Source organism: Sceloporus occidentalis, unplaced genomic scaffold (assembly GCF_023333645.1).
Source record: "Sceloporus occidentalis isolate IW3139 unplaced genomic scaffold, rSceOcc1.0.p SCAF_16, whole genome shotgun sequence".
Taxonomy (NCBI): Eukaryota; Metazoa; Chordata; class Lepidosauria; order Squamata; family Phrynosomatidae; genus Sceloporus; species Sceloporus occidentalis.
In genome coordinates this window covers 3,393,646-3,465,734 of record NW_028316996.1, presented here as the reverse complement: position 1 = coordinate 3,465,734, position 72,089 = coordinate 3,393,646, and the positions used below count along the sequence as shown (strand labels likewise).

General features: G+C 40.3%; 1 protein-coding gene across 12 annotated transcripts; it reads left to right on the top strand.

Moving 5' to 3' along the window:
• Window positions 1–12,801: 12,801 nt before the first annotated feature.
• Window positions 12,802–49,596, top strand: LOC149302947 (casein kinase I). 12 transcript variants are annotated; one of them, XM_089481897.1, is made up of 14 exons: window positions 12,802–12,979; window positions 18,660–18,687; window positions 18,962–18,968; window positions 19,429–19,503; window positions 22,481–22,550; window positions 30,559–30,707; window positions 32,754–32,988; window positions 35,118–35,203; window positions 35,885–35,969; window positions 37,794–37,939; window positions 38,270–38,365; window positions 45,153–45,259; window positions 45,752–45,775; window positions 49,542–49,596. In XM_089481897.1, exons 5-14 carry the CDS (start codon window positions 22,487–22,489, stop codon window positions 49,594–49,596), a joined length of 1,047 nt encoding a protein of 348 aa, XP_089338023.1. In that variant the 5' UTR covers window positions 12,802–12,979; window positions 18,660–18,687; window positions 18,962–18,968; window positions 19,429–19,503; window positions 22,481–22,486. The 12 variants fall into 12 exon arrangements, with proteins under 12 accessions (XP_089338023.1, XP_089338021.1, XP_089338019.1 ...); XM_089481895.1 differs by lacking the exons at window positions 18,660–18,687; window positions 18,962–18,968 and adding an exon at window positions 42,066–42,155 and having other exon boundaries at window positions 19,463–19,503; XM_089481893.1 differs by lacking the exons at window positions 18,660–18,687; window positions 18,962–18,968 and adding an exon at window positions 42,066–42,161 and having other exon boundaries at window positions 19,463–19,503.
• The last annotated feature ends 22,493 nt before the right edge of the window (window positions 49,597–72,089 follow it).

Here is a 72,089-nt window from a genome sequence, read left to right as displayed (position 1 = left end):
TATGGTAATGTGGAAGCAACATTTCCTGTTAAAGTCCTTGTTTTGTTCATTGATTGATTTTTTCCATTTCAGAAGATTTGAGTCAGGTGATCGATAGACAGCTACGGTCTGTGTCCTTCATTGGGCATCCCTTTACTTCCCCAGAATAATTGGATTTGTAAGCCATATAAATTGTTAATGATCCAGCACTTCCTTTAAATTAGCAAATTTCCAAGAAACGTGAAACAGACTAGACGATATTAGTGGCTTTTAAGTAGTATATTTGAGTTTAATTAATAAAGTACTGGTGAATATTTCTTGTATTTGTTATATACCGTATTTGCTCGATTATAAGACAAGGTTTTTTCAGAGCAGAAAAATACCCCTTATCTTATATTTGAGGTCATCTTATAATCAGAGCTCAAGTAGAGGTCTGACTACAAGACTAAGATCCAGATCCCCCGCAGCGCTGCAGGGAACCTGGATCCTCTTCTCTGGTAGCCGGTGGTAGTCTGTGCGATATGTGCAGACATCCTCCACTCTTGCTGGGCCTTCTATGACGGATCACTGGCGTGATGTGACCTTCCGGTCCTCGGTGAAGCCCTGGCGGAAGTACCGGGTTGTAGCGGAGGTTGTCGGCACGCATTGCACAGGCGTCTACTGGCTGCCCCCAGTCAAAACCAGGGAGTCTGAAGTCTACTGACTGGGATAAAGCATATCAGGGAGGCAGAATGGCAAATAGGGGGTGTAAGGCATATCTGGGGGTCAGATGTGCATTACTTGGGGGTATTCAGGGTTGCAAATAAAAGGAAATAAAAACCAAAAATGCATTTTTCTTAATCATAGATTTTTATTTTTTTTAAATATAAAGAAATAGTTAACATGTGAATTCATATTTACTAAACTTTTTTCTTAAAGAGTAGTCTTACATTCAGGCTTTTTCTTTCTACATTAATATTCCAATTTTGGGGGGTCATCTTATAATCGAGCAAATACGGTAAATATTAGCTAAACGTATGAATACACCTAAGTTAGAGGACTTTCTAAACTCGGCCTCATGTAGGGATAATCCAGAACTGTCTCCAAGAAGATTTCAAACCTGCTGCTTCTTTTAATGTTCAGTCTTCTTAAGTGATAGCCGTGTTTCATCTTCCTCCTTTGAAATGTTGCATTCACACAAGCAATGAAAGGCTTTGAGCCACTTATGTGCTGTAGAGAAAGGGCCGGTGAAATTGAGCCGTACTTTAGACACAGTCATTGAACTCCTTTTGGAGACCTTTCACCCGTTGTATTCTACACTGCGCTGCCTGTTCTCTAAATGTCACACCTAATACCAAGATTGTGCGGCCTCATCTCAAAAAGTACGGCACGCTGTCCCGTGACAGGCGTTATTTCATACACCGGTGACGAAGTACCTGCTGGTGGCTGGTAGACCATTGTGTGACTTCCAAAGCTTCTGTTTAGACTCCTTATATCATGCAAACTGCGCTTTGGGGGCTGAAAGGATCATTGGCACGACCCGTTCCTGCAGCGAATGTGTCCAGTTATGCATTTGATTGAAAGAGACCGACCCGTTCTTGTCTGCTTCCATTCCTAGGTGAGGCTTGAGTATGACTAAAAACACAAACTGCTTTATACCCAATTTTTCTTTCTCTACCCTCAGAAGCGTCGTACTCTAGAAAGGGTTCGTGATGAAAAAAATCTGCATTTGGTGTAATTGTGAAAAGTCCTTTCTGCTGAGCCAGTTTAAGTTTTGTATTGGACGTGTTGTTATAATACATGATTCACCGTAACATGCGTGTCGTTAACATGCTGCATGTAGCAGGTTCGGTAATGTCGCTCCCACTACTAGATTTCACATAATTTATTTGACGCTGTTTAGGATGTTTTTTTTTTTTAAACAAGCTCTTGATGAGATTTTAATAGTTGCCCGTGAACGTTGCCGAAACCAAATGCAGGGTAGTCAGAGGGTTAAATATCTAGGTCCCCGCTGCAAGTTATAACTGTGAGAACCGGCAGCCATGAATAGTGATTGTAGGCCTGACTGTAGAACAGTAATGGGTAGCCAATAGTAACGTCTTGTGAGCCGTGGCTTCTGGGATCTGTACAGCGTTGATGATGCAAATAGCCATGCCGTATGCATATGATGAAACAGGCGTGATGCATAACCGGTATCGGGTGGATGATAACGTGTACCTGAATCCCCCCCAGGGTAGTGTATGTTTACACCTTATGTGCCATCAGGGCCCGCACTGAGATGAAGAGCTGCAGAGGAACCTCTTGCCTCTCGTAGATCAATGAGCTTGACTTTCCTCGCTTGACTTGTGTTGCAAGCACCGTTCTAGTACTATAGGTATAAAGTCGTATCGTGTTAGCCATGGAAAGAGAGAAACTCATTTTGTGAAGATGATACTTTTTTATTCGCTAACTGATGTATAATGGATTGCAAGCTCTTGAGGCTATCTAGGCATATTATCTTATTGTTCAGGTAATAGGCTTTAAGAAGAGATCTAAATAGTCTTAAAAGCTGGCAATCCATTATACTTCAGTTGGCCAGTAAAGGTATCAAGTTTCGGCAAGCACCTTTAGGATATGTCACGGCTTCACGGAGTACGGATGCGTGGCTTCTGTGACATGAGCTGCGGCCTCAGTGGCACAGAAGGTTTCGTCATTATTTTTCTTTCTGGTTTTATCCTGATCCCTGTAGGTAAGGGAGTGTGTTCTGTGAGCATGTTAATGTGTGCTATGGGCACCTGTACATGCGCAGAGGAATCCATGCAACTGATTGACGGGTATCAGCTGGCGGCTTCAGTGTAGTAAATAAACAGTTTTTCATCGAAGCAAAGTCTTTCAGGTTGATTGATCAACGGAGAACACACGGGTGCGATGTATTTTTTGCTATTGCACCGTGAGACACGAACCCTAAGTGGAAGTGATTTGTAGAACCCGGCACATCGGCAGGTGTGTTTCTTTCTCTATCGATTAATGGCTTCATTGATGGGATCCGGTTTGACGGACGGCTCACATGTGCACCTGTTAGAAGATTTCCAGTTCTCCGGATGTCTTGGCCATGCGGGTGGCCTTTTATGAGAATAGGCAGAGTCTTCGAGCTCCTTATGTGTTTAGGGCACCACGTGTAGCGCGAGGAAGAAGTATAGGTCCTCTGTCTCCAGTCAGCTGCTGGTTGTCTATGTTGAGGCAGATGGCCGAGGCACACTCGGTGGCTGCAGGCTAGCAGTCTTCTCGTTTTGGGAAGAACGTGGGTTATATGCCTCCCAAAATATTTTCTTTGCCTTTTTTGTCAGGATTCTATATCAATAAATCTATTAAGAATATGAAGTCTGGCAGAATATTTTTATTTCTTGCATCTTCTGATAGCACTTGGTGTGTTGGATGCTTATAGAATGTTTTGGTTTTAAGAAGTTGCTTGTCTCTCTTTCCAGGGCCTTTCCCCAAGATTTCCAGTGATCGAGTACCGGCTTCTCGGAGGCTTATTCACTAAAGGAAGGGTTTTTGAGAGAGTGTCACCTCCCTGACTTCAGCATGCTTTATGAGGGGCCAACCTTGGCGAGCTTCTGTACATTTATAGCTTGGGTGGCCCTGCATTATATATTTTGAAATGAATAGGGTTTATTCACTAAAGGGGAAATTGTTGTTTCTATTCATTATGAAAGGCGAACAGGTGTGTCCAGCACGGGCTAGCCATGTATAATGAATAACTATGAATGACTTCAATTGATGAGGATACTTTAAAGACATTTAGCTTGTTTACCTGTACATTATACAGGGCCTGCAAAGCTCTTCCTGCAGCACAAGCGTAATGTAGAGTGAAGTCAAAGACCTGAAACTCAACTCTCCGGGTAACTCTCCCTTTAATGAATAAACCCCAATGTGAGTTTGAGTATGCTAACTGATTGATCTATGCATTATACAGGGCCAGGAGTGGCCTTTGTAATGCATAGTGAATACATTAACCATCCTGCCAACTCCTGCTTAAATGAAGAAACTCTGAGCACTCTGGATTTTGCATTGATGAAGAATTAGGGGTCTGTACCCTGACAGCAGCTTTGCATTATTACATATTTGATTTTGTGGCCCCAGCAGATCCTGAAGCGCTACTATAATAAAAATGAACAGCACACAGAGTTGACTATAGCGTTAACAAACCTTCGGCCATATTGGAACAAAAGGAGAGGAGAGCCCTGACCTAGTGAGCTTTCAGTCTATTCGCAGATAGAGTAACGTGTGTAACGATACTGCACGCGATCTGGTAAAGTGGACACACTACTGCTGTATGTCTGCTTGGTGAATAACTCACTTTCATACTGCTGATATGACTGATATATTATATGTATGAATTCCACCCTGGGGTAACTTGGCCTTACAATTGGCTACTTCCGGCTATGGTGTGAAACTATCGCTTGTATTTATTGACCCCTTTAACTCCCTTCCTCACCACCGACCTCTAGCTCACCTTTCCCAGTCCCTCTCCTGCCTTCAGACTGTACGCTATAGCTTGGGGGCCATCGCAGCACTTCTACCTCGTGTGATATACCCCAACACCTAGATTGTAAGCTCCTTTGAGCAGAGTGTTTCTGTAAATTGTTAGATTATGCACTATTCCATTGTACAGCGCTGCGGAATATGACGGTGCTATGCAAGTCAATTAATAATGGTAATAGTAATTAATCAAATCCCCAGGTTATTCTGCTTTATCCCTGCGTCTCATGCGGTCCTATTCACTTTCCTCGTGTTTCTGACCGGTAGCCGGCTCTTTTCCTCTATCTTTTGCCAATGGTGTGGATGCTTTGCTCGTACTGCGTGATGCCATAGCATGTTTTTCTGCCTTGTTTATGTCCCTGTTTACGAAGTCTTATGTACACAACATAATAACGATCGCTGTTCACTGTGTTCTGTTGCTTTTGTGTTTCATAATGGAGCATTGAGGATCTCACGTTGACTGTTGATGGTTCATCGCAATTTGTTTCTGTTACCCGTCCTTGATTTTCTCCTCTTTTATGTGTCTATGCAGTCGTTCGTATTCTCTTTTTCATATTAGAGAGCTGTTTGCTTAGTTTCCATGGTAACTACTGGCGTCTGCTACAGCCGTATGTATGGTCCCCGTGTCTTATTGTCTTTTGTTAAAGGGCAAGTTTAACAAAAAAATCCAACTGGATATATTGGCGATTATCATTGTAACTTGGCGGCTGTGCTGCACTAATTCATTCGTGTGGTGAATAATATCATAAAACCACGCTTTATTTTTTTTATTGTCTCCAAGTGACCAGTTCAACTCACTATTTTATCCATACATTACAATAGATCAGGTCATCAATGAGTGAGATAAAGTGTTCTATTTAGGCATTAGAACGGATATTCTGGTATCATTACAAAGAAGTGTCCAGTACGTCAATAATTCATTTTCTCTCCCAATCTCTCCAATGTGCATGAGAATGGCCGGCCTGCGCAGGGCCGCAGAAAGCATTACTAGGACCTGGCGGAGCGCGTTGCGGTGGTCCGACTTGCGTAGGCTTTTAAAGAAGCTTCTGAATGGCAGTTCCTTAAGGAGGGGACGGTGACTCGGGAAGTAGTGATTGGATCCGGCTTAATGTTTAAACCTCCGAGCGCTATTTAGGTTAATCATAATACTTGTGTTTCCAGTCACCGATGTACTGCTTTACCTCTCTCTGTTGGCCTTGGTTTCATGCAAATCTCCAGCTTGCCCCTTGGGATTGTGTGACTCCAATCCGTGCATCAGGTTGCATGCTGTGAAACATGATTTTGGGGCCTGTACTGTTCCTATAGTGTGCTATATAGCAGCAGCTGTGTACGTTATGTCTGGGAAAACCAGTGGGGTGTTCATGTCCGGCGTTCCACATTTCAAAGGCTAAATCTGTGGCAAAACCAGTCACTTCATGACAATCCCTCGTAACAAGGACAGGTGATTTTTTTTTAGTTCATGATGTCTGAGTTTCGTCAGAATGTTTCAGTTTTCTGAAAGGACTTTCGTCAAAGTTTTGTGGAAAATTCCGTTATTATTGTCGATATTGTATTATATCATTATTTTGTATTATATTTGATAATTTGGCTAAAACACTGGAAAACGAGCATAGCGTGGTTCTCTTTATCTATCCCTCCCGTTTTGTGTCATCGCTCTTCTTTCGGGGTTTTCAAGCTTCTCGTCTCTGAAACATCTGAGCATTCAACACGACTCACGTGAATGATTTAAAAGTCATTGTTTTTTTTGAACATTTTGGTGATGTCAGCCGGTGACCACACCAGGCGCCTACATGTATTTCTCATAAAAACTTTTATGTGGTTGAAGTGCAAAGTTTCTTGCCGTCTATTGCGAACTGTTCTACCTCTTCCTCTTTAAGCTGGTTTAGCTTATCTTTTGACCTTCATTAAGAAGATGTGACTTTCCTTGTCTGTTTGGGATTTGTGCAGAGCAGCCGTTGGTATTGAAGAAAATGCTCAAATTACTTCTCTTTATCTGTAAATTAGTGTTTTGTGGCTGCAAAAGGACTTCATTTAAAATGTAAGCGCCTGTCTCTGATCTGGAAAGGAAATTTACTTGTTGAGAAGTAAGTTAATGTAAACTCTAATATTTTTTTTTTTATATATATGGACTTCATCAGGTACGATAGACCAATTCCTAAAGCTCCATGGATTTTAACGTCTGTGTTATATGAACCTTGCTTCCTATAGAGGGGACAGCTGCTGGTGGCGTTTGGTGGACTGTCCATGTCATCGGGCATTTAGGCCTAGGCTGGCACACTGGGTAGGGTGGCTGGTTGCCTGCAGGTGCCGAGAAGCAGGTGTCAGGCACGTCCTCCCTCGCCCCACAACTGAATTATAAAAGGATGTCGCAGAGGGTAAACCTGTCACACCAGTGCCTCTGGGCCACCACTGAAGAACCTTCCTCATCTACAAGTTACACAGGGGTGGCCTAAAGCAGGGCTCAGGAATTTTGGGGCTTCGTGATTTGTTTGAACAATCGGAAATGTGCTTTGTTTCATCACCAAGGACCGCCTAACATTATGGGTGTTACTCATTATTTTACCAAAAATCAGTCTGTGCTTCTGTAGGTGGTGGCTGATGATTTTATTGGAAATGATTACTTGGTCGTTCAGCGTCCGTGTTGACCTGGGCTTGGGGGTTCGTCGCGCCCTGGCATGAAAGCTGTGCCGTTACAGGTAGCATTAGTATGGTGCATTACTGCTCCGATCGCCATTTCGCTGTAGCCCTCCGACAGATTACATGGGGTGACCTTCATTGTATAAGGAATATGAAGGCTGTAGATATCCCAAGAGGACACGTGACCAACTGTATCTATTTATAACAATCTAGAACCATTTGGGATCCACTCCAGGCAGATTAGTTTCAACGGTGAATCTCTCTGAACCGAGCAGAAAGCAATAACCGTTCTTTCAGAACGCCGCTGAAGCCGTTGTATTTCGGGGAAAGAGGGTATGAACCCCGGGGTTGATAGAATGTATTTTCAGGGCTCGTAAACATTCTAGTTTTTATTGTGTGAATTATTGGTTAATTTTTACACTGGCTGCTGTTCTTTTTTCTGTCTGATAGGGATTTAAATACCCAGCTGCTGCATAATATATGTGCCGTTGGGTAGCAGTTTAAAAAACTTGGCTCTTCCGATCTTAAACTATCGTTTTCCGAAAGGAGTTTTGCCAAACAAGTATACTCCATTTTAAATGAACTTTTGACTCATTTCAGAGGCTTATACGTGATGCGAGGAAGGGGGTGGTAGATAAATGGAGCAGCCTCCCATCAGAAGTGGTAGAGGCTAATACAGTAAGGACATTTAAACATTCATGCTATAGGCATGAGAAGACGTAGAACTGACGAAAGTTTGTGAAAGGGGGCAGACTAGACAGGCCGGATGGTTGTTATCTGCTATCAAATTCTATATTGCATACTGTAAATTCCAACATGCAGAACTTGTTCTCCACCTGACACCTGGAAATATTGAGAAATCTAACTTTTATATTGAATCGACTCCTGCGGGGGAGGGGCAGTTATATTGCAGGTTGATCTAGTCTTTGGATGTCATTTAACATTATGCATTCTGTACGTTTATTTATTTATTTTTTAACCGTTCTTGCTGCGGATGCACAATGCTTAGCGAAGTCCGGGAGCTGCAACTCTTCTCAGACGCCTGCTTTAGTGAACGAAGCCCTAAGATGACCATACAGCTGCCTAGTTAAATATACAAGTCACGTGTGGACTCCTGCTTTACGGAATGAACCTGTTTGGGGTAGTTGAAAGTTTTTTTGTCTTTAGTGCCTTGTATAAATATAGCCCTGGCACCGTACGCCCGTGTGTTCCTTTGGGACGTGAACAGAAGTCACTAAAGGGTCTTCGAAGCTCTGCACGGATTTGCTGGCGTAAAGCGTTTGGCTTCTGTGAGCTCGGCGGAGCCATGAATAATGCATTCTCGTTTCTCATGCAAACTTTGACATAACCGTTCTGAGTGGCCGGGCCCCGAATTTCTCAGCGCTATCATCTCTTATTGATTGTGAAGGTGCGCAGCGTATTCTACTTATCATGAAAAATAAATGTGCTTGCGTAATGCTTTATTTTCTATTTTTAAAAAGCCTTACTGTCTTTAAATGTTGGATTTGCCGTAACGAAGGGGTTTTAATGCAGATGTAGCAGTTAGTGACTGTAATAAAAGAAATAGAATAAGAAGGGTGGCTGATGAGGTCTGCTGCCCGTTCTCGCAAATGTGCATATTTATAATCGTGTACCCACCGGTACTGACGTTTCATCTTTTACATTTATCATTTTATTTATATGTAAACTTCGAGTTACTGCTTCTTTGCTTGTTCTGGACTGATACCCAAAGCTTATAATGTATAATATTCACTACCGTTCACTGAGAAAAGGCTAACTGATCTTTCGAAAACCCCTTCTGCTGCTAGAAAGGTTATTGTTTTCCATGAAAATAGTTCAGTGACCCCAAACTTTTAGTGTACATGCGTGCGTAAACACATGCGGCCCTTAATAGACGAGCCTGCATGCACTCGTGCAAATACTTGAACGTATGCTCACGCTATACATAGGCGCACAGAGTATCTCTGCTCCTGGAATTGGAGGCCGGAGAAGCCTGAAACTGTAACTCTGAGCCGAGCCTCCTCTTTACAAGCCGAGAGCCGTGCAGCTTTCACTCTTACCGACTATATCGTGTGACTACAAAATGAACTTTTTTTTCTGGCTTGTCCTGTCGCATAACATGAAGGGAGAAGCTCTCGTTTTCTTAATCGATCTTATTCCAGAAACCTGTATGTGTCCCCCGGACACGGTCACTGTGTGTCTCCTGCGCAGGCACGTTAATGACACAAATACCATGCTGGAACGCCTTTCCCCAAGGGATCCAGAGCCCTATACGTGAAGGACATACATACATTGGCTTTGAGCGGTTATGTTAAAGTAAGCTTCACTGTGATAGATTTCTATGTTTTGTATTTTGTGATCTTCAGAAACATTTGGCTTTTGTGTGGCTGGACATTGTTCTGTTGCGTAGAATCATTTGGGGAGAACCAGATAAAAGCACATGGGCTTCATTGTACAAACATTACCCGGCAGAACGTGCACCCCTTTGGGCATTCAGTGCTCATCAGACTTTATCGCCGGGAGGCCAGGATTAAAACTGATGTCACTAAATCCATATCTGAGATTTTGTTGTATGCTGAGTAATCCACACGCACAACAGTTATGGCTGTGTGTGCCTTCTTTCAAATCGGCCCTAAAAGTAGTCATGGCAAATGCCTAAACTTTTTACCAGCCCAGATTACACAGAGCGATTGATTAAGTTTATTAAAAACGTGAATGCACCTTTGCAGACCTATGTATAGACTTACTATTAACAAGCGCTGGCTGCTTCGTTACGTTAAACTGGACAGATTAATTGTAGGTGGGTTACATTTTATAGGATTCTTTTACAATAAACGAATCCTAAATGGAAAAAGTATTTAATGGGAACAGTAGAAATTCAAATGCACGATTCTGGTGGTCATTTCTTGGTGTTGTGTTGGTAGCTCATCGATTACATGTTCTCCCATGGTTTTCAAAAAGATCTTGTCTACAGCAGTCAATAAAACTCTTAACAGTGTAAAGCTACACTTCAAAAAGGATTCACTTTATCAAGGCAAGCTTATGTATGAAGCGCCGATTCAGATTCTCATGAGCGAGGAAAGCCTGGCTTTGAGTAGAGGGCGTGAGTTTATGAACGAGGAACGCAAATAACTATAAGGTTAGCCATCAATATAAAATAGCATAAACACGCATGATTTTAATGGCTGCCTAGCTTCTTGGAATTGTCCTGCCCCGTAAGATATATTACATCGAGGACTGTCTTATCTGCATTTCTGTAAACAACTTAGTGAATACTTAACGGGTTTAGCTACCAGTTAGATGTTAAGCAATGCTCTGCGTAAACAAATCTATTCAATTAAGTAATTAATATTGCCCATCACATTAATCACTGTTCTTGCTATGCTGAAATGGTAAAAAAACAAAACAAAAAAAAACTAGGCATGAATTCCTGTATGTTGCGTGCGTGCCTGAATACACCATGGCATTTTTGAGATGTTTGTGATAAAAGATCACCAGTTATGATACACATTTGTTCTTTGGGCATTGTGAGCATTCATCTGAGCTCCATTCCCAAAGGTGAAGGGGACATCCCAAGAGAGGTTTGACCCCGCAAATGCTCTCCCGAATGAACAGGCAAACATTCCCACAGAAACGCTACAAAATCTTGTGGAAAGCCTTCTCAGAAGAGTGAAAGCTGTTATTAATGTCTGTATTGACAATGCTGTGTCAGAATAGTCCCTGTTGGTGTAATGTTCAGGTGCCCCAATACTTTTGTCGGTATATTGTACTTCCCGTTGTCTTAAAGAGTTAACACAGGACATCTGACCGTAAGATTTTACGGGATAGGTACAATTTTTAAAATCGCGTTTCGTTGGTTGTGTACCAGCAAACTTTCTTGCTCTGTAGTAATGTTCACTCGTGGCCTTGTAGTATAAATGTCCTATATTCTTGGGACACGGTTTTTATGCAAGTCAACGATGACGTAGTTTATTTCCCTTCTTGTTCAGCTTGAATCTTTGGGCGTTATTTACTGAAGTGAGACTTTGAAGGTGAGCAGGATCAGAGAGTTGCTGATTCAATTCACTGACTTCATTATCTTTAATCAGGGATCATACCCAGAGATGATCTTCTCCTGAAGAAGACCATTTGTTGGACCTGGGTGATCTATTGTTCTGAACTGTAGAACAATGAATTACATGCAGCCAGCCAAGAGCAAGAAGAAAGAGCTTGATTGGTTAATGAAGTCTCTGAGTTGGAACCTCAACTTTGTTGCAAACTCAACCCCTTTGTGTTAACGGGTTTGCTGAAACCTTCAAGGTTTTCCCCCTTGTAAGTTAATGGAAAGCTTCTTTATTGGTATGCTCTCTTGGGAACACCAACTTTAGGATTTGGTATTTAAAACAGTTGAGTTAAATGTGGAAAATGTCTTGAGTTACTATTTGCATGGAATGTTTTTCTTGAATATATTGGTTTCTGCTTCATAAATTGTTAACATTGTTTGTGGCAAAAGAGACTAAATGGATTGTCTATATTGAATTTAAAACTGCCCCAGTGACTTGAATTGAAAGTGGACCAGTAGACACGGAAAAGACAAGCGGAGGCTCCAGTTATTCTTCTGCTAACTTTTGGTCAGCTTCTTGACATTGTGTTTCTAGCCTCTTGTCAGTAGGCGATGTGTAGCCACGTATATCCCGCACCGTGTTCGCATGTATTGAACTTTCCAAATGGGTGTTTAAAATAGCATTTTTGTACTAGATGTGTGTTAATCACTAGACTAGAAGTAATAGTTTCAGACAGTGTTGGTTTAAGTAGTTCAGTCTAAGCATTGGCACTGCAGCTTACCATGATAACGGATGAAATGGTTTTCATAATGTGATAGGTATTTGGAAATGTTTATGCATAATGTAATGGATTTTGTTACAGCTGCTTTTAAATTGTACTTTTTGTGTTTTAGTATACCGGCTATTTACGAAAGAGGGAGTTTGCAGTGAAGTTAAACATGAACTCCCTGCTATTACTATGCGTACCCCAATACACCTCTCCTGCAAGATGGGCTCCGTATGCATATCTTAATAAGTGAAGAGCATCTTAGGATAGTTATAAATGTGTCAAACAGTTCATAGAAGCACACAGAAGGATCCAGCCCGGCATGCCTACATAATTTAAAAGCAATTTAACAAACATTTGGATTACAGTTTAAAGACAAGTCTCTAGCTGTTAGACTTTGTTATTCAACACTTTTGAATGCTAGGATACAACTAGCTTGCGGTTTAGTCTAATAAAAACAGATTTGGGGTTGAGCGTCTTGATTTTTGCACTGTAGATTCATCAATAGTGTTTGATATACATAGGCAACAGCATTGTATGTTTATGTATTTGTACAGTGTGGGGGTTTTTGAAGATTTTGTACAAATGATGCCTCCTGCTTTTCTGATTTATGTTAATGTTTTCCAGATTCTCAAACCCCAGAACCATCTCGGTTGGATTATCGTCCGGGATTTGTCTTGCTACAGTGAAGACCCAACTGGAAGTAATTTGCGAATGGGATGAATCCGCCATTGCTGAGCTTCTTCCCCTTTCAGCTCAGTGAATGACATTATCTAACGGGTGACCTTACCTAGTTATGTTTCCATTTTCACAACACCCCATTTGAGTTTGCTTGTCTTTCAAAAAGCATTCAAAGTGGAGTACCGCAAACTTGATATGGATGGCAAAAAGAAAGACAAGGACAAACCTGATGAAAGAATGGCCCGGCCTAGTGGCCGATCAGGTCACAACACACGTGGTACTGGGTCTTCGAACTCTGGAGTGTTAATGGTCGGGCCTAATTTTCGAGTAGGAAAAAAGATTGGATGTGGCAATTTTGGAGAACTGAGATTAGGTAAGCAGCCTAAATGAGTAGAGCCATGTTGATTCTCTCAAGTGGTATGTAAAAGTAACTGTGGTCCTCTCAAAATTAGTTCTGAAATGTCATGATCTGTTGAATCTTGAAAACTGTCAGTGAAAGAAAGTCATTGGGCACACGTAAGTTTTTGCTGTTGGAATATTTTTAGCTTTGGGTGAAATTTAGGACATCTATCTAAACGTTCATAGGATATAAGGAGTGGAAGAAAAACTTATTGGTAGAGTTCTGGGAAATAAGTAGTTTTAATTTAGAACAAACTTTCTCGTTGTCTTGGCATGATATGTTTTCAGGCAGCTGCATACTATGTGTTCTAGCTCTGTTATCTTAGCCCCATCTACTAGACCAGCGATGGCAAACCTGCCGCAATCAGCATGCCAAGTCCTGTGCTCTGATCAGTGCCAAGAACCCATATGGAGCCATGACTGCCACTTTTTTAATGTCCGAGAAAAGAAGGATTAAACATAATGCTGTTTATTCCTCAAATTGCTGTATTTATCCATCAAAATAATTTATATATATCTTACCAAAATAAACTATGCGTGTGTGTTTGTGTGCAAGTGAGTGTGAGTATATGCTTGTCTGTGGCATTTATTTTGCTCTTCACCAAGGATAGGCGCAAACATGCAACTTGGTTTCATGCAGAAAATTGGGCACTCATCCTGCAAGACAAATACCCTGACTATGGTAAACAATAGAATCAGTGTTAATCACCCTGCCGAACATCCTGGTATTTGTTCACTAAAGGGAGAGTTCTATTTTTGTCTCCCTTGTTTCATTATTCGTAATGGTGGGCCGACACTTGAGATGTTCTTACACGGTGCAATTTGTGAAGAGACTTTGAATAAATTTCACCATTTTACCCAGTGAGAAGCCTTCTGGGTTGGGCCTTTATAATGGAGTCAAAGAGTTAAAACTACAACCAAAGCAATGCTCCAACCAATCATCCTAATGAACAGACTTGAAGAATCAGCTCTGTGTGGTGTATGAGCAGGGAACGTCACCCAAAATATCACAACTGACAGCAGCGGCTGCCTCCAGGTCTGCAGATGTAGGAAGTGTATCGGATCACGGTACCCCGAATGGGTATATCCGAATGGGGGAAGAAGTAGTCCAAATGGATGCTCTGTACCCACCTCCCTAAAAACAGGAACCCCTTTCAATGCCAGGGCCCATAGTCTGTAGAGAGGAGGCTGGAGCCCAGGGCACAGGAAGTTTATTAGAACCAAATGAAATACAACTAGGGTCTTGTCAGTGCTAGCCCATGATACTGTAGCGTATTCAGCACTATTCATGCTGAAGGAGGGAAATATTTTTTTCGTGGGACTTCCCCTTTAATACAATATGAGACTATGCTTTTAGAAGACTGTCCTTTCAGTGACCTTCAAGAAGATCCATGTTAACAGATCCAAGAGAGATAACCAGCATGATTAAGAAACTTGGGTAGGTATCTAACACGGAACACTTTGAAACATGTATCTTGCTTTAACATTATGTCTGTCAGCTTGGCAAATGCGTTGAAACTAGAACTGAGCAATAAGTCATAGTCCCCCCCCAAATTGTCTTTGTAGAAGTTAGTCTTTCTTTTGTGGAGCTCCGTAGATTTAGGTGTTACGTTGTATCATTTTGTCACAAGCCTATAACTACTCTCCTCTTAGTAGACTTGGTCGGTCAATGAAAATGTTGAAAGTTGCACCACATCCACTGAACAAACAGAAACAAATAAATGTGAAATTATTTTTAAGCGGTGTGTCCCCAGTTAAACCTACTTCATTTATTTTTAAACCTAGTTTCAAACCCAGGAGTTGCTAAGTGATTATCGGGCAGGCGAAGAGATGCAGCGTCCTACCATCAAAGGTGGGGGCGATATCTGCCTGGACATCACCCTCTCAGCAAAAAGCTTTGTGGTATTAGGGGGTATCATGCAATAAAATATGCTTAAAATACAGCTTTTCTTTGAATAGTTAAAAAAAATAAAAAAAAAATTCATCTCCCTCCGCATTTATTTTTCTGTTAGAGAATCCATGGGTTTGAACAGCGTGTAGGAGCTGCCCGATTCTCACACTGTATGTAACGTATAATAAATATAATACAAAGTCTTCTGTGTTTTGTTGTGTACAATCCAACAGCAGGTTCCCAGTCTAGCTTCCCATTTATTCATCCAGACTGCCGTCAAACTAATTCCTAATGACATTAATGGCACATAGGAACCATCATGCCCATCTAGCATGTCCACTTTTGAAGACTTCAACCTTAATCAGTCTTTGGTCTCATTTTTGATTCAAGAATTTGATGGCAGATAAGAAACCGTTGGGCTCATCTATCCTGCCCCCCCCCCCCCCCCCCCCCGATCAGTCCTTGGTCTTGTCTTAGATACCGGATATCCATCTACCTACCCCATGTATATCTGGGTTTGCTGTAACATCTCTTGTTCTTTGGAAAAAAGTAGAGAATGGATGTTTCCGCTTTTTAAACATTTTTATCGCATCCACACCCTCTCTTGTCTCATTCAAGCTATACACATTGAGGACCCCATTAAACATTAAAAGCTACAGTATTTGATAACTGAAAAGTACTATGCGCCTGTGATGCCTCTTAGAAAAAAGTGGCCAGAGGGTATGTGTAATCCTCCATTACTCATGATTATTGGCTCCAGAACTAGCCCTTCTGGTTTGGCTGAGCTATTAATACTCAGCACAGCGCGTATATCTAACGCCGTCTGAAGCTAAATGTGTTGGGTAATTCCGTAAGCCTTTCTATTAGTTGCATTTATATTTTTTTTTTATATTTCACTTTGATGGGACAGCCTACTTTCCTCACACCAATGAAGATTATATTTATCAAGGTACTTAAAAGGGACACTTAAGCCATCATATACACTTTAATGCAGGTGAGTGGTCTCTTTAAATTTGTGGTGCCCACCTTGCAAATGCATGGGGAGTTCTGCAAAACTTCTTGTATGCATTTGTGCCTTTCTCACGCACATTGCCCGGCACTTGATATAGTTGCTGCCGCATGGCTTCAGCGCTGTCTGGGTCAGAGACCCCTTTGATTTCCGTTACGTTTTCTTGTCGCTGAGTAGCTTCTTCATGAGCTGCAGCACACACTTCCCCTGGTGGTCCCATTTTCACACCTGTTTCGGCTGCTTGAAATAAATGCAGGGGTCTGTCACAAAAGTGCAGGGCTACTACCTGCCCACTAACGTGGTGTTGAAAGGCGTTAAGTGGCCTGTCCACCCCACAGGCTTACTCGTCACTCTCCCACAGAGCCAACTACACCTTAACCCTGACCTGTTCACTTTACTCAACCTAATTCTATTTAGGGAGGCTGCGGTAACCCCGCAAACTATTCCGGTTACAGAAAACTCCAGTTAAGGTAAAAATAGATAATGTCCACATTAGAAAAAACAGTAACATGATAACGCAGGCTATCCCTGAAATCTACGAGTCCCAAAATTAGGGCAAGGTGGTAGAATGATTATTTTATTTTTAAAATGGTAAAAATAGTCACTGCGTTTATCCATGACAAAGTAGTTTGAGAATAAATGCAAAAAATATACAAAATGCTATTAAACACGGTTTAAACACAGAAAACGTCCGCAACAATAAGGTAAATGAATCTGTGGAAATCTCCATCTGTTACAGTCTGTCAAAATGTTATTCCCAGAATATTCAGTTTTTCCCTCAGGTTCCCATTCTTATAGGACAGCCCCTTTCTTTGTCTCTGGGACACGCCCATTTGCTGTCAGGTGGGAGAGTAGCGGAAGCCCAGGCACTTTACAGCACTCCTCATGAGATGTGCCGTAAAAACCTGGCAGCAAATGCCTGCCCCATGTTTTAAAATCATATTGTGTACATGAATAACTCTGGCTTAGTGTTATTACAACAGTCAGCCAAATCACTCACTGATATTTCTTGGACCCTGTTTAACCCCTTCCTGGCGGGAGGGAGCACAGTCGGCACACAAACCTCTTCATGTTATGAGTCTAGCAAAAAGATACTAGGTGCCGTGTCCTCTCTCTGACCCCAGTGCCTGGTCCCCGTGTAGGATTTATGGCATCCTTTGAAAACACTGCTTGGATGCTCATCATGTTCGTCTGACTTAATGATGGGCCCCACCAGCTCCAAGATTACATTTATAGCCGGATTTGGGCTAAGAAAGTGTCACATTTTCTTGTACCCATGCAAGATGTCTTGTTAACCCTCACTAATCCCTTAATATCGACATTTTGCATCGGGTGGAAGCAAACCTAGGAGCTATGGAGCATTGAAGGTGGCAAATGCATGGGGGTGGGGAGGGGATTCCTCCATGCAGTTGCAGGGAGAGATGTATAATTGTAAGGGCATACTCTTACATGCATTAATGTGCTTATGATACCTGGAGTGCCCTTTAATGAAACTTAAAACACATTGATGGACGTAAAACCCCGAATTTAGCAAAACACAGAAAACTGTCCGAGGATCTGATATTGTATTTAGTAATTAAATATGGCAGTCATTACGATTTATTTTCAGCGTAAGCTAATAAGTACTGCTAAAGCTACAAGCTGCTTTCTGGCTGCAGACAATGGCCACAGTCATTCACTGCAGCGAGTAACAGTTGTGACGTAGATCGATGTCTGCTCATTTTTTGACACACAAATGGGTAGTGGGAATCTATTTAAAGATTGTCTCTGTCATTGTGATGCCTGTCTCAGCTGTGTGAATCGGCACATGTCTGCAGCTGCAGAAAATCCCCTTTTCAAGCTTGGGGAATATAACAAAAAAAAAAGCCAAGCAATGACAACCAACAACACCTTAAAATGACCTAGAGTTAATTAATATGTACAGTCTTCTAGCTCCCCAGGCACCTTGATAACATGTGCTTTTTGATCCAATGTTCTGAAACACTTCATTCATGGAGCGAGTGTGTGTGTGTGTGTGTGTGTGTATGAATGTACCAAGATTGAGCGTCTGTGAATGTTTTCAGAAAGTTGAGTCTGCTGAATTGCTGAGTGCCAGGACCTTCATCATTTAAAGTGTGTTTGACATTAAAACACAGTTGGATGTGTTTATAAATTAACTTAATTTTCGGCTGGTAAATCATTTGGGAAATATATTTTTAAGTATTGACCTGGTGACATGGCGTTATATACTGAGGGGACCAAATGGCTTAAAACTACATGAATTGGGGTATTAGAGAGTGCAGGGCAGGCCCAAGACTTAATGCCGCCTGGGGCGAAGTTTAAAATGATGCGATTTCGGTCTCGGTGCCGGCTTGTAATGCTGAGCGCCGGAAATTGACGTCACTTCCGGCGCTCAGCATTACAAGCCGACACCGAGACCCAGCTAGAGGGCTTGCAGAGGAGAGAGAGGGGCGCCGAGCGGGTAAGTGAAAACCACTCGGCACCCCTCTCTCTATCCTCCGCTTCAAAAAAAAAACAAAAAAAAACGATTGGGGCGGCAAAGTGCTGCCCCTTCAAAAGTGCCGCCTGGGGCAATTGCCCCACTCGGCTCCATTGTAGGGCCGGCCCTGAGAGAGTGGCTACTTTTAACTTATCACCATCACATTAACTTGAAGCAATTGAACACTTCTTATTTATTGTGCTTTTTAGTAAAATGAAGTCCCTTGGAGAACCTTTTTTTTTTTTTTCCCTTGAGCTTAAAATACGGTAATGTAGATCAGCGTTGACAAAAGCCTGGTTTTTGGTCATTTTGAGTCATGCAATATTCTGCTTAACTTTTGCTGCCCAAACACCACACCAAGCTGATGGCTGAGTTTACGGCAATGCTAATGAAGTTTGTTCCTCCGTAGGCTACTATTTGTCAGTGTGTCCAACCGGGTGACTAAGACCAAGCCGTTCTATTAATTACCACAGGCAGTATGATAAACGTGGGCTTTGATGACAGATAAGAACCACTTGGCCTATTTTTCCTGATGTAAAGACCTAATCGGCCCCTGGGTCTTGTGTAAGATAAGTAGTCGGGGTGTTTGGTAGATCGGATTCCGATAATAGAGCTGGCACACGTACAATGATTAATACGGTATGCAGCTGGCTGAATATTTACATTATGCCAAAACCAGAAAAATGTTTTCACAATCATTGTACTTTTTTTATCTAATACTAGCAAAAGAAATACAGAAATTGTATTAAATTGTACTTAATTTAAGGTTTTATCTTATCCATGCTATAAGTCATCCATACTGAGGGGAATGTTGGACAAGTCACTCTCTATAAATTGCTTTGTACGCAGAAGTGAACCCAGAATGGCCATTGATTCATTTTTCGAACGGTTAATTAAATGGAATTAAATGTTTCTTTTAAGGTAAAAGTTTCCTTCCAGTGAAAGACATTAGTTGGGCCTCATTAATGTTGTATGTGGACTTTGCATTCTGGCACACTGCGCACCTCTTTCTCAATGCTTTGCTTTGAACCAGCTCTGGCAAAGGTCTTACATTCTTGTTTTTGTTCTTCTTTTCAAGGGAAAAATCTGTACACAAATGAATATGTGGCAATTAAACTGGTAAGTTTACTTTTTTTCTTTTTTTCTTTTTCTCATTCGATTTGTCCAAAAGTGTCTCTTTACAAGTCCTTGCTTGTGTTTTATGCTGGAAAGTGCACTGAGTATGTTAAGTTCTCAACACACAAGGCAACTGGGTATGGTATGGGATAGATATGTTCTGTACATTACTGGGGCCGATTGACAAATTGTAAACTAGCAAAGCAACAATTTTTAAAAACTAATGATGGATGGTGAGGGTGCCAGGCCAGGGCCAACGTGGCTATTACTGCTGGAAAGCATTCACATGTTTAATATTCCTAAAATGATGCCCCTTTTATGTGGAAGCTCATTTTTTTATCTATTAATATGTTTGCACCACAGTTTTCATCTGAACTGATCCGATCAAAATGTCACGTGGATAACGGTTAATACGTTTAATACCAATGCGCCCCTTAGTGCTACTTGGGGTGTTTTTATAAATTCTATTACACCCCCCCCCCCCCCATTTTTCTTAAAATACATAAATTGTGTGCCATGCTTGTGTACATGTTAAATAAATGTAATCCTGTTTGAAAACAAAGAACCCTTTTCTGTAGTTACTTGTTGGAAACATTTCAGCGGGGCTGCTTAATTTGTTCCCTCTGCACTGCTCTGGCTGCCTGCCAAACTCTGACATCACAGACGGGTGCTTGCGTTACAGTCTGCCGGTGTAAGGGGGGGCTGGGAGTGGTTGTAGGAGGTCAGGCTGCTGCCATGTAATACGCGGAGGGCTTTGAGGCACTCTAGGAGGAACAGCGCCTTTAACATATTGTGTGAATTGGCCCCTTCTAATACTCGGAGTGTATTCCTCCCCATGACTGGCTTGTGGCATCTCTCCAAATGTCACCTGAGTGGGTAGATTGCGCAATCTGATTTGCATGACTTTCTATGCCTCTGTGTCTTTTGCGTAGAAGTTCTGTTTGATGTTGTGCAGCCCACACAGGATTGGGGAAACATGCCTCCTTCATGCCTCCTTCATGCCTCCTTCATGCCTCCTACATGCCTCCTTCATGCCTCCTACATGCCTCCTTCATGCCTCCTACATGCCTCCTACATGCCTCCTTCATGCCTGATGCTAAAAGCATGAGGTCCCGTAATGTTTATCGTTTAATTCCCTCTTGGCAAAGCGTGATGAGGGGCTAGGAGCTGTCGCTTTGGAAACACCTTCATTTGGCTTCAATCAACATCAGGGAGGAAGTAAATCTTTAGAACTTTAATAGCCAGAAACAAGTAGTCCTTCTGTGTTCTCGTGTTGAGGCAGTAACCCTTTACTTTCGCCGGCTCCCCAATTATATATATTTACAAAAGTGTGGCTAACTTACAAATGTTCTTGTTTTTGGGGGGGGGGGGGGGGGGGGAGTGTCCATTAAAATAACACCAGAAACACAGTGTAGAGATTGTTAGTGTTGTAAATGACTATTGTAGCTGGAAACGGCTGCTTTTTAATGGAATTTCTTCCTAGGCGTACAGCGGCCCCTAATCACTCCCATCACTCCTGTGTTCCAATGGCACGGTGTTTCCACAAGAGCCGGATTGCGCAGAACACAGTGTTTTATTGTCCAGTAATTTATAATCTACTGTATGTTCTGCGCTTGGACAAAAAGTTTTGGTGTATTTTTGTTATTTTCCCTGTAACAATATTTTAAATGACCAAAAGGGACACTTTGTTTCAGGGAATGTGGCTCGAGAGGTTTTATTGTGTCTTATTAATAGTTATTTGTAACAGAATATGTTTAAAAGAAGCTGAACACATTATAAGTAGACAATTTCATTTATAAACTCATTTTCTGTACACGTGGAAGTGGCTTTTAGGGCTGTAGGATGCTGCGGTGCTTTCGTACCCTGGCAGATAAGAAACTCAAGGGAGGAAAAAGGGACAGCGGGATCTTAAAAAGGTAGGGAGGTATGATGTAAGAGCGGGAGTGATGTCACGTTTCCTGTAGCATTCCCTGTAAAACCCCCTAGTGCTGTTAGTTTAATAGGGATAAAATGTGTGTTTCCATTTATTCCAGGGTTCACCTGCTAGAAATAATGTCACTTTCTGTCACCAGTTGTGGAATATGACAGCGCCACATAAAACAAATAATAATATGCGGACAGTTCACTGTCCATGACGGCTGCGCTAAAGAAGAATACACGTTAAAGTACTCTGAGTCATTGGGGGATGGTGGCCGGGGCAAATGCATATGGAGGGATTCTGCACGTTCCCCTAATCCATTTGCAAGGGAGGCACTGCAAAAAATAAGGGGTCCTCTCCGCCATCGTATGCATTAAAGTGCCCATGATAGCTGGAATGTGTCTAACGGTTCTTGTTCCCTCAGTGAAGATGCCGATCAGCTCATGCTCTCTGTAATTGTTCATTTTTATAATTGTAAGATTGCTCTCTCTGGCTGTGTTTTTTTCTACTTTTGACATATATGGTTTCTACAAAATTGTTGTTGTAAGCGAGTACGGTTTCAAACATAATATTTCCATCACATTAATGAAAGGGTCCTCCGTACGATCCCCGCAATTAGTGCTAAGTCTGCGCTGTGTATTGAAGACACATGGGTTAGAAACCCAGTCATCATGGTTCTTATTATATCATGGAGCCACGTCTCCGCTTCCTCACAAAACAAAAAGACAGCAATTGAGCGCAGGATCGTACATTGTTTTTACCGTACCTCATGCGTGTTAATCATGTGTCGGTTTCTACTGTAATAGCTAGTGAATGCATGACGGGTTACATCGGTATGGTGGTAAATTACAACATGGCGCCCATTAAAATCTATGCTATTACGTCATCCTATAATACGTTACTACCCCAGGATCGAAGTCTGTAATGGATAAGACACACACACACACACACCATTTAACTATAGTTAATATAAGGAAACTCCTGGTATGTAACCTTGCTGTGGTTTCAACGTCACTCAGCACACCGATTCCACGTTATAATGTTTTACTTATTCCATTTCAGGAACCCATGAAATCCAGAGCACCACAACTACATTTGGAATACAGGTTCTACAAGCAGTTGGGATCTGGAGGTACTTTTTTGATTAAATCTTATTTGTCCCTGCAGGTTTCCTTTCTGGTAAAATCGTTTGTCCGCCCCTGACGTTTATTGTACATCTCTTAGTATGAGCATCACTTTGTCGCTGTGCATCCAGAGGTGTGATTTATTTTTTTACAATGGACTATGGATTCCAGATAAAGAGTTAAGTTTTCTAAATTTGAGTCTAGGCTTTGCTCGGTTTATGATGGTAGATCCTAGTACTGGACGTAAGACCTGGCAGTAATTCAATGCAAATTGATGCTTTACTTATGTGGCACATTGCAAAGCGTTACAAATGTCTGTGTTAAGTGTTACGGCAAATTCTATGGGTTACTTAGTATTCTAAAACAAGGTATAAAAAGAATAACCGTATGAAACAATTCAGCTGCTTATAACTCCAGGTAATCGTTAAACACAAGTTTTATAATGTACTGTCTATACTTAAGGAAATGTAAGGTACGCTTCTCCGGGGTGGGAGTTGGGGCTATGCAAAGTTAGGTCTCATCACTTAAGGATATATAGCAAGTTATATGGGGCCTCCTTAATTGGTGAGAAGAGATTTCTTAACTTAATACTTAGCGGGTATACGTTTTACAGTCTAGTTTTTTGGAAGCTAATTATTATTATTATTATTATTATCTTTTATTTATATAGCGCCAACAGTTTACGCAGCGCTTAATACAATACATAAATTCAAGGGATATGACAAGACAAGAATTGACAGACTAAGACAAACCGATACATTTGGTGGAGAGAGCCCTGCTCGCAAGCTTACAATCTAGAGGGAAAATGGGGTGATAAACATAAGGCATAGAGAAAGGGTGAGAGGTATTGTGGGGGTTGTATCGATGACATGGAAGTTCTAGCAGCGCGGCTTCTCTGAAGAAGTGGGTTTTTAGATGTTTCTTGAATGTCGGGAGGGAGGGTGAATTCTGAAGGTTCCTTGGGAGCAGATTCCAGAGATATGGGATGAGAATGGGATTTACATTTTTCATTAGTACTTCAAATAGTTTGTTTGAAAGTAATATTTCTGACTGCTGTAAGAGATTTCAGATCATCCCATCGCCTCCATTCTGTCTGGATTTTTTTACGCATGCACAGCTTGTGATGCATAGAATTGACATACAATTGTCGGCACGTATGGTAGGGTCATGAAGCTGCCTCCTAAATCCATGCATGGACAGTCATTCATAACGTATATTTCGCCACTAGTGCTCAACTGAAGACTAGCTCATGGAGGGGAGAGGGGCCAAGCTTCTTGGCAAACTATGTTCAAGTAGAATCATGCTGCAGATGCTTCCGTATTTCATTAAAGGCATTGCATGGCTGTTAATTAAAGTTGTCCTGTGTAGGGAAGGGGACGTTTTAAATGTTTACTTAAGGAAACTTCAACTTTAGAGCTTGTAGCGCATGACTATGAAAATGTGTTGGGTTGGTGAATGTGGGGCACTGTGAGCCAGCAAGCCTATCTTACGCATGTGGCTTTTTATTTTTTCCCTTTACCACTGACTAGACACAAGCTTAAATAATTATAGTTAACCTAATGATTTCAAATTAGACGATCTGACGTTTCACATAACGTGGAGAACATGTTGCAACTTACCATCACGTGAGCTGTATATAGCGTGTAGTTTTTATTTAGTAAAGGTAGTGTATCATTTTTGTTTTATACACAAAAATATGTGGTGAATATTCTCAAATAGACCACCTCCTGCACGTTCTTTAGCTAGGGGACAGGGAAGGGCACAATTCCCCTATGCGTTTCCAAATGGCCCACATAGCCATCATACTCATTAATGTTTATATAATGGCTTTAAAGAGACACAGACTGCTGCCTGTCTTCTTTTCTTTTCTTAGGATTGGTTAGTTTTCTTATAAGATGGCTGCCTCTATGTGTCGATCACTCAGTGAGTGGGTCTGGTCAGTCAGGAGTGCCAGGGGTCAGGATTGAAAGCTTGCTTACATGAACTACCAGGGCTTTTTCCCCCTTGTAGCTGGGGTTGGCAATGGACCTAGTGGTGTCTTATCCATGGTATGAAGAGGGAAGTCTGTTGGGAAGGCTATGGTGCTGATGACAAACTAAAGGGGCTTTTTGAAGCCCTTCTTGTTTCCCAGGGTGCATGAACGTTGGCAGGGCTCAGTCAATAAATTATTTTTCTTAAGAGCAAACATTCTGCAGTCCTGTACAATATAAATATGGGGTGGTTAAATACCCCGTCCGTGATTTTACCAGGTAAATCACTGTCCATCTCAAAGCTGCCGCAATGATTTTGTAACTAAATGCATCGTGAGAAACATTATTCTTAGTACGGTTCAAAGGTGTTAAATGCAGCAGAGTAGGTGAAACGGCATCTTTAAGCAATTAGTGCATTCACTATAGCCAACACTTAATTGTCTAAATTCAGTCACTGATTAATCCTTAAATTTTATTGGTTTTGCCCAAAGTTCTGTTCTATAACTTAATTTAGTGTATGTGAACTTCAAAGTTACTAGGTCATACCCGAATGCTTTATGAAACCTAATATCCTCAAGTGAGACGGTGCTTAGAAAAGTTGTCCCTGGATGAAGCACTTGTCATGTCGAGCTGAAGTATTTCAGATCAGTTCTCTTGAGTTTTATGTGGTTACACTTAGTTGGCACTGTTTGTAAAATATGTTTATCAGCAAATGTTCTTGAACAGACTTCAAGATTTGTGCAAAATACAAGCCGTGCCAACTAACCGCAACTACATAAAACTTAAGAGCTGATCTGACATACTAATCCTCAACATGACAAGTGCTTCTTCTAGGGATGACTTGTGGATAAAAAGGGGGGGCTATTAACAGGCAGTTCCTTTTTAATGATTGTGTTCGCAAACATTATTCAAGTGCTTTTAGTACGTAGTGAACCTTTTCACTACGGGAGAAAGTGTGCGCCAGGGGTAAATCAACAGCTATGGGCTGAATGCTAACTACATGGTAAACAGGCGGGAGGCGGTGGCAGCTCTTCCTCATTCCTAAGGCAACAAGTCATGCGAAAGCATCATGGGGCCAGATGATTCCTACTTACCTAAGACCCTACCCAACCCTACTTTGTATCTAGACATGTGAAAAGCTTTGTGAAACCAACTTTGGCATTTCAAAACTCCTAGTGGGTTTCCAAAGAAAAGAATTATGAAACACTGTCTCTGATGAGTTGTCTGTAGCCACAGTCAACCTACAGACATTCGTCCCTGGGTATAGTCGATAAACTCTAGGACATTATAGACCAGAAACTTCAGTGGTTGCCGCTCATCATATGTCTAACATGTTAAATGTCCCATGTGCATGTTTCCCAGCATTGCTGACTTCTGCAATATAAGCTACTGCATAGGAGAGAGTTGATTAGCATTTCATTATGAGGGTAACATCTGTTGGTGGACATGGTAGTAGGCTGGCTGCTTAGTTCTTTGGGTTATAAATAGAGCAGAATGACTGGCATGCATATTTTCATCTGGGCGGTGTAACACATTTCTCTTCTTGGAAATATCAAGCATTTGGTTTTGCAAAGCTCTGGCAGTTCTTTGACACTTTACATGGTGCCGGAAAGAAATGGTATTAATGTAATCTATCTTATGCCAAGATGGTTTTTGTTTTGTTTTTTATTTTTGTTCTCTTTTCAACTTGAGGTTTTAAACATTTTATCCTTTAGTATTTGTATTGAGGAACACATTTCACATAAGCCGGGCCTTCTAATTGCACGTAAAATTGAAAGACGTCCTTGACACAATGAGGAGTTTACATGTTCCCAGTATGCAGTAGGCCCAGGGGTGCAGCCGGACGGCAAACACAGCAGTAAAAAAACAGGCACTTTTGTATCCATGATTATAAAAATATGTTGACTTGGAGGAAAGTGATTACTAGAGGTTCACTGCCGATAAATGGCCATCTGTGTGTTACCCAAGGCTGGTTAGGGGTTTAGTCTGGCAACCACAATTGATTGGTGTGGTAGTGAGGAACAATAAGGTTTTGGGTAGAGAGGCTGCACTTTCCTTTGTTCGTTATAGTAATGGGTATTAAAGTGAATTTTTATCTATTACCAAAACTGCTGGTCGAGGCAGAATGTCGCAGTCTACGGTCATTCTATAACTGTAAATTCCTATCAAGAAGATTTTTCGGTGAGATTTTTTTTTTTTGCTCGATGAGACTTTTAACATTGATCTCCATAGGGCTTGAGCCAGCCAAGTATCTCGATTAATTCCAGCAGTAACTTGGTAACTGTCCGATCTTCATTTACTAGTTAGCAATGTGAGCGAGGCCCTCAAAAATAACACCTTTTTTATGTTTGAAAGTAATGCAAAGTTCACTTCTTAGTTGTGTGATCGGGATAAAAAACTTAATTGACTGATGCAATAATCTCAAAAACAGAGAGACCGATTGAATGTTTGTAAATGTGATTGTTTGGGCGGTTATTTAAGAACACATGCTGCATTCCTAGTGGTTTAGTGCAGTTAGCGCTTGAATGATCAAAAGTGTTTTTAAGTTGTTAAACTTATTCTTCTTCGTAAAGCTTAGAACTGTGACGTTATGAGTGTAGTTTGAGTTTTATGACCCTTCTTATTAATTGTTACAGTCTCGGCAATTATAAAGTAAATGTGACTCCTGAGGGGGAGTTTGTAGAGCAAGTTGTGACTTTTTAAGGGCCAACTTTTTATTTATTTATTTTTAATTTTTGCACCCATTTTTTATTTATGAATTGTTGGTGAACATGCAGTGTTTAGACGTGTAGTACTGCCAAGGGCATGAGTGAGCTTAAAGGAATGGCTTTTTTAATAGGTCAAATGTAGCAGATTGAGACACAAAATTGGACAAGCTTAAGTGTGTTTAGATAGCTGGCTCTTGTACCAGCTCTGCTGTTTTGATTGTTTTGATTCTGAAGCTACCGTTTGTCCGAGTTTTAGACCTAAAACTGGATATGTATATTTAGTATGCCTTATAGTCCCATAAGTCTAGTGCACCGACCACACAAAAGGTTAGACGATGTTGTGAGATTTAAGCCTTAATATATTGCTACCAGATCAGGTAAAGTCTGGTCCTCAGCTGGAATATTAAGATCAAATATTAGGTTTGAAAAAGTTAAGAAATGGAGCAGGTATAAAATCATGGCGTACTTGCCAGCCCCTAAGGGCTGGAGTTTGGTCTCAGGATATGGTGGAACGTAGTAACTTAATATGTATATATGTTTGTGGGTTATGTCTAAAAAGTCATAGTGATGCAAGGTTAAGAAGTGATCTTATCTCTAAAGCAACCAGTGAAATGTTCCTCCTCATTGGACCATGCCATAAATTAATATAATCAGACTGCATTTCAAATTTTACAGCAGATCACCAGTAATGGGTAATAATCAGAGTATTAGTAGAGGTGGGCAAGGCGGCTGGTTGCTCAGCACAGATCTGGCCAAGCTCATCACGGAAAGTTACCGGAAATACTCGCAAATCCACACACGGATAATATCTTTTACAAAGTGCTCTCAATTGGCAAGCCATTTACTCCAATATTTCACATGCATTATGTTTAGTATATCAGCTGAAAAAATGTATTTTACACTTGGAATAACAAACGAGGATTAACAAATCTAAGCAGATTTGACAGCTGCCGGAACCAGCTGTACCATAGGCTCAGTGCTTTATTGCACCGAGCTGCTGCTTCACGGCCTCCTACGGGGAGAATCGCAGCATACGTCTGTGTTTAGCAGCAACGGGAAGTCACACAACGGCACTCGAAACGGCAGCGCTTATCAGCGAGTGTTCTATCTCCTTTATGGAGTGTTGTTATAGTCCCTGGGCATTTCTTGTTAGGCTTTTGTAAGTAAAATCTGGGCTATTGTGGCTACACAGAGGAAAAATAAACTTTTAGGATATTTGTAGCGCAAACATAGTAGCAGTACACAGAAGTCGATTGGTTCTCTAATTGTTAGTGCCGTCAGGTACCAGGTTGGCTTGAGATTTGTGGGTACCTGTAGCAACAAGCAATCTCTGGTGCTTGGACCTTCAGAAGAAGAATGAGGAATATCACTTCGATACAGGATTGTATTTATATAGATTGTCTCAGTAAGTTATGGGTTACATAGTAGTCCCTCTTACACTAGGCTATAAAGGAAATAACTAAATTCCTAAAGAGAATCACCAGCTATACTAGGTAAGGAAAGTAGTTGGACTAGGAGAGCTGGGACGGGCTCAATTGTGATACCAGGCTGGGTTTATCTGGAGGGAAAAGACCAAGATGCCAGCAAACACGGCAGTGGCTCCACCACACACGGTGACTTTAGACTGTGGAGAGCCGATGCAGCCTGGTTTGTATTTCTTTTGGTTGCTCCTCAACTGACTCATTTTTTGTTCAGCTGTAATTTGCTAAGAAGCTATAATTCGGTGCGTTCACCACATAATCAGTCTCCCCTTCGAAGCATGTGAATTCACACAGGATAATGCCCCTAATATCTTTAGAATGCAAATGCATTTGTGTGTGTGTGTGTGTATATATGTGTGTGTGTGTGTATATATAGATATAGATATCTAGATATAGATATAAATAGCAGGCACACGATTAACAATGATCACCTTTTATTGTCTTTATATATAACATACAGATGGTAAGCCACATTTAATGAAGTCACTGAGGCCGATTACTGCACAGTAATAGATATTAGATCTCTAGTATTCTTCTATACTCTGAGATATGTATCTAGGTTGCAGTGGGATCGGCTGTTACATTAGTAGCTTATGGGATATAATTCAGTGCGTTTCACTTGGCGTGTGGTGTCACCATTGGGTCACCAGCAATAACTGCTAAATATTTGTTTGTGACACAAATGGAGTTTGGCTACATTTAGATCGATTTATCTTAAAGTGTTATCTCCCCAACACTTGCACTTTGAGTACTTCCATATGCGTTCTTCCAAAATGACAATAAGTTCTGCCCTCTTCCTCCGTGGTCGATTGTTCCTTTAAGCAGTCAATTAGTGACGGGAAAGTGTCCATTTAAATCAATGGTGGCACTTTCCATGCATGCCCACAAGTGTTTGAACCGACCCCTGGAGCTGACTGGAAAAGAGTATATCACTGGGAGCGAGATGTATTCAGCCAAACGCATGTCCTGCACAGTATTTAGTAGGGCTGAAACAACTAATCAATAAAATCGATAATGATAATGAAAATCGTCAACGATTTTCATTATCGATTAATCGAATCGATTTTTATCGATTATAAAAAGAGGTTTTTTTCAGAGCAAATGCTCTGAAAAACTCCTCTCCTAGAATCCAGATACCCCCCCAACGCTGCAGGGGACCTGGATTCCCCTCACTGTCGGCCGGTCTCTCACTTCCGTCTCTCTCCCCCCTCTGACTCCTCCCCCCTCCCATACACCGCTCTGCCTCTCTCCCGACTCCGTTACTGACAGGCACTTTCACTGCAGCTTCATAGAAGCCTCGGCGTAAGTGAAGGACAGTAACGGAGGCTCTCTGTCAGCCGGTGAGGGTCTGCATCGCACAGACAGCCTCCGTTACTCACCTTCACTTACGCTGAGGCTTCTATGCAGTGAAAGTGCCTGTCGGTAACGGAGCCGGGTAGAGAGGCAGAGCGGTGTATGGGAGGGGGAGGAGTCAGAGGGGTGTATATTGGTGTGTATACCAATGTATGTGTAAATATTTCTATTATGTATAACACTGATGGAACCTTTGTCAATGTTTAAGCTTTATGGACTGTCGATTACCCTTCCAGGCATTAGAATAAATATAACGCATCAGAGATGCAATATAACCAACTACATGCTAAACTAATAGGTGTTTCAAGAAAAACCTTCCCCAGCGAAAAGTAAATACTTCTGAGGTTTTTAACCCCGAATTACATACTGTTCCAGTTGCAAGGAATACCATTCCCCTGGAAGCAAAGCTCCCATCACAAAATACATACAGATAAGCAAATATATGTTTGTCTCTTTGGTAGAACTTCCACAGTGAGAGACTAACAGCGTATTTTTCCCTCCTAGATGGAGTACCTCAGGTTTACTATTTTGGTCCTTGCGGTAAATATAATGCCATGGTGTTGGAACTACTAGGACCAAGCCTGGAAGACTTATTTGACTTGTGTGACAGAACATTTTCCCTCAAAACAGTTCTTATGATAGCCATACAACTGGTGAGTACCCTTTCTTTCTTTACTACGTCATTAAACTGTTACAAAGGGATACGTGTGGATCGGCTGGAGAGCCATGTCCTGGAGAGGTGACCCAGGCTGAGGAGCAATGTATAAAGTATACGGTTCTTTAATGAATGGACATAACTTTGCTTCTCATCTGTTCTTGAATTTCTGTGGATAGTGACATCATGTGCTGCTTTTTGAGACCTTTGAGCCTATTTCACTTTTCAAGACAGGTTCTTTTTAATTAAAGTTTAGATTCAACATGGTTGGCAGTGATCATTTCTGGGTGGGTCTAGTGAATGAACCCAATTATCTATTACATGGTTAATTGTTTGATATGGTAATTAAAGGGGCAATTACCTTTCCACATGGGGCCATGTAGGGTTGGATACTCTGTTTTACTTCTATACATGAAATGAACATTTAAAAGCTTTGTCTTAAAATTAGCTTGGTATTTTAACAAATAAGAAAAAATAGCAGAACTCTGGAAGCGGGGAAATACTTCCACAGCACTATATTTTGAGTTCCGAGCCATGCTTTTAATTCTCTGATCTGATGCCTGTTAATTTCTGCTACGTTAATCCTGTTCTTTAGTTGGGTTTTATTTGTTCTAGAAATATTAGATTGTGGAGTGGTTAGATCATGGCAAGAAAAGTAGTTATATGTGCTGGTCTAGCTGCTTACTGCCGCATAACTTAGCTTTTGCAGAGGTCTGTTATTAAAGGGCCGCTCCATTGACCCATGCAGCCTTAATGGAAGAATGCATGTTATTACTTTGTAAGTACTTTAGTTTGCATTCTTCGACCCGTCCCGTCTTGCCCTCGACCCGCCCCGTCTTGCCCTGCCCTCTGTAGCCCAAATCTGTATATTGGTGGCCCTATCTGTATGCTGATAAGAGAGAGAGGATTAACCCCAAACCCAGCCAAAACGTACTCTGAATCCCCCTGGTGTATACAAATATATATTTTTTTTTGCACCATAAAAAAGCTGCACCCCTAGATCCATCGCTTACATTACATTTTGTTTAGGAGCAAACCTTTTTTTGCATTTTCTCTAGAACATATTTTAAGAGGAACACGGCGGATCTTGCCATCTGCTCTTGTTCATCAACTTGCCAATAAAATATTTCACCGAGTCTAGAACAACGTCTAATATCGCTAGCTCATATAATATTCTACGCATAGTGCCTATGTTCGCATTTTGTACAGCAGGGATGCCCTGAAAGCATTACTGTCCGCTGTGATGCGTTTTGCCAATGTAGGCAACCTAATTTGACGCGGAGCTGACGCCGGAAATGATCTAGGGACAGGTTAATGGCAGAAAGACCCCGTTTAGACGCTGCTTTCCTGCACCAGTATGTCTCGTATGCTGAGAAGGCGCTCTGTGACATGTCATCCTCCTCACATACAGCGAGTGTGACGTGTTTTACTATGTAAGCAAATGGGAACATATGGCTGTGCATTGACGCCATTAACACGCGTGTGTAATTCTTTGCAGTATTAGGGTATCGCCATTGTATTACTCAAGAGGTAAAGGATTTAGCTGCGTCTACTGCTTGTCATCATCACGATATGCAGAATATATGGCTCCTTAGCGTAATGTACAGATCCAGCAGATTTATATATGTAATAAAAATGATTGCTTTACGGTCTCACAAGCACTTATAGAGGTTACAGCACAAAAGTTCTTAACGCATTCAAATTAGTCTTATTTTCATCTCCATTTATTCCTTCTGTCGGCGCTTCCCCTCCTTTGCCCAACTTTGTGAAGTCTTCAGATTCTTTTTGATGTGAACTCTCTCTAAGTAGTTAGTATTCCAACACACTTCTTGTCTTGCACATTTTTAACTACATATATTTTGCTCACTTGATTGAAAATACGCCTTACTCTCCAAAAAGATTTCTCAGTCCACTTTGCAGTCACTATGTTCATACTGAATATGTGCGTTCATTTGACTTCGTTAGTAGCCATTACGTTTTGATGACTGTATATGTATGTATTATACTCTAATGTGTGTTTACCCCCTTTTTTTATTTTGCACAGATATCTCGGATGGAATACGTTCACTCGAAGAACTTGATATATAGAGACGTAAAACCAGAGAACTTCTTGATAGGTCGCCCAGGAAACAAGAACCAGCAAATAATTCATATAATAGATTTTGGATTGGCGAAAGAATACATAGATCCAGAAACCAAGAAGCACATACCCTACAGAGAACACAAGAGCCTTACAGGAACAGCTAGATACATGAGTATAAATACACATTTAGGAAAAGGTACGTATCGCCAGAGAGCTTTGGGTTCTCATTGTCTAATGAGCCAAACGTATGTTTTGTGTCTATATTAAATCCCATTGTCTGTGTAGGTTAATTAAAAAATGTTTCATTAAGTTTCATGCAACTTTGTGGAAAGTACCCCCTTAGTTCAGCCACTTCTACCCTTTCCTCTCACCTTAAAGGGGAAGTCAAATGGAAGAAGACTCTCTCCTTTTAGCGTATAATGCAGTGCTGTATACTGTAATGTAATTTAGCACCACCAAATGCCTTGCTTATTCTTTGTCCCAATAAGCATCCTTTATCTGCAGACTTGGAGGCTGCCGTTATCAGTCAGGGTCATTTAGGGTGACCTTCCTGAGGAACCGTGGGGAAAGTTTCAGATGTATTGAGATGATTGTTAAATCCTCTACGTGGGCTGTGGGTGCTTTGCGGATGTCTGTTAACTCTGGCATGTTTTATAAGTGTGGATCCCAGAGCGACATGCTACTGGTGGCACGGCACAGACTGTCGTCTGTCTCTATTAAAAATGCTTTGTGAGTTCCTCGGATGACCCTTTTCATAAATTCAGCGCTGAACTGTACAAAGTGTTTTTTGCCATATTATTTCTCCTAATGTTTCCCATTAATCAGCTTTCTGCTGCCATCTACTGCCGACAAGTGGCAGCACATACCTAACCGAGTTGTAATGCAGCCATTTGAACAATGTATTTTTCTTTTTTTTGTAAATCAAAGGTTTATTGTTTTTTTTCGGTTGTAACATAACAAGGGCTAAGAGGGGGAAAAAAGGGGGGGGGCAGGGAAGAACAGAAAGAAAAAAGGGGAAACAAAGAAGGGGGGGGGGGACAGCCAAAAGTCACAGAAGCATAACGAATCCCTGGCGCAGCAGGGTAATCACAAGGTCACGTCAGCCAACAGTAAAACGGCACCACATCACTGCAGAGACTTACGTCCAACACCCAGGGCCATCAGGTCGGTAAGATAGGAGTAGGGGGGTTCAGCATGTATTGGGACCAGTAAAACCACGTCTGCCTATGCCTCTCACCCAGCCGATCAGAGCTGGCCACCAACTCCTCCAAAGCCCGAATGCTCTCCACCCTCAACACCCAGTCTCTAAACGATGGGGGGGTAACAGTACCCCAATCCAAGGGGATCAAGGCCTTAGCCACATCCAGCAAATGTCTGTCGAACAATGTATTTTTCATTTGATTTCTGCATTGGTGCTCGTTGTGTGTGTGTGTGTGTGTATATACATAGACATTTACATACACACATAGTAAGCATGAACACATGTATGATGATTGAGGCTTTAGCATTAACTAGGGAATGTAGAATGTATTTCTTCATTTTCAGACTCCCATTCATAGACATTGCTTTTTTTTTTTGCACAGTATGCTATTGTGTCTTCGCCCACTAAAGAACTTTAAGTATTTGGAGAACAATAGAACTGTTATCTTCCAGGGCGATGGTTTATTGTTTTCAAGAACTTGACGGTGTACTTTTGAGTTTTAAAATACAGTTGTAGAAAGTTGTTTATTTATGATAACTGTATTTTTAGGAAAAAAATTTCTGTAAAAATTATGACGAAATACCCTGCAGCGATATTCATTTTCTGTCTCCAGTCACATCTGTATATCTGCCGCATTATTACAGCTTCACTTTTTTACAACCTCATAGGACAATATTAATAAGATTAAAAATAGAAGTCCTACCCCCTGGAATTTACCAGAATATTCCTTTGTTTCTCGATCAGTATCATGTTTTGGACATATTTAAATTAAAGATAAAGGGATTCTTAACCGTACGAAAGTGGAGATAGATGGATATAGGAAGCTGTCTTAATATGTCTGCAGTTACTGTAGTATATCTACAGATTTCTAAGCAATGCGGAAGACCGAGAACCAGCGATGCAAACCATTTACAGATTCAAGAAGAAAAGATTGGCATAACTGCCCCTTTAATATCGCTGTGTGGCATACGCCGAGCATACGCAGTCATCTTCTAGAATTCCAACGCCTTCCGTTTTAATTTGTCCCAACAGGTGGACAAATATGTAAAAAAAAAAGCATATTTATTTTTAGCATTAAAAATGGGAAATCTGAAGTGTTTAATTTTTATTTTGTTTTGTTTTAGAGCAAAGTAGAAGAGACGATTTAGAAGCATTAGGACATATGTTCATGTATTTTCTACGAGGCAGTCTGCCGTGGCAAGGTTTAAAGGTAAAGTATGTTCATTTATACAGCAGCAGATAAACCGTGTAATATGGTATCTTTGCGCGTGAATATTTGGGTCCCGCTTCCCTGTAATTGTATTGCACTGAAATACAACAACCTTTTACCAGTTAGAACGTGTCGCTTCCCATTAATTCCCCGGGACTTGGAGCTCCGGCGTCATTAGTGTGCCTCATTAACGCAAAACCGCAACACCAACAAGACACTGTATCTGCAGGTTTCAGTACAGGGGTTTTTGACGGTTCCTAGTTTGGGTGTAAAAGCATTAAATTCCACTTCAGAAACGAAGTCTTATGCTCCCCTGATATGCCTAATATCGATAGGGGGTAGAAGGCATTTGCTCTGGAAAAAAACCCCTCTTTTTGTAATCGATAAAAATCGATTCGACTAATCGATAATGAAAGTCGTCAACGATTTTCATTATCTATTATCGATTTTATCGATTAGTTGTTGCAGCCCTAAAACCAAGCCTTCAAAAAACAAAAAGCTTAATGTAATGGTCTGTCTTGTTTCTATATTATCTACAAATCATCTTTTTTATATATTAATTATGTGTATGTGTGTTAGTAGTGTTATTGGCCGGGTTCATTGTGCTTCTTTATACTGACGACATGAGTATAAAGAAATCCAGCACCTCTTTGTGTAAACCTTTCCACTCTGCTTTTCTAGGCTGATACATTAAAAGAAAGGTATCAGAAAATCGGAGACACCAAGAGAGCAACGCCGATTGAAATACTTTGCGAAAACTTCCCAGGTAAAAAGCGCCTATTGTTGGTTTTTGTTCTCGAGAGGAAAGGGAAATGAATGTTCCACGCAGAATAGCCTCACATGAGTGAGCAATCATGTTTGAAGAACCATTACAGGCTTATTGAAATGTTTTATTTTATTTCTTCTCGAGCTATCGTATCCATCTATATGGAAATGTAGGTTTCATGGGGAGCTTTGGCCTATTTCATTCTGATTTGTGACTCTTCTCAATCTACGCGAACAGAGCTAGACTGTTGTATACAGTAAATTACTGGCGATATAACATTTCATAATAACACAACTTTTTCCCCCTTATTTTATTACGGTCTCTTTTACCCAAATCGAGTACCCTTCGAATAAAATTGCCATCGCGTATTTCATTATGTCTTGTGTGTTATTTGGTTTTGGAGAGACGGCTGTGGTTTTCTTCGCCTTTTGAGCCAATCAGACAGAATGAAATTCTCCTCTATGGTTGTGGGCATCTTGGTATTTCCTTTTTACAAACCATCAGCTTTGTTAGCATTGAAGACTCTCAGACTTTTGGTTTTTGCCTAATAACACATTGTGTCCACAATACCAAAAACAGTCTGCGCTTCTCACCCTAATAAAGTTGGCAACAAATATATAAACATAATATAAATGAGAGGTTGTGGTTATATGAATTGGCCAAAGCATAATTAAGCTCACCCGCCACGTCAAGGCACACTCTCAATAGGGTGAGAACCTACTCTCACCTCCTACATAGTGGGCACACAAAGCAGTTTATACTGCTACCAAAACCTTATTAATGTGTTTCATTTCGCTATTTGTGTCCACAATGTCTGCACTCAGCTTAACGGTGTCAAGATTTAAATATGCCCAGGTGCTGCACACGCGATCAAAGGGTTCATAAGAAAATGAAGGGAGCGCACACAGGCCTTTCTTATACCTCAAAGATCAGTTTCATCCAGGGTACAAAAAAACTGTGATAACACGTCGCACAAACTCTAAACGTCAATTTTTTTGTTTGTTTCCAGGATTAAACTGAACCGTATAGCGTGTGTGTGTGTATTGAACCTTACATTTTGTATATTCCTTCTTTTAAAAGTAATCTTTTAGCCTCTGTTTTGTTTCTTCATCTGTGCCCATAGTACCCTGAGTGTGATCTGGGGCACAGATTTCTCTTTGTAGTAGATCATCGGACCTCATACCCGAGCTGATACCATTGATATGAAACATTTCTGAGAAACGCCACTCCAGGGTTGTCTTACCGTAGACTCGATCCTTCCCTTGTGGATTATATATATGTGTGTGTGTGTGTGTATATATGTATATATATATATATATATAATATATATATATATATATATATATATATATATATATATATATATATATATATATATAACATCCAAAAATAGTTACCGGCACTCCAGGGACTTCTTTAAAAAATCACTAGAGAAACTTCAGTTTTCTAATAATGAAGTCCCTGGAGTGCCGGTAACTATTTTTGGATGTTTTATGATTTGCTGTTGCAGCTACTTGGCACCAGGCTAAAAAAGTGGTGATTGGTGTGCAATTGTGCAAATTTTGTATATATAATGTTACATTGGTATAAATGAGTGAAGTGACCCATTGGCCATTTCTATTACATCTTCCTATCCAGCAGTTCCTTGATTCCTTCTAATGTTTTGTCTGCCAGCTTGAATGAAGTAGTGTTAATGAAAGGGTTAGTAGTTGGGACACATGCTGCCTCTTCTTGTGGTGGCTGAAGATTGTGCTTTGTGATATATAACTTTAAGCCCTGTAAAGGTGACATGATCACGGAAAAGCTCCATTTCTGTTACAGAAGAGGTGGCTACGTACCTTCGCTATGTCAGAAGACTAGACTTTTTCGAGAAGCCAGACTATGACTACTTACGGAAACTTTTCACAGACTTGTTTGATCGAAAGGGATACATGTTTGACTACGAATATGACTGGATTGGAAAACAACTGGTAAGCAGAGTAGATCAATGAAGTGCTTTAAAAAAACACACTTGTGCGGAACGTTCCAGAACACCAGATTTAAGATCATGATGTTGTTGGCTTAGAATTGAGCCATTTAGGGCTTCAATCAGTTTAAAAAAGGCGTTGAAATTCTTAAGTCTGGTCTTTAAAGTACTTAAACGGGAGAGTCCATGACCGGTATTAAATACAAGGAGCCCGTTTGCAAGATCCAAGTTACAGAGTGTATCTAGTAATGAAATCTTTTTTGCATTCAGCGCAGCGGTTCAGTGCTTCTCTGCCTTGTTGGTATAAATGTGTTTTCCAATTTTATTCTCTTAGCCTACTCCTGTTGGCTCCATTCATGCTGATCCAGCTCTTTCATCAAACAGAGACGCACATCAACATAAGGATAAGATGCAACAAGCCAAAAACCAGGTAAACGAGCAGCATTTTACCCAGCGGTTATTCTTGTGATCTCAGCCTTTCCCCCAACGTTTCCCTTCATGTTTCTCCGCAACCTTAATTGGCAATTAACAATTAGCGGTGCAATAATAAAATAACACCCTAGATCAGGTGCTAAATAAGTGTTTATTACCAGTCTTATCACTGCTAACATGTTACACCCTGTGGTTTTTTTTATGTAACTTTAAATTATTTAGTGTTGCAGATTCAGTCTTATATCGTGTGGAAACAACCTACTACCCAGCCTATTCACCTTTATAAAGGCAAAGTGTGTCTAAGTTCATAATGGTATTTCATGACTGATGTTGTCGGAGAATGCATGAAACTTTTTCATTTGTTTAATATTTTATCAAGTTTGGGGTCATCTGGTGGCTTTCCAAGTCTCTTCTAGCTCTTAATGCATAGTTAATGCATTCTCTTGAGTGCTCGAGGTATGACACAAAATGTAAAAAATGTTAAACTCATACTTGCATTCTAGGTTCCTAGAAATAATGGAAAGGAGGAGAAAAAGATTTAGGTAAAAAAAGGCACAATCTGTAGCAGTTCAGCAATAGCTCAATACTATTTCAACCAATGCATTAGACCAACCGAAATCCAACCGTATCATGAGACTGGTCCAGTGCATACTGTGTGAGAACACAATTTCTCTAGATCAGTTGGTATTACCTTTTAATTTTAAGGTTTTGTTTCATATTTATTTCAGCTCGTTTTACCTCCCATTTTCTGCCCTACTGACAAATATTGTAGGATCATGCTGTAAATGTATAAACCAAGAAATAAACCTTGGCAAATCTCCGCAATGACCAGTATATAACAAGTAGAAAGGACCTTCCTGGGGAAAGGTTTATCACTTGTATGGGTCTAGTTTTCAACCACAGTAAAAAGTGGCTGTGAATTTAACCATTCAGCATTAATGGGTAATGTCTTCTCGAGCAGGAACAAGCAAGAAGACCTCATTTCCATCAAAGCCATCAGTGATGTAAGGTCCCTTTATGTTGCATTATAAAGGCGATGACTGGTCATTTTGCTCCAGGCGTTTAACATACAAACATCTCTCTATTTTATATGTGGAATAGTTCGATTATATTTTTGCAGTTAAGTGGGCAGTGTGCATCTTTATTATGGTTCCTTCAGATGTTATGCCGTTACATGCATAGATCAATAATAATGGATTCACAGATTACCCAGGTGGAGGCTGCAGTAAGGGAAAATAAAACCTAAATATTGATTATCTTCTTCAGCTGGACCTCATTCAGATTAATTTGCTTTATTAATGTACATGAGAATATAGCCTTATTTTTGCAAATACAATGTGATGCGTTCATGATGACTTCAGACTTTAGTAGGAGGTAACACCAGGGTGTCTTTCCGGAGCATCCTAGTACCACTTGTGTTTGGGGAGGAATTTTGTCATATGTGGTGTTTCTGCAGATTTGCCTTTTATTTTACTATTTTTTTTTCCCCTTTACTTTTATATAAAGATGTGACCTTCACCAGCCTTAACCCTCTTGTGCACCTGAAGGCTTTATAGTGCATGATCAGAAAAATGATAATACCTAACACCCGGCCAAAGTCTGGTCCAGATGCAGTACATCGGGTGTTTTTTTTTTTCAATTGAGCGCATACTAGACAAGTTGTACAAATCTCATCGCACGTATATAAAAGCTTGATGTTTCGTATTTACATACCTGATGGCTAAAATATGCTATAAAAAGAAATACATATACTTTAAGAAGAAGCTGCTGCAACAAAGTTGCATACGTCCCATAATTTCAAGTGGCCAAGGAAGGAAAGTTGTTTAGTGGGGCAGGGATATCAGTGTGGCTAGGGAGCATGACTCTACCAAGAAACTTTGACTTTAGATAGTTAATAATGTAAGGCTAGGTTTCCACTTGGGTTTTTGTCCTGCGTTTTTTTTCTTGATGAAAAACGCCAAGAAAACTGCCACTGCGTTTTGGCGTTTTTTCTGGAGTTTTTTCTGGCGTTTTAGCCTTTCTGTGGAAATTGCTTTTTTTGACCTTAGGCAGTTTTTCCAGCCTTTACAAGTTAGAAGTTTCACCCAGCTAAAAGGGATTAGGATAAATGGCAAGTATCTGCCCCCTGATGTCATTTACTTGGTAGAGTTCTACTTAAACGCCCCGGCGGACCCTTTTGTCTCTTTTCTGTGGTTTGTAAGGCCTGCTTTATTCCGAATGTCTGCTCCTCTAGGAAGATTGGCCCCAAATGATGGTGCAAATTGTTTGCTGTTGCTTTTGGCACGCAGGATCCAGTTGATGTGTCGCGTATGTTTGTTTGTAATGGCATGTTTGTTCCAAATGGTGTAGAATTCAATATAAACTTTGTTTTGTGTGAAACTGTTTGTTTCCAGCCTATTTCTCGTAGGACACACAGATACTGGGTCCATCCTCTGCATTGTAACTGTGGAAAAAACGCCATAAAAAACGCCAAGGCAATAAACCCACATGGCTTTTTCATGGCGTTTTTTCTCTCCCATAGACTTCTATTGGAGAAAAACGCCAAGATTTCCTTGCAAAAAATGCCAGAGTGTCAACATGCTGCGATTTTGAAAAACTGCCACAGAGCCCAAAAAAGCAGAAAAACGCCAAAGAGGACTGAAAAAACGCCAAACAAAAAAACGCCAAGTGGATATGGCATTCTGCGATTTCCTATTGAAGAACAGCTAACATCTGGCCGCAGCGTTTTTTCACTAAAAAAACGCCAGGTGGCGCTATTGGCGTTTTTATGGGCGTTTTTAGCTAAAAAAAACCAAGTGGAAACCTAGCCTTACAGTGTAAGGCATTTAGGAGAATAATTATACACCTTAGTGGCACAGTTTAATTTCTTAAAGGTTGTAGAACACTGTGAAACCCTCATGCCCACCAAACATTTAGAGATAATAGAAAAGAGGTACACCAAGGCAGAAAAGGGGGACGGGGGGCTTGACGCCAACAGAGGGTCTGTCCTATTAAAGAAGGATGCTTGGGAGACATGGAGATACGGTGTTCTGTCCATCCACTATCCCCTTGAAGCAGCCACTCATTGGCAGGAATGCACTTCCATTGGAATCAGTGGGAGCCCTTTCTGTGCAGGGGCATCTCCGGAAAATCTCACACATCTCAAGCCAACACAAGTGCCAGTCAAAATTATGTACACTTTCTTCTTTCTCCTTTTCTTTCCTCTCTGTTGCACACAACACTGTTCAGCAGGCCTGCCACGCTCCACAACCAACGCTACTCATCACATCTTCTCTAATGCAAGATTGTCTGGCAGCCCCTCCTGCCTTGCACAACACTATCAGACAGCTCCTCCGGCACTCAGCCCTGGACGACTGCCCCTTCCCATTGTATAGATATTGGTTTACATGTGTGTGTTTAGAGCACTAATATACCCCTGCGTATTACACAGCTAACACATTTCTCACAGACTGCACTCATTTTACTGTAACATCACTGGATCCAACTAAGTATGCGACGCTCCACTAGCCTGCATGATGTCTATGCTTTTAATGTAGTGTGTAGTCAACATGTCACAGTGCATTCTTTGGTGTGATTTGCTTGCTTTGGTCTCTATTATTATTATTTCACATATTGTGATGAAGCATGAGGTGTTTAATATGTTCTGGGTTTTTCTCCCTCCTCTTCCACGCATGCATTATGCATTAAATAATGGGCAGTCGGCAGACCACAGGGCAGCTTGGGACTCCCAGCAGGCTGACCCCCAGCAGCTAAGAGCTCACCTAGCAGCTGACAGACATGGTGGCTCGGTACAGGTATTTTCTGCTTCTTTGCATGAGTGGCTACTTGCGTTCCCCGTAACTCCAGTCTGTCCCCGACTTCCCTTAGCATGCTTTCTGTTTACTTAGCTGAAGTGATGCTTCTGACTTTCCCAATTGCGTCCATCATCAGCATGATTAAACGTTTGGATTCACATACGGTGGGGAAATGTGTTACCTGCGTGTGAGCGTACACATTCACTGAGCGCTGGGAGGGTTAAAGCCGATTAGCGGTCTGTACGTGAAGATATATAGTGCATAAAAAGAATACACCCTGTGTAATTGGCTTTATTTTCCTTCTGGCTCCAGTTTCGGAAATGAGCCCTCTCTTTGCTCCATGAAGCCACCCCACCGTAGCTGTCTCCTATTTTAAGCTTAATTGAGTTATTAAGCAACATTTGGGGACATTTTATATAAATATATAAATAACATCAGGACTGGTTGTGGAGTGTAACACCCACAATCCACATTACCTAACCTCGTTAGAACAGCTGTCGGCCGCTTAAATATGCAGAATATCCAATTCTGTATCATTGATTTATTTATATTTTATGATACTCATTACAGTAGGTACTTTTTTGTGGTACTTAAACAATTTAACGCAAAATACCATGTTGTGTTTGAAATAAAATTTGGCTTTGGGACATTTTAGGGGGAAATAATATATCTGGAGACAGATGTCTGTATCATGGCCTAGATGTCTGTATCATGGCCTTTCTCCTGAAACAAGGGCAGCTGGTTAACCTGTGGTATGGTGTACTTTACCCTGTTGTTTGGTGTGTGATTTCTACATACCAGGGATCTCTGGATTACTGGGCCTCAAGTCCACTCCCCACCCAGGCTTCACCCACTCGCCACCATTTTCACATATAGTGACTGGCCTTGCGATCTTTGCATGGTTAGCGCTGCCCCTTATGTCGCCCATACCCCTTTCACCTAAGAGGAGGTGGAGGGCTCCAGGGGGCCAAACATGGAAGTTCCCAGTGGCTTGGTTATTGTCTATATGATTATGACACTTGGTCCTATCACGGTCAGTATTTGGTAGCAGAGCAATGAAGACTTACGCTAAAAGGCAGGCAGGATAGCCATCAATGTGAGTATGTGCAAACTGCGCCATATAAATGCTGCCTGCGGTTATGATTCCAGATTCCTTCTAAAAGTAAGGTTATCACGTGACCCGTTTTCCTCATAAATTAAGGTCAGTTATGTAATTGAGTATTGCAAACATTGGATCTCCCGTAATTTTGTATACATTGCATTACCGTAATAAAATAGCTCTGTGGTGGGTAACATTGCTGGAAACCGCAGTATTGACCACTGAACGATTAACAAAGTTAGACTTGAAACATTTAAGACATTAAGTGTGTTTCTTGATATGCTTTATTATCCTTTTATATTTCTATTATTTCAGTATTTGTTGTTTGCACCGTGGGATTTATTCATTGTGACAAAGTCCAGTGTTGTACCTGTTGCGCCGTCCCGTGGATTGTGTTCTCCAACTCTTTCAGCGGGACTACTTACATGCCACATTTTAAAATGATTCAGAAGCACGTTGATTAGATATGTTTAACCGTTTCCACACCCCCAGATGTGGTTGATGTGTCAGGCTAAATACGTGTCCCTGTAGGCCTACAGCCAGCTCGGGTGAATGCTGGGTGCAGGAGACCGTTTAGGGCCCAGAGCACGTGTATGGCAAGTGCTACTATTGATTTTAATGATAGCACATTCTCGCCACTGATTAACAGCTCCAAGCAGCCAATCAATGGCCAGAACAGTGAATAGGGAATAGGGCTGCTGCAGAGCTGCTTTTATTTCTTTGATTTTGGAAGGATGCCACCACTGGGGTAGCTACCTTTTTTTCCTTAAAGAGTATCTGTATGATACCTCTTTTATTTGTATAATGCAGCGCTAGTAATCGCTCACGGGGGACACTTTCCCTGATAGCAGGTAATGTAACATTCACTGGAATCGTTCTTTTAAGCTCGCAATGAACCTTTATAGCATGAGGGAGTACCCTGCATATAATAACTGCCTTGAGTTTCACTTTACCGTGTATTAAAGTACCTAATCTGCCTGTCCAAATCTGTTCACTGTGCGGTATATAACCCCATCGCGTGTCGGTTCCGGATAAACCCGCTTCTCTCTCTCTCATACTGTTAAGCAGTCCTTAATGTAATGTGCTTTCCTGCATCAGTGATCTGTATCCAAGCATCTGCTCCCCTACTGAATATGAATGCGGTGGCTGCTTTCTGAAAACCAAATTACCTGTGGAACGTCGGATTTTTACTGACACGTTACTGTGTCATAAACCATGTTTCACGTGTTGCACGCTGGAAGAATTGGCTTCCTTCGTGCGTTTTCTTTTATTGTGTTCATGTGTTTTTTCAGAGATGTAAGTAGACGTTTGAGTTAAAATATTGACTCCAGAAGAGGAGGAAAAATACTTATTTTTTGCAGTTTTCATGTATTTCTTTCCAAATATTCTATTAACAGCAGTCTATCAGAGTTTATTTTGATGGTCATATGAATTCTTTCCGTATTATAAGAAGAAAATAAATGCCAAACTCTATGCGTCTTGTCGTTGGTTTAAAAGTTTATTTTGACCGCGTTGAAATTTTGTTATGGAGATTTTCAGTGACTGGACAGAGGGTTTGAGTGAGGTTTAGTGATGCGTCCAAAGTCTAAATGAAAGATAGCAGGAAGAGCCTGGAACCAGTGGCAACGCCATCGCCCGTGTACATTTGCTTATTTATAATGTAATTCAGCTTTCCGAATCTCTCTGTGGACTTGCTTAACCCGTGTGAATCCATGTGAGCGTATGTCTACGGAGCTACGTCTTCCTAAAAACCATGTCACCCCTGCTTACGTAGATACCTTGCACAATAGTCCGACGCTTTGAAATACCTCCAAACCCTGTTTGTATTGTTTATTTCGTTGCAAAGGAGACCCCAACACACTGACCTTTTCTCATCTATTTTGTTTTTGCAGGTGGTGAGTTCGACAAACGGGGAGCTGAACACGGACGATCCGACAGCAGGACATTCAAACGCCCCAATCACCGCTCCAGCAGAAGTAGAAGTCCTAGATGAAACAAAGTACGCTTTCCGACTTATTTGCACGTTACGGGAGGCAGCTTTTAGTTTATGCTTTGACAATGTTACTTTGACGCAAAGCGGTTTGCCGATTATCGTATGGATGCCATTAACGATAAATTGATTGGCTTGCGGAGGGGACTGGATCCTTGGCATCCTGACCCTTTAAGTCAAACTTAAATTATTGTTGCTCACGTTGCTGCCTCCCTTTTAAATCTTAATTACGCGGCAAAACATCTAGTTCTTTTAGCACCAGGGCATATGCGTTCGGCAGTTCCCTGGTTCTGTGGATTTCACACAAAATGCTGCTTTCTGCTAATCGTTTTTATGTAATTCACATAATAGCACACAATATTTATTTTATTTTTTGCTTTAGCTCTCTTTCTAGTTTTTATTTTGAGTATCTAAGTAAATCCATAAACTGCATATGTCGAGATGCACTGTGGCTCTGTGTCTGACTTTTTCCTTTTTCCCTTGTGTTCTCCTTGCGCATAGCTGCCAGAAAGTGTTGAACATGTGGTGAGTCCTATCGTGGAGCAGGCAAAACCAGCTCCACTCAGCAGCCACTCACATCTATACCCCCCAGAATAATAATAATAATTAATAATTAAAACAAGCCATTGTTCCGGTTATAATTTCTGGATATCTTTACCAACCAGAGCACCCTTACACCGTTGTTGCTTTTTAGGAGCTGTTTTGCCTGTTACAGTTTGTGTTTGCGCACTTGCCGTTGTCTGCTGCACCTTGAGTGTACTTTGCACCCGTTTCATTGTGAAAACTGCCACTCCAATTAACAGTGTTCCATCATAGCTTATACTTTTGTAAAATATTGTTTTAGTGTGTGTGTGTGTGTATATATATATATATATAATATATATATATATATAATTAGCGGTACATGTAGAGTGCTTTACTTCTGCCTTTTATAGGAAACCAGTCACTGAAGCATTATTCTTAAAAAATACATTATTAGAGGTGCAGTTGTAACGATGCATCCCCTTTTTCCAGGATGGGATATTTTAACTTTTTTATTTTTTATAGTGTGAAAATTGCAAAGTGGGACCAGAATTTAAGGAGTCCTCTAGTCCACATGAATATCTTTTTTTGGTGCTTTCAGCATAATGTTTGTATATATCATGCACCAGGCCCAAATCTTAGTAGATAGGTTTTTCTCCTATTTATTTGGTCTTATCGCCCCGTGTACTGAAAACACAGTAACCGGAAGAAGAGCTCGGCAATGTGAGCTGAACAGACCCTCCTCGGTCTCTGCTCCTCCGCCGAGTCCTTCCGGTGGTTCCCACAGTGACATTAGGCTCACACATTAAAGGTGCTATTCCACATAGGGGGTCTCTTTAAGTATACCCAGATAAGTTCTGTATCGTGTAGAGAGAAATAGAAGAAATCAGTCATTTTAGTTTTCTCCTTAATGCTTCCAGTTACTTATAAAGTGGATTTAAAATGTTAATGAACTAGTACAGTTGCCTAGAAACAGAATCATGCCAATCTTCCAAAGCCCCCACCTATGTATTACATTACAGCAGTCTGACTGTCTACAGTCTCCCCCACCTGCCATTTCTTGCTTCCGGACATGAAAGGGTTAAGCTCTTACACATATTCCACAGAGAGCACAGTAAAGTACACCTGTGACTTTGCTTAGTTACAAGGAAAATGCAAACAGACGTTAGGGTTAAACGTGTACCCGTATGACCTGCCGATGCCTTTCTCTGCCAGCACAGAAGGCGTTATTACGTGTCTTCAGCCCCTGTCATTCACTTATGCTTATATAAGGATCTGGGAGAGTAAAGAAACATCTATGTGGAACAGCACCTTCAACACCTTCCAGATCAGATAGTGAGAATCTTAGAGAAAAAGTTTTTCTGTGTCTGTTCTCCAGTACACCTCTATAGGGCAGCTCTTCGTTTCCCACAAGAACATGTCTGAAAGGCAATTTAATCCTTAAATGAACTTTTTGGGGGCCACTCGTAGATCATTGTTAACTTTTGACTCTACATATTGTAAATGCTCTGACCTGGATTTACACGTCCAGTTTTTGCTCTTTATAACATATCAGCATGTGCGTGAAAAGCTGTTTGGCTCGAAGAAATGTTAATTTGAGTGGCAGTCCATGACTGTGCCCTTCACTTCCTTCTGTCCTATTCAAAAGCAGACCTCTCCACGCGTTTTTTGTTCCACGATATATTTTCATTTATTCTTATACCATGGGCAAATACAGAACTCATTCATGTGATATTACGTTTTCTCTTCTTATTTCTGCAAGTCATCTTAGACAGAAGTTTGCTAATACTAAAACAGTAAAACGAAGTAGATCAATACAGTCTCATAATGAAACATTCCGCTGTTCGTGATGAGTAGACATCCACTTAAGTTAATGCGGAAATACGTTGCTCCGAAGACGGAGAGTGGGCAGAAATGAGAGCGGAAGCTCAGCCGCAGAACCTTGATGTATTTCTGTGGATGTTACATACCGTAGCAGCACAGTCTATCCATTCTGCTCGTTTTCCCCGATGTAGAGTCTCTGACCTGCAGTCTTGTGTTGGATTAAGGATAGCTTGATGCCTACCCCATGCACGGTTAAATTCCCTTTACTATATTTGTCTCTTCTGATGGGAGGCTGTTCTATTTATCGACCACCTTTTCAGTGATCTAAAACTTCCTCACACCAGATCTACACCTAGTTTTAGATTACGACATTTTATTCTAACATTTCTCTTTAATAAACCTCCCCCTTGTCACATCTCCTCTCCTTTAATCTGAGCTATGCAACCATTACCCCAGTTTAAGTGTTCACTCGCCTCTGATTGTGACCATAAAACCCAGGGAGACACTCTTGTAGAACCAGATAGGTGTATGTAAACTAAATGACACACAGCACAGGGGAGGACTAATGTCAATATATTAAAATATATGTTGACAGTATTTGGAGTATTTTAAAGCGATCAGACATATTTAGCCAATTTAGTCAAGGACCTTTTATCTGCAAAAGGTTGCCTGGGTTCTGAAGATGTCCATGCTATATTGTGCATGGTATCTAGACCTTGTCTTGACCATATTCTAGTCTCCCATTCTAGAGCTGCTTTTATTTAGGTAAATCGGTAAACGATGCTCAAGAATAGTTTTTCACATTGTCTTATGGAGATTCTGAGCATGGACAGCGATTTAAGTTTGCGTACACGAGTGAGGAAGTATAACCCCTGTGATTCAGACGGTTACGTTGGTTTTGGAGGTGGCTTTAGAGGAAGCGTGTCAGAAGAATGGGGCTCATGTTTACATTAATAACAGAAGGCACTGACATCTGTTGCTGTTTGTTTTGTTCCTCACAAATAAACAGCCCTTTCCTGTTATTGGGAGCGATGTAGTCTGAGGGCGAGTGTATGTTTTCTTCATTTATCCTTTTGGCCGATGTTGAGAGAGATGCTGAGAATGGGGATCCATACACTTACTGTGTGTTTCACCATAAGCTCACCAGTCATTAAATCGCTTAAACGAAGCATTTCACTTAATATGCTTACTTTCATATAGAACAAATATTTGTATTTTAAATATATAATTTAAATAAAATACTTTAAATACTTATTAATATATTGCCTTAAGGCATGGAATCTGCATGTAGTGTATACGACTTGCTGTAATACATGCAAGTTATGTATTTATTTTGTTCAGAATGTTATTTTTTCTGTTTGAAAACTTGACATGGAAACCTCAATTACTTTTTACTTATTAACCCCTTTTTACCCACTGGGTTCTCCTTTCTCTACCACTGGTATCATCACGTTCCTTGCAAGACAGTAAGAGGCATGACCCAACTGGGTTTATTTATAAAGGGCCATCACCAGGAACAGTAAATGGGTGACTTCACACAAGAATTGTGTCCTTTGGGTCTTCTCCTGAGGTTTTATATATCATAGTTCTATGATGGTCCCGTTTTATGGCTCTGAAGCCAAACTCCATTCTTTAGTTTATACATGAAGCAAGTGCACCGCAATAGAATTGTATATTTTTTTTCTTGTTTCAAAGTTCAATTAAAGCAGCACTTTTGATAGATTGACACAAATACCTTATTTTATTTTTTTTACATTTTATTTTGCATTTGTTAATTTCAGCTTTCTAATCACCATGATACGTACACACACACACATATATATATATATATATATATATATATATATATATATATATACACACGCACACATCTGTTGTGTGACAAAGGAATTGTGTATGTAATCAAGATCCTGTCTTTAATCTTCCTCTTTTTAATGTCTTGCAGGTGCTGTTGCTTTTTCAAGCGAAGGAAAAGGAAAACCATTCAGCGCCACAAATGACTCTGGAAAAGGACAGACCATGGGGAATTACTCACTTGTTCATCTGCTGTCTTGTGATAAAAAAAGAAAAGCTCATCTCTGCGACAACCACATTTTGTTTTGATTTTTCTTTTGCCCTAACAGAGTATCTTGTTTCGATAATGTAGCCTTGGTTCTCTTACACTATTTGATTTCTCTTTTCCAGCGTCCATCATTTAGAAGCTTTAACGTTATTGTGACAGTCAGATTCTTTCACATGGACCAATGAAGTGGTACAGAGCTTATATCGCAAAATGCAGTCACTCTGTTTATACATAAAGCTCTTTTCAAGCCAGTAGCGGATACTGATCATCTGCTTAAAGCTTTAAAGTAACACACTTAAGTCTTATTTTCTTTTTTTATTGGCAATAATTTTACAGTATTACTAAAAAGGTACTGCATTCGCTCTTTGAGTGTCAACGTTGTAGACAGACAGTTGCATTTGGAAGCCTTTGTGGCACTAACAAGGGTCACTCGATATATTTAACTTTACATGGTACAACCACTGTGCAGAGGTACCAGTGAAAAGGGCCTGACCGAGATTATTAGCGTCCGACAGCAGTTAGTCACAGAACTCCCCCCGATGATTTGCCTGCATTTGAACCTCTCGCTGAGAGAGAAGCAGGCAACACTTGTACAAAAAGTCTAAATGTATACATTGCGGCATGCAGCGTGCTTCATGATAATGTGGGTAAACAACGCGAAGTCAATCACTTTCAAGTAAAGACTTAGCAGAAGAAATGTAGAAAACACTACATATAGGATTCGGGTTTTCAGTAGCGCAGGAGCAGAGTAGCATCTTGTGTACGGCTTTGTGAGGAACAACCGAATACCGTAAAGCTTTTCGACATGTCCTATGGTTGTTTCGGATCTCTGGCACCGCCTACAGTTGGCCGGTAGAATCGGACAGGTTCCCACCTTATTTTTAGGTTTAATATGGCAGCTGTAGCAAAAGAAACAAATACATGTACAAAAAGCATTATGAAGACATTTCCCTTATCAGTGTTTTGAAATGTCTGCGTTCATGGACAAGCAGCCATTGCACAGATAGTGGGGCCCGCTTATTTTGTACAGATGCTGCCCGGTGACCGAACTCCAATATACTACAATGGCCAGCATACGGGACATAAAGGTATAGAGTTGTATAGTGTTATCCGTAGAAAGAGTGTAAATTTCCTAAAGATATCTTTATTGTCTGAGGTATAATGGATCGCAAGCTTCCAAGACTATCCAGGTCTCTTCTTCAGGCATATAATATGCCTGAAGACGAGACCTAGATAGCTTGCAATCCCTTATGCCTCGGCAGATACAGGACATTGCAGCCGTGGAGTGGTTAAGCCATGATCACTTTTTCTTTCACTTTACTTTTTTTGTCACGTTGCAAGACTGGCCTATGTTTTCTAGAGCAATTTTGAAGGGAAGTTGCTAGAACAAAGATTTTGACCAAACTGTGGTTAATTAATGTACAAAGAAATGAATCCAAAAGTCTCCTGAATCTAATTTGTATTATAATTTTTTTTCTTGTCTATCAGTGCACGCCCTATGGCTAACTTATTTATTTTTAAAGTCTGGTTTGTGGTAACATAAAATAAAAATGTGTATTGCAAATAGATAATGCACATACCTGAGTTTATTATTGCATTTACAGGGATTTTAATTGTAATTTATTTTGTTAACAACCGAGAGTGCGGTGCTTATTTTTGAAGCTTTATGCGCTCACATAAAACTCAGAAAATTACTGAATCTGGTGGGGTTTTTTTTTTTTCTTTTTTATATTTTTTTTGTTCCCCCCCCCCCATGTTTCTGTCATTGTTTCCTTTTTTTGTTTTTTTTTTATTTACATTGGTCAAATACTGAAAAAAAAAAAAAAGTTTCAAAACTATTTACGTACTTATCTGATCCACAGTTGGTTTTCTGCCTTGGTTGTGTTACTGTCTTAAACAGGAAATGGTATATACATATATATATATTTTTTCATTATGGAAGACGAAAGAAGAAGATTTGTGGCCATTTTAATGTGAATTCATTTCTGTGTCTACAATATTTGACCAAATTATGTTGCACCACATTGTAAATATATGCAACATCTTGTGTTTTTCCTCATAATACATGTTTATTTTCTTTGTTACTTTTTTTTTTCTTCTCCGTAGCGTTTTCCAGGTTTTTTTTGTGTGTGTGTGGGGGGGAGATAGAAGCTATTTTGCCTGTACAGTGTTTATATGATCTGAACTCATCAATCATAACAAGAAAATGTGTATATTAATCCAATTGTGGACTTCAGATATTTAAAAATACAAAACCCTTTATTTGCTGCAATGACCAGTACGTAGACATATTTTGCTTTTTTTAGCAATATTTAAGTGCTCCATTGACTGCCGTCAAAGGAGATCTCCTCCTCCTCCTGGCAGCACAGACTGGTCAATAATAGGTAATGCAGGTATGTTCAGGTTAAGCCAATAATGTTTTGCATTTGTATGCTTTTTTTGTTTCCCTGTCTATACTAATGAAGTCAACATTGCCTGAATGTTAAAATAACGAAATACATCCCTGTTTAAAAAGTATGTAACTGAATAAATAAAAAAAAAAATAAAGGTAGTTGTTTTTTTTTAATGTTTTTTGTTTATTTTTTGTGAAATCGGTTTCTAAGGGTGAAATATTTAAAAAAAAAAAAAAGCGCCTAGATTTATTACTTTCAGAGACTTTATTTTCATTGCTAAAATTTGTATTCATTTACTTTTCTGCTTGTTTCATTTTCTAATATTTTACGCCCATTTGTGCCGTGTTCACATAAGATGCCGTTGTTTCTTAGTGTCCTGCTGACTTTTTTTTTTCCTTTTCACAATGTACCGTGAAGACTTAATGCTTGTCTATTGCATGGTGTCTGCATTGTTCTAATATTACAAAAAGTATCAAAGGTAAGGCGTGTCTTTTTGCAGATGGTTCGACGGTCTGGAACAGGGTAGACGCTCGTGGTAGAATAAGTTATGATTGACCTAGCGCATTGTGTACAGTGCCGGAGACCAGCATTGTGCAAAGAGATCAGAGGAGGGCTACTAAAATGGTGAATGATTTGCAGGATTAGGAAACGGTACGGGATCTCAATATGTATAGTTGGAGGAGAGAGAGATGTGAAAGAATCATTTAAATACAGGAATTTAACAAACTACATGAGGAACGTTTGTTTCAAAGGAGACAGTAAATGACAAGGGGTCATAATCCAAAAATAAACTGAGAAGCTAAGGTGTAATGTTAAGTAAGTTTTCATCTTCTGAGAGGTTGGAGGATAAGCCCTCCTTACCCTTTGTTTCTGTAAGTCCAATTATGTTATATACGACTTATGTCTGGTTTACCAGTTGTACAGCGATACGGAATATGACGGCACTATATAAAAACAACAATAAGCCTCCCAGCAGAAGCGGGGTAATATAAACGTGTGTGACATAGGCATGTGGCTATCCAGATTCTAAGAGCAAAGACTGAGTAAGGTTTGAGTCTTTACATGAAGGATGGCCAGACTAGATGGGCTAAATGATTATGTGCTGTAACATATATATTTGTTTTCTCTTATGGCACTTGAATGCCACCTTGTGCTCTTATACAATATCTGCTGCAACGCCTCTAGAGTCTGTTCTGGTGGTAACAATAAACTGCGTCCCCATCAAACTACAGATGAACACAAAGGGACGATAACAAGGACTGGACGCTGCCCTGCTGGATGTATTACACTACACATTATGTAGCAGCATCTGACAGCCTTTGAGTCTGGTGAAGGGTTAGAGGGTTTTGCTGATGGGTACACCCTACCCTTAATGTCAGGAGTGTGAGTCTGCTATCCTTCCAATGGTTTTTCTATAACCACAGGTGACTTTTTTCCAGTTTTGGTTTTCAGTATTTGTGGTTTACATAGCATCATCAAATATTTAAACCCAGGCAACCTTTGCAAAGTATCCCATATTCAGTTTCAAGTGGCGTTGTAATGTTCTGTTTTAGCATAACTAAAGTTATTAGATTAGCTTGTGCTTTATGATGTCCAATCACTATAATTTATTTGACTATATGTGTGAAGAGGGGGCACAACTAGAATATTAACTAGTTACCTTTTCTGATGTCCTCTTGCCTCCTTCCCTCACGCTTACAAAGGCTGTGAATTGGCTTTCCCCAAAGAGGAGCAGTAAATGAAGAGAAAGGAAAGGGCAACTTAATCGAGAGGAAAAATAATTGCAAAGCCTAAGAACAGAAAGTGAAGATGGCTGCTCCCATGGTATACATATCATATGAGTTTCTAATATATATTGTTTCATTTTTAAACAACATTACATATGTTTAGCGTATTGAACTGTACAATGTACCTTTTGAAGAGAGCGACAGACCAGTCTGTGATTTCTAGAAGAAATGTTCAATAAAAATAATCAAAGGGGGTTATCTGTCTTCTAAATGCTGGGGATAATTCTAGCAATGATTTATTTTATTCTCGTTCAAAAAGTTGTAAGAATATCCCTTTATCTGTGAAAAAACACCTTAAAAGGGAGCTCTTGATGCATTTCCTGTTAAAATTCCATTCTGCTTCTTCACCTTTGAATTCTAAATGAAATATGAATGTACCAAGATGATCCATGCAGGGTCACAATACATTTTGTGCATCTATTTGTATATTTCTGAAAACTTACAGGCCACGAAAGCATATAAAATGCAGTTTAAGCTATATGACCAAAAGTATGTGAAGTACACCCCTCCTAATTATTGAATGTAGCTGTTTTAGCCACACCTATTGCTAACCAGTATATAAAATCTAGCACATAGGCAGCTATCCCTGTAGACAATCATAGAATGGGTCGTAGTGATTTTAAACGTGGCACTTTCATAGGATACTTCCTTTGTTACAGGTCAGTTTGTGAAATTATGCTCTGCTAGTTCTGCCCTAGTCTACTGTGATTAGAGTGGTGCAGCTGAGCACTGAAGCGAGTAACGTGTAAAAATTGTCCGCTGTAGCATCACTCGCTACAGAGTTTAAAACTTCACTTTGTGGCGGGCGCGTCACGAAATTGGTTTCTATTTTTGAGCCACTGTACACAAGCCGAAGATCACTATGCACAATGCCAAGAGTCCGATGGAATCGTGTAAAGCACGCCGACGCTGGAGCAGTGAAAATCTGGGGTGATGAGTCATGCTTAACTATATGGAGGATGCCAGAACACTACCTACTGGAATGTATAGTGCCTTCTGTACAGAAGGGGTGATAATCTGTGGTGTTTTTGTAGGCCCCATTTTAGACAGTGAAGGGTAATGTTAATGCTACAGCATACAAAGACATTTTAGACAAATGTATGCTTCTAACTTGTTGACACCAGTTTAGAGGCGGCCCTTTTCTCTACTGGCATGACTGTGCCCCAGCATACAAAGCAAGGGCCATAAAGACAGGGTTTGATGAGCTTTGTGTGGAGGAACACAGGCCTGAGTTTAAACCCATTGAACAACTTTGGGATGAACTGGCACTCCAATGGTGAGCCAGGCCTTCTTGTCCAACATCAGTGCCTGATGTCACAAATGATCTTTTGGCGGAGTGGGCACAAGCACACTACAAAATCTTGTGGAAAGCCTTTCCAGAAGAGCAGAAAGCATACATTTGAACAACCATAATGAACAGGTGCTGAAACTCCTTTCCAAAATATCACCAATTACAGCCATTAAAATGACAATGCTTCATTTCATCAAGGGAAAAAAGCAGTATTATAGTATATAAAGCAATATTATATATGACCAAAGTAGCCATTATACATAGTCACTGGCTGCTTAATCATACTTACATGAGAACCCAAAGAACATCATCTAAAGAGGTTATAGATTTAAGGATGGATTAGAGAAAACTGGACCCGTCCAACTAGTTACCCTTTCGCTGGAAATGAATGTTCATTTATATATTAGTCAAATCAAAAAAACCTAAAATGATTAACACATATTGAAGATTCTGCAATGATCCTATTAAATTTGTTCCTGTGTAATAAACACTGAACGATGGTGACTGTCCACTTATCAGTGCCCTGTGGCTGACATCTCACTAGCGATGTAGAGGGTGGATTGCAGGAATGCATAGCACTATTGCACGAGAACTCCGACCGTTTATCCCTTCCGATCAGAAGAAACGAACACCTTAACCCCAACTGTTGTGACTTTGCCTTGTTAGTGTTTGATGTAATGGAAGTGTTCTTGTTTATCACATACGTCCTTGACATGGCATGTTCTCAGTTTGATTGTTTGTAAAATGTAATGTTTCAATTAATTGATTTCTTCATACATTATCAGGGGCCGCCTGTTCATTGATCATAGTTCAAGCAGTGAGATGTCCTGAATGCCATCTCGTCTTACCTCTCTAAAGAGTTAAAGGGACAGCCTAGTGTCCCATACAACCCGTCCAACAAAGTTTGCATATAAAAGTACTTTGCAAGAACTTTAATAAATGCATTCATTGACCAGCCTGAAAGAAATAAAAAAATCACAGCACTCAAGGAGAAGCTGCAGCTCGCTGTCCCTTCTATAGTATTTTTTTTAACCATTTGCGGCTCCCATCAAAATCATGGCAAGTGTGGGGGGTGCACCAGAGCCAGTGCTGGAGGTGGCTGGTGGTGAGTGTACCACGCATCCGCTTACGTAAGCAAGAAATGTGTTTAACACCGGCTATAGAGAGTACATTTTATATTAAATGTACGAATGTTATATATGCTCTAGTGATGAGTGATCATGCTCAGCCTAATAGGATTTTAACATTCTTTTAATAATAAAATGTCAGGCACTGAAAAGAGACACAATTAATATTGATTATTGCCTTATTCAACTGCATTTTGCATGCTTTAAACCAGTGAGATATGATCGCTGTGTACATTGCTGAGCCTTAATGAGTTTTATATTAAAAATAAATTAAGCTGTCTTACTTGTTTCATGAGTGCCCGAATACAATTCTTTATAATCTCTTCCCTTTTGTAAGGTGACCCTAATGCATTTCAGATATAATCATACATTTTTATGATCTAAAATTACACCACATATTTTTTTCACAGATACATTATTAGTTGATACACAATAATTAAACTATGTAATATGTTAGCAAGGCTTGTTTCCTGTTTCAGCTACATCAATATAAAATGAAATTAGAAAATTATTATAAACTGCAACTAACAGATTGGCCACAAGATGGCGCCATCTACTGATAATTGCCAGGGATCTTGTCTCTTGAAGAAGGAGAGTTATTTGTTATATTTAGATACACTTGGCTTTGCAAGATTAATAGCAATGCAAATGTATGTATAACCTCTTGAGATGGTCACCTTTCACCCCAATTAGTCCAGGCATTGATCCAGAGAGTGAAAATATCTGTGGGCGATAACTTTTGTGTTGTACAACAATGAAGAATATCTACACAGGAAAAATCTAGTCTGATGCAGGATCTGTCTACTGTCCTCATCTATTAAACAAGGAGTGTATAAATTAATTCTGACCTTTCTTCAAATATCTCGACAATTAGAATGTGTGCGTAAGCTTGTATTATTTAAAACCGTAAGAAATACATTCTGAAAAAAGGGTTCTCATCATTTGAAATGTGATTTATTCATGAGACATTTCTTGGAATGAATCCATTGATCAATACAGAAAGATGTGCGCCTTTCTGAAGGCTGGCAGAATGCAATTATGTTTTGAACTGCGGCCAATTTTTATCTTCTGGATAACAAAAAGAACTGCATTTGCCTGGGAAAAAAAGACAGATTTAAAGGAGCTTGTAAATGATTAGTATGCAGTCCTCATTAAGCAGAAGAGCTTTTTGTCTCCCCACCCCCACCCCTCTGCTCAGTCTCTGCATATTATGATTCCATCTGACTCTCATTAGAAAGCCATCATCTCCAGAATCGGGTAGATTTTCCCTTTTTCACAACCTTTGTTTGTCAAGGATGCTTCTAACAGTCTGTCGATGTCATTGCTTGCTCAATTTTTTAAGGGCGATGTGTGGGTCTCACATGGTTTCTCAACAATTCTTTCTGCATCCCATTTCATTTGATTTATCAGCTTTGTTCCCCTGTTGCCGTGTGCTAAAACAGTTATATTTTGAAGTAAATAAGCTGTAATGTACTAAGATAGTCCCAAATGGTACACATTATCTATGAAGCAATACATATGCAACATTTGTCCTAAAAATCTGTATGGTCCACAGTAGTGGATATATTTATAGAAATATTCAGCATTTTTGTCAATACACGTTCCTACTGCGCCCAACGCTTTTTATGGTGAAAGGTCAGTGTTCCAGCTGCCATGTTGGTATCAAAGATAAAAAAAGTTATACTTGCTTTTATATTGGACTAGTACCTTCTTATTCCACATTCACATGCATTGTGTGATTAATGGGATATGATCTTCCAGTGATGGTATTCCTCCAACACTCATTCACCCAAAAGAGGTGTATTACAATAGCCACCTTGGGCATTTTCTTACATAGCGTTCTGAAACCAGCGCTGCTTTGCTTAAATGCTCTATCCCAACTCGATTGTTATAGTTGCAAACGCCTTTGCATTTTGAGCCTGTACATGTACGGGCTTTGTCATTAAGGGGTTAAAGAATACAGGGATGGGATACCAGTATGGCACCAAAATATACTAGGAAAAACATATACATGCTTTATCATTTTTTACAGCAGTGTTTCTGCATCCCTGTTGTGATTTGCACACTTAGAGAATGAATTTTATATACACAACAAAGATTAGTATTTTTCTTTAGTATTAGAGCGTATGGTTAGAAAAGCAATGCTGCAAAGCAATGCACCAGGCTTTCTTTTTTCACTTAATGGGTTAATCCATCATTGTTCCTGGGCTACAATAAATGACTCACAGGACAAGCAGTTATTTGTGGGAAGCTGCTGTTCCCAGTGGGAGGATGGCATTTGGAATTATTACAGCAGGAATGGTCTGTAACTTACATGGGATCCAGTATTTACCAAAAAACAGATTAATTCTCTAAAACAATAACCATGTCAGAAATGTAGAATTTCTTTTTTTTTTTTTTATGATTCCACTTTCCTTCAGATTGCAAATCTAGAAAACTATGATGACCATGAGAAAGATAAACAAATGTATTTTTATTTTACTTGAATAAATTTGTCTTTATGTAAAAATAGTACTTGGCTGTTAAACATTTTCTGAGCTGCCTTTTCCTTCATCACAGAGAGCCGAGACTTTATGCAGTGTTGTTCCCGGGAGAAAGTACTGTCAGCACTATTATGAGTGATTTTGTGTATAAAGGATTGACAAATGTATTTAGTACTTTCAAATACAATACAATATAGTAACAGTAGAGTGGTGACACATCAAGGACAGTACACATTAAATGGGGGGAGGGGGTTCAATAAATGCCAAGGGTATACAAGAGTGGGGATCCCTGACCTTAACTATTCAAATCTAAATGAGAAGACGTAATTTACAGGTACATCAGAAAAGGGCCTAGTATAGATCTGCTCCTTCTTATGATCTTATAACTGCTATTTATGGTTTTTGTTTTAAGTAAGTGAGCTAAAGAGATGCCCCGTAGTGTTAATGGGCTTGTTGGGGAGATCAAAGATCAACTTGGTAACTGGCCCATTGAGAAGTGGCACAAATGGGAGCGTGATCACCCAGTAGTCCTCTTCCTGGACCTGTAGAGCCAGAGGTAGATAGTTTCCTATATCTAAAATATTCAATGAGTGCTAACTTATGATACATTAACTCTTGAACAATTATTTTTGCTTGGGTTAGCAGCAGTTACTAGCTGTAAGAAAAACTAAGATCCAGATCCCCCGCAGAGCTGTATGGGACCTGGATCCTTCTGTCTGGCAGCCGATGGAGGCCTGTGCATTGCGCGCAGACAATTTCCGCTGCTGCTGCCGGCACTTCCTCTGGGGCTTCTATGACGGAGTGCCGGCATCACATGACTTTCCAGTGCTCCGGAAGTGCCGGCAGCAGCGGAGGTTGTCTGCGCGCATCACGCAGACCTCCACCGGCTGCCCCACTAGACACCAAGGAATCTGAAGCACGGGGGACAAGTCTAGGGGAGCACTGGTTAGTCTGGGGAGGGTAAGAGTGGCATATGGGGGGTATAAGGGCTTTCTGGAGGCAGAGTGACATATATGGGGTTAAAAGGAATATCAGGGAAGCAGAGAGGCATATAGGGATGTATAAGGCATGTCTGGGGGGTATAGTGGCATATCTGGGGGGCAGAGTGGCATATCTCGGGGTATACGGCATTTCTGGGGGGGCAGAGTGGCATATAAGGGAGTATAAGGCATATCTGGGGGGCAGAGTAGCAAGCAGTAGGGCTGATGTGCATAACTGGGGGCAGGTTGGGAAATAAAAACAAAAATGCCTTTTTCTCAGTCATAGATTTTATTAAATATGAAAAAATAGTTTACACGTGAATTAATATTTACTAGTAAAACTTTTTTCCTATAGGGTCATCTTATATTCAGGCCTTTTCTATTTTTCCTAAATTAATATTCAAATTTTGGAGGGTCATCTTATAATCGGGGTCATCTTATAATCAAGCCAATACAGTATATATTCACATTAGGAATAAGTGAAACATGAGTGACGGGAACATGTTTTAACCGTGTGACAGAAATACTAGAGGGGGGACTCTGGTATTCTTGTATAATGTAGTATATATTGTGTATATTATTGGGCATGGACACCTCTAACCTCTACCCCTACAGTGCTATGAAAAAGTATGCTGTATTTTTTGCATAATTTTGCATAATTGTCGCATTTATGTGTTTCAGATCATCAAAGTAATTTTTATACTAGACTACTAGATAACCTGATGAAATACAACATGGAGTTTTAAATAATGATTTAATCTAAGGAAGGAAAACAGCTATCCAACCCTACCTGTATTTGCACTGTTACTGTAATTGATAATTTGATTCATTATCACTAAACACACCCAGGCATGATTACTGCCAGTCCTGTTGAATCTAAGCAATAATTAAATAGAACCTGTTCTGCACAGTGAAGAAGGCTAAAAGTTCTCAAAAAGCAGCACATGATGCCACGATCAAAAGAAATTCAAGATAACAAACTTATTGACTATCTATATTGACTATCTATCAGTCTGGAAAGGGTTACAAAGCCATTTCTATGGCTCTGGGACACCAGTGAACCATGATGAGAAGTTCTTGTTAATTAATCTTCATTAATAATAAAAAGAAATACTATACTTTTGGCAATATAGTGAAGAAAAAGGCAACATTTTTTGTTGCTTCACCAGTGTGCACTACAAAGTAGACATCCAGCGACACCAAACACTTACCTCTGGATGGGCTGTGACCGCTCCGGAGAGCGGTCACAGCCGAAGCTGCCGGTGATCTTCGCCATCAGCAAGATGGCGGCGGCCCGGGAAAAAAACCAATAAAGAGAACTCTGGCTCCACTTGCAGGTTGAATACAGGTACTGCATTCTACCATGCAAGTCAATGGAGCCCAGCTTTCTAATCACAACGTGATTAGTAAAATATTAAAAAAATAATAATAGTAAAAAAAAATGTGCTAACATTTAAAAATAATTATGCAGTGATGTCACTAGATCCAGTACCAGCAAAATGTGTAAAAAAAATATATAAAAAAACGTATTAAAAAAATAAAATAAAAAAATAAGGTTTATTATTTTGAGCAAGTGCTAAAATTTCTCAAAAATCTCAACATAGAGTTAAAATAAAAGCACTTCAAATACCCAAGAGGTGTCTAATATAAAAAAAAAATGGCTGATGGGGTAAATTGGAGTGGCCAAGCTCAAAGATAGGGCATAGGTACAGACTGACCAAAATGGAGAAAAAAAGCGCACTTCCCAAATGTGGCCTTTTAAATCTCAAACAACACGACAAACCCATGCATGTCGGGTATCACTGCATTTAGGAGATGTTCCTGAACACACATTGGGGTGTTGTTTGACAGTGATATATACCAGAACCTGTATATCTATAACTAAAGTACAATTTGTGTGAAAAAAAAATAAAACAAATTACTATTACAAAGTTTGACAAAGTGTAGTTGTATAATTGGTGCATGGAAAGGCTTAAGATAACAGCATTTGGAATACCCTGGGGTGTCTAGTTTTCAAAGATATATGGTTTGACGGGGTTAAATTGAGTTAACCAGATTCAAAGATATTCCAAAGAGGAGATGGAGGCAGAATGACCAGATGCTAAAAGTCTGTGTTGCCTCAAAAGTAGCCCTTTACCAGCCAAACAATGTAACAAACCCATGCATGTGGGGTATCGCTGTACTCAGGAGATGTTCCTGAACACATATTGGGGTGTTGTTTGACAGTGACATATACCAGGACCTGTATATCTATAACTAAAGTACAATTTGTGTGAAAAAAAAATAAAAAAAATTACTATTACAAAGTTTGACAAAGTGTAGTTGTGTAGTTGTATAATTGGTGGATGGAAAGGGTTAAAATAATAGCATTTGGAATACCCTGGGGTGTCTAGTTTTCAAAAATATATGGTTTAACTATGCGGATTTGTTAAAAAAGGTTTGGAAATCAGAAAACGCTGCTTGTACTTATAGCCCTATAACTTACAAAAAACAGCAAAAAAACCTAAAAACATTGGCTATTTCTAAACTCAGGACAAGTAGTAGAATCTATTTAGCTAGTTTTTTTACTTGCTTTTTTATGTGAGTAAAAGATTTTTCAAATAAAATTCATAAAATGTGTTTTTTTTCAATTTTTCAACATGTTTTTTTTTATTTTTTTTATAGTAAACAAGATGATACGATCAAAATAATGGTATCTGAAGAAAGCCCATCTTGTCCTGAAAAAAACAATATATAACTTATGTGGGTACACTAAATGGGTGAGAAGAAAATTACAGCTGAACACAAGCACCACAAAAGTATTAAAACAGCCTCGGTCCCACAGGGTACAAAAAGAAAAAACGAGCCCGGTCCTTAAGGGGTTAACCAAATTCAGTTCCAAGGTGCCCCCATATAGTCCGGAGGGAATAAAAATATGTAATATACAGTTTTGACAAGATTTCCCGTAAAAGTAATTTCACTACACAGGTGCGGTCAAGTCTTAAAGAGTTCATAAAGATAATAAGTCATAGAGATGTCAGCAATTCATTGGTAAAAGAATTGGAGATATAAATGAGTAACTCTGATACATTTTTTCCCCACAAGGAACAAGCCCACCTCCAACGTCTAGATCTATAGTTTTCCATAAGTAACACATACCGGATTTTATCTCACCAATGTTTTTGGGTAGGGGTTAATGCCATTGGCCATTTTTTTCTCTTCAAATTTCTATTCTCCAAAACCTTAAAAATGACAGTAAACCACTAGCTAGTGCTTTAGCTATCGCATATGGCTTGGCTAAGTAATTCCTGCTTCTCTTTACTACTTTAGAAAAAAATAATCATTGGCTTGCTTGTAATTAAGATGGAGTGGTATATGTGTTTATGATGTATTAATGTGATGCTTTCATGTCCTACCACAGTCTGTGTAAAAGGCCTTTGAGATATTTAATCAGCTTATCCTGCTGTGCTATGTAAGCATTTTTACTTTATCTTTGTAACATTTTAGATTGCGCTGGTTTCTCAGCTGTCATGACTTTTAAGAGCGTAGATGCAGAGCTCTTCAGCAAAGGTGACATTGAAAATAAAGCTTTTAAAAGAACCGAAATGCAGCCACATTTAAATGTATGTTAACATGGAGCAATTTATTGCATGATCCAGGTTTATAGCTCATGAATAATCACACAAAGCTTAATGAAAATGTGATATTAATGACCCTGAAGTGTCTAATTATAGGTTGTATTGGAAACAAACACTATTATTTTTATACTTTTACATTACACTACATGTATTAGAATTATCATTTAACTGGATGAGGCTAATTCACAGTTTCATACACCTCTGAGAAATTAGCACGTTTAGTTTAGAAATTTGTGTAGAACATGTCTAATTCCTGGTGGGATTTCTCTCAAAGAATGGTTTAGATTAAAACCTATTGCGTCTCTCACACGCAAATTGCTTTTCAACATTTGTCTCTAATTATGACATAATAGCGTGAGCTCATATGAAACATATTAGGATAAATAATGAACGCAACATAACCTATAGCAAACACATCACCAAGTGTCTACTAAATGATATAACGTTTCAGTTCTTCCCATGGCAAATCAAAATGTGGAAAATAATCCATTGTGGTTTAATAAAAAGCCTAGCCAGATATTGGACAGGAAAAGAGTTATATAAATAAGTTTGATGGATCAGAAACATACATTTTAAAATATAAATCTATTTGATAGCAAATGCCTGGTAGGCCATGGCCTCCAGCACTCCATATTCACCCGATCATCCATGGCACTTACATCATTTGGTGGCTGCCAGCCTTGAACTTGTCTTTGCCTATGAATATAAGAAGTCCAAAAGCAATTTAAAGTGGAACTGTTTCAATTTTTTTTTAGCAAATTTACCTATTGAATCTATAACTTGTCTATTTTGATTGTCAAACAGTGTATTTGTTTTGCTTTGAAAGTTCACGTAATGTAGGGGGTTACTGGTAGCAGTCTGTGGTAGAGCAAGCTTTATCTAATCAGTTTCCTGCCCTGAAGTTCTCTTCTTTCTCATGACTCAACCTTTACAAAGGCCCGAGCCAACAGCGATTGCCAACTTACCGCCATAGTTAAGATAGAAAACCAAGTGGAGAGGAATAGTCATGCAGACAGTGATATATTCTGACTAGGGCATCTGATCCAGGGAGTTGTAGCTGCTTAGACCAGGGGTAGGCAATCTTTGTCTCGCCTGATGTTGTGGACAACATCTCCCATAATGCTCTTACAGTCATAATGCTGGCAAAGCATCAAGGAAAATGTAGTTCACAACATCTGGAGAGCTGAAGATTGCCTTCCCCTGGCTTAGAGGAACAATCTCCATATTTCTTTACGCGGCTGCCATACGTCATATCCCTGCGCTCAGAAATGATGTCAATGCATGCATATCCTGAGAACAAGGCATTTCCCTCTGGTATACATAAAAGGTGGGGTTGTGAGCTTTTTATGCAGAGAGGTCTAAACTTCTGCTTTGTATTCATAGTTATATCATTAACACAAAACTATGTTATACAGCCTCACAATGCTCTTCTTTAATGAGGACCTTGTTGGCCCTTAATGTATAATGAACTTGGCAAGTTGAAACTGCAACATCCCTGCGAAAGCCCACTTAAGTAAATCATTTGGGGCATCCTGTAAGAGAAAGAGAGGCAGGAGGGCTCAACACCCACAGTCAGGAACTGTTTGCAGCCATTTTGGGGTACTCTGACCTTAAGGACACACAGGCTTGCAAAGGCTGTCCAAACAATCTATCGAGAGAGTACATTTATTTGATGCCAATTAGGACCACAGTTGTTTGATTTAAATTAATTTGATTATTGACTTTCATCACTTCCCTTATAAAGTGAACAATGTAAAATGCATCAAGTTAACTTAATAAGCTGGTACATCAAATCATCTAAACAGGCTAATACATAGAATAGTAGATAAAACGCAGAGGGTATCCTGGACTTCATCTACTGTTTCTGACAAAATGGTTGCCAGTGCCTTCTGATCCATGAGAGAAAAGGGATCCAATTTACAGTTTAGCAGATTCTGTCTTTAACCCCTTAATGACAAAGCCCGTACATGTATGGGTTTAGGGACCGCCCATTGTCCTTAAGGGGTTAAGTGAAACACCAGTACAAGTGGGACTAGATCTTTATGAAGTCCTGGGACGTCCTGAAATAATGGTTGTTGGTCAAAAAGCAATACATTCTTAAATGATGTTGCTGGATGTCAATACTCACTGACAAGGAGCAGAAATAAAAGGATTATTTTATGTAAATATCAATTGCCAGTGGGAAATGTTTAAATGCATATATTATGATAAAGAGCTCTTTGCGAAAATTGCATACAGAGATCTTTGGAAGAGTCCATAAATTATGTAACACCAACGGAGAAGTGATGTTAGATGTTTCCATTTAGTACAGGAGGATTTTTGTATCCATAAAGAGGGATTAATGCCTTATTTGCAGTCTAGCAAAAAATAAATGTTGAAGCGTTACATTACAGAGGGGAGGTGACTTAAATGCCACGTTTCCCGGATGGGGATCAAATCCGCAACCTATGGTTAGGAAACCAGCTTGGTTTCTTGGAATAAATGGCAACTCTTTAATGCTAATGGTTGGAAATCTCCTCATAAATGGAGCCAGTTTTTTTTTGTAAGCCCACAAATCCAAAGCCCACATACTTTGTTTACAGGAAACCCATTTTGCAAAAATGAAAAATCCAATTTTTCATCCAATGAGTTCCGACATCCTTTCCACTCAATGGCTTCTTTTAAAGGCTGCTAGGATGAATGTTTTAATATAAAAAAAATTCTCTATGTAAAAATGCTGACTCCTTTTGTATGTTCGATTCTTATAAATATCAAATAAAAATTCTTACTTACACTATAATTAATTTATCTTAACACACAGGGCAACTTCAGAACAAAACAGAAAAAAATGGCTGATCTATTCATGGTGACCATAATTCTATTTTAGAACCACACACTAAATATGTTATCCAATTTCATAAACAAGGGGAAAGGCTAGTAATAAATAATTAATTACAACTATTTAGCGCTTGGAGTATTTTATATACACAAAACTACTATTTTATTCAGCACCTTGAAACTTGTACTTGAGAATCGTTTTTTGTTGTTGTTATAGACAAAACTTCTTTATAAGACATTGAGTCATGTAAAATCAGCTTGAATAGTCTGATCATTCCGCTGTCTCCCTGGCATTAAGCGAACACCTTTCAAATAAGAGAGAAGGTCCATGGAGACTTAGTGATTTACTTAATGATGAGTCACATAAACAATACATTACCACCCACTTAAAAGAATATTTTGCTAAGAACTCTTTCTCCAGAGATACTCTGGAATGTCCATAACTCATGTCATAATATGAAACATGTTGAGCCTTTCATCCTCTCTAAAACCCAAGAGGAAAGAACACTGTATTTAATTACTTGCTACCTTAAGGGAGCTGGAAATACCTAAACCAGATTCTGGTGTAAGGTCTCTCACAACCTAGAGCAGACAAAACTGAGTATGATGAGATGCTTGGAACAAAAATTCTATGTGGGAAAAGGCAGACTCCCTACTTAAATTAAGGGTAAAATTATGCAGTCCCATCCACAGCACCTCAAATTCTCTACTGGGGAAAACGTCGTTAACCCAGCAGCAATGGCAGATGCCTTTGCCTCATATTATATCTCCATGCTATTCCGTTACCAAAATGATCTGATAATAAATCTTCTCTTAAGACTAGGTTTAACACAACCAAGATTAAGGAGGCAATGACAAGTTAAGTCACGCTCTGCTGCTGGCCTGGATGACCTAAGTTTGTTGTCCTCCTTCACCCTTGTTATATCCAGTTGCTCTAGAGCACCTAATGGCATTTGTAATTCACATCGGATTAAAGAGTTCCAGAAGCCATCTGGCAGAGAAATTACTCCTCTACACAGATGACAATTTAGCTTTTCTATCAAACCCCCAAACATTAATCCCGGCCTTGATGGCAGGCCTTTACTAGGTATAGCTACGTTTCCTATCACAAATTGAACCTTAATAAAAATCCAACTTGAGTGGTGATGAACGCTTGAGTGTTTTCTTTCCATGGTAAACACTCGTTTCTTTCTTTGTATTCCTCATCCTGTTCAGATTATAGGTTTTGTAAGACTCTTTAGTTTCTGTGTTGAATGGATACTTCATTTGGAATGAATGTTACATCCTCAGCAGTTTAGATAATGCTCTTCATCTGGTGGCCATCAATGCAAAGATTCCCATCATATGCCAGCATTTAGAGAAGATGAAAGGAGACCCAGGGGCACTACAGTTCCGCTTTAGAATGCAAGTAAATTTTGATGTTTTCAAGTACTTGACATTCCCATTAAAATAAATTAGATTTTTTTCCCGATCAAACAAAATAATTGCTTACAAATACAGAAAATAAGAACACAAGACAGAATGTGAGTGAAAAATAACCTATGGTTTTATTGAACAATATCTATATATTTTACCATAATTAGATTATTGCTTTTCTTTATGACATGAGCATTTAACCTTTTGAGTGCCAGAAGGAGTTAAGTAAAGCAAAAATACACTGTTTGCTGTTTAGACCTTTAAAGTATTAAACCCATAAGCTTGTCCTTGCTTGCAGAAGATTAAAAAGTCAATTTCAGTTTGGGATTTGCTGGCACATAACAACAACCATGATTTTAGAGGAAAAAGGTTTTCCCATTAAATTGACTTTTCTGTAGCAATTGAATTTAAAGGGGAGAAGAAGGGTTGGAATAGATTGAACCAGGTGTCACAAAGGGAAATAAAACACATTTTTTGAGCATCTTTTCTTGCCAATATCACCTATGCTGGTCAACTGGTCAAAAAAGACAATAATGCCAAACTTTTCTCATGCAGGCGAGACACAGTTTATTTTATTTTGTAATACTAGTTCATTAAATCAATAACCCATGCTAGTAAATGGTGTATAAAAATAATTAAAAAAAAACCTTTAGATCATTTCACATGCATCCAAGTGTTTTGGGGGGTCGTTCTATATTATTCTTTTTTTTCTCAATTCACCGTTTATTCAAACAGCAATCAGACAACAGGTTTGAACAGTGATATACACATTGCAAAAATACAATGAGAGTACAAAACCGGTATTCAGAGGCACAAATGAGAAGAGGTAATACAGGCATCAGTAAAAAAGGGCAGAAGTGACACAAAAAATAAAGTGAACAAAATTCAGTAGCATCTGAATACATAGTGCATATCAATCAGCTCGCGGGGCAAACGGTAGACGGCGATGTCGCAGAGAGCGTCAGAGAACCAAAAAAACGCCATGTATAGTAACCGAAACCAAGAATAAATGCTCCGCGGGGAGTATATGTGCAGTGTATATAATAGTAGTAAAGAAAACAGGTCACCACAAGGAATAAAAACATAAACAAAAAGTACATATATATATATACCATGCCATCAAAATCGTGTGAAGGTGTATGTGTGAGAGAGCGAAATAGAGCAATGTACCACGCATTAGGGACACTAACCTAGTGCACTAGAGCATCGTAAAAGGGGGAGTTGTCTATGGGGAATCACAGTGAGTTCCAAAAATAAGACGGAAATCAGGCGACGAAACAAACGAATGCCACCAAAACCACCTGAGATCATTCTGGTGACCTTTACCCCTAGCGGACCAAATTAAATCTTCCATTTGAGCTACATACATTATTTTTTGAAGCCAAGCCTGCAACAGAGGAGGATTGGGAGACTTCCAGAACCACGGCACAATTGATTTAGTGTTAAGTAAATGTATTGTTAGCGAGCGTTTATACGCGGCGTGGGGAAGGGGGTTTAAATGCAGCAGCACGGTTGCCGGGTCGAATTGAATGTCAGGAGCACACACTAACTCAATGACCCGCCAAACCGTGTCCCAAAAGGAACGGATCGGAGGGCACGACCACCATAGGTGGAGCAGCGTACCTCCCGCGGCTCCACATCGCCAGCAGGCATCCGGGACCGAAGGAATAAACCTGTGTAAGTCTGCAGGGACTTTGTACCATCGCGTCAGGACCTTATAGGAGCACTCCTGCAGTTTGCTAGAGAGTGATCCCTTGTGAATTGCCAGTAGCGCCTTGTCCCACTCCTGGGGAGAAGGGGAAATACCCAGATCACTCTCCCACAGGCTAAGGAAAAAGGGCTTAGTAACCGAGACAGAATCCAGTAATATAGCATATAGTGCCGAAAGGAGATGCGGTGGCTCGGCCGGCAAGGTGCATAGGGTCTCAAAATTGGAGAGCGGTCTGGTCAAAAGGGTGGACCGGGGAATAGAGGAAATAAAATGTCACAGCTGGTGCAGAAAGAAACGCTGGGCCTGAGTCGTATCAGAGGAGGCAAAAACAACCTCCGCAGTGACAGCGAGAGTCCCCAAGAAGACATGATGGTAGCGTAGGGGTAACCGAGCGAAGGAGCGAAGAGGCAGCGAGCGGTGCAATTTCCATCCCGGCGGGAACTCCGGGCTAGGAATCAGTGGGAGCATGGGGCAAGGCATGGGCAATATTACGCCACCCCTCATGGCATGCCAGGAATGTAGGGAATATCGTCAGGAAGCGACCCATACGCGGGCAAGGACTCGGGCCGGGAATCCAGGGAAGGACATTCAGGGGTATAGTCAAAAGGGCCTCCTCTATCGCCAACCACTGCTTAGGAACACCTATAGTCCACTCCACAATCCTCCGCAGGTGGGAGGCTCTCCAATAAAGCTCTAGATCTGGGACACCCATGCCTCCCTTAAGTTTAGGACGAATTAAATGTGAGCGAGCCAGCCTTGGCGACCTCGCGGACCATATGTAGGATGTAAAGACTCGAGCGCACTTCTTGAAAAATGTCTTTGGCACAAAAATCGGCAAGGATTGGAATATATATAAAAACCTCGGAAGGATATTCATCTTTAGAACGCCAATCCTGCCAAACCATGAAATATGCGAATAAGACCACCTGCGGAGGTCCGCAGAAACAGTGTCGAGGAGCGGCAGTAGGTTAAGGGACAACAACCGAGTGGGATCAGTGGAGATTTTAAGACCCAGGTAAGTCAATGATCCTTCGCAGATACGGAAGGAAAACTTACGGCCGAGTTGCTGCACATCAGAGGGAGGAATGCCGGTACAGAGGAGTTCCGACTTCTGGACATTAATTTTATAATTTGAGAGGCGGCCAAATAGGTCCAGATCCGAAAGTAGATGGGGCAGGGAGGACATAGGCTGTGTGACAAAGCACAACATGTCATCAGCATACAGGGCCACCTTGTGATGGACACCCGCTACAGAGATCCCAGACACCAGAGGGTTAGCACGGAGCGCAGCCGCCAGAGGCTCCAGCCCCAAAATAAACAAAAGCGGGGACAGGGGACAACCCTGCCGCGTCCCGTTCGACAGGGTGACTGGGCCCGACAGAAGACCGTTAACCTTAATGTGAGCCTTCGGTTCATGGTACATAGCTTTAATCCATATCAGAAAACATTGTCCAAGACCCAATTTCTCCAACAAACGGAACAAATAGGGCCAGGCCACCCTGTCAAATGCCTTTTCCACGTCCAACGAGACCAACGCAAGCGGCAGGGAAGAATGGTCAGCGAAGTCCAAAGGATCAAGAACTCTAATAGTATTATCCCTAGCCTCTCTGCCCGGGACAAAACCCACCTGATCAGGATGGACAAGATGGGCAATTAGGGGCTTCAGCCTGTTTGCCAAAATTTTCGCTAGTAACTTTACGTCCGAATTCAGGAGGGAGATGGGACGATAGCTGCCACAAGATTCGGGGTCTTTCCCAGGCTTCAAAATTACAGAGATATGGGCCGTATTGGTTTGCGATGGGAAATGCGCCCCAGACGCCAAAGCGTTGAACGTCTTAACCAAGTGCGGACCCAGTAAGGGAAGAAATTTCTTGTAATATGCGATCGTGAGACCGTCCGGTCCCGGGCATTTACCCTGCTTGGTAGACTTAACCGCATCGACAACCTCTTCCAATAAGATAGGGGAATTCAAAGAATCAATTTCAGGTGCAGTCAGAGCGGAAACATTCCGCAATCTGGGGAGTGGAGCACAAGGGTTTGCCCCTAGCAGAAACTCTCCAACTATCTAACAAACGGAAGGGTAAGAATTTGTTTATGAGTATCGCTACACCCTTGGATTTTGAATGGGGGTGGCTCGAGAGAAAGATGGAGGTGTATCTGTGGTTAGTCAGTTTAGGTTCTTTAGTGTCGCGGAAATGTGTCTCTTGCAAAAAGGCGATGCGCACTTTTTGCCTATGAAGCTCCAGTAAAAGTTTGGATCGTTTTTCGGGTACATTCAACCCCCTGACATTCAGGGAGACCAATTTAATAGATTCAAGTGGCATTAGGCAGAGTGGTAAGGCGACTCGTTTCACAAAATGGCATGGTAGATAAGTGCACATATACCCGGGGAACAGAACAGAAATAAACAACCAAACGGAAAACAATAAAGGAAAACAAATAAAAAACTAATCTCAGAAAGACTTTGAGATCAAGATGCCAGGGCATCAACCAGTGAGCATGATGTCCAGGAGACTGGACAAGTACCAGACGGTGAAAGCCCGAGGGGCTCCACCAGGTAAGCACCAGGGGGGACAATCTTCCGGAAAACCAGAAGACGTGCGTAGCACGTAAACCTAAGGCAGTGTGGCAGAGAAATTCCATAGAGGAAGCCTTAGATCACATGACGGAAACATAGGGTACACATGACATATTAAGTGTGGAATGTAGTGTGTAGCTTTTACTGGTCTTGTTCTCTATAATATAATCTACTAGAGATCATTGGATTAAACAAGCTTCCACTGCATTTTTTATAGTAACTCTTAAGACA

Excerpts from the sequence above, each read along its gene's own strand:
- LOC149302947 (XM_089481892.1), top strand. The coding sequence starts at position 12,802 with ATGGATGGCAAAAAGAAAGACAAGGACAAACCTGATGAAAGAATGGCC. Across the intron at positions 30,708-32,753 it reads TTATGATAGCCATACAACTG|ATATCTCGGATGGAATACGT; the intron begins GTGAGTACCCTT and ends TATTTTGCACAG. Across the intron at positions 45,776-49,541 it reads CAGAAAGTGTTGAACATGTG|GTGCTGTTGCTTTTTCAAGC; the intron begins GTGAGTCCTATC and ends AATGTCTTGCAG.